Source organism: Adiantum capillus-veneris, chromosome 12 (genome assembly GCF_014529385.1).
Source record: "Adiantum capillus-veneris isolate H3 chromosome 12, ASM1452938v2, whole genome shotgun sequence".
In the NCBI taxonomy this organism is placed as follows: domain Eukaryota; kingdom Viridiplantae; phylum Streptophyta; class Polypodiopsida; order Polypodiales; family Pteridaceae; genus Adiantum; species Adiantum capillus-veneris.
In genome coordinates this window covers 2,659,598-2,731,686 of record NC_140942.1, presented here as the reverse complement: position 1 = coordinate 2,731,686, position 72,089 = coordinate 2,659,598, and the positions used below count along the sequence as shown (strand labels likewise).

The 72,089-nt window shown below is 44.1% G+C and overlaps 1 protein-coding gene across 2 annotated transcripts; it reads right to left on the bottom strand.

Annotated features, from left to right (window-relative positions):
• Positions 1 to 19,104: 19,104 nt before the first annotated feature.
• Positions 19,105 to 60,818, bottom strand: LOC147445217 (lysine-specific histone demethylase 1 homolog 3-like). 2 transcript variants are annotated; one of them, XM_086524772.1, is made up of 9 exons: positions 60,665 to 60,818; positions 59,913 to 60,542; positions 24,205 to 24,346; positions 21,591 to 24,113; positions 21,424 to 21,517; positions 20,865 to 21,337; positions 20,037 to 20,789; positions 19,844 to 19,918; positions 19,105 to 19,775 (listed from the first exon to the last, which is right to left on the bottom strand). In XM_086524772.1, exons 2-9 carry the CDS (start codon positions 60,527 to 60,529, stop codon positions 19,704 to 19,706), a joined length of 4,749 nt encoding a protein of 1,582 aa, XP_086380898.1. In that variant the 5' UTR covers positions 60,530 to 60,542; positions 60,665 to 60,818; the 3' UTR covers positions 19,105 to 19,703. The 2 variants fall into 2 exon arrangements, with proteins under 2 accessions (XP_086380898.1, XP_086380899.1); XM_086524773.1 differs by lacking the exon at positions 60,665 to 60,818 and having other exon boundaries at positions 19,105 to 19,760; positions 59,913 to 60,603.
• Positions 60,819 to 72,089: the final 11,271 nt, after the last annotated feature.

Here is a 72,089-nt window from a genome sequence, read left to right as displayed (position 1 = left end):
GACGTGAATTGACTTTACACGGGCTTTCTCATGCGGAAAGAGTGATTCAAGCCTCACGTGTACTAGTCAATTGCAAACAGCATGATACAGTGGATTATGAAGAGAATATGATTTCCGATGCAGATGCAGATATTATTATTGATGAATTTTTGAATTCATTAACTTCTCGTGAATCAATTGATGAAGACAAAGATAAAGATATAGTTGCAGATTCCAAGTCTGAAGACGAATATGCTTTCTTTAATTCTTTACTGGCTGATGATATGCCAATTGCAAGTCATGAAGTGACAATTCCTAAAGATGATTCTAAAGAATTTTGGGATTCATTATTGGAAGATGATTATACTCTCAAGCCAAAATCCTCTCCAGTGATTCATAAAGTTGAAGTTACCCCATCTGAAGAGTACCTTGAGAAGATTTCCTCTTCCCCAAATATTTTGAGTTACTGGAAGATTTTGAACCAGAAATCATACATCGCATAAAGAATCTTGAAGATCAACCTTTTGTTGCAGTCAACTTGATTATGTCAGATTCCTCTAAAAAGTCTTTGAACAATGCAATGATATAGGACTTAGCAGTCAAAGCAAAAAGGTTTCGCAAGAAGCAAAGGTTCAAGACAAAGGTTTCCGATAACTAAAAAACTGAAGATTTTCAAAGATTCAATGCTTTTCTAGAGTTCTATCAACATCAGAAGTCATTTCTTTGACACAGGCTCTCATTTTAAATGGGAGGGAATGTCACGATTGTGACTATGTTAACAGCAATACATCTACTCCTAGTTGCAGATACGCGAAGTGCCATGCCAAGGAGAACACAATGTCACGATTGTGACTATGTTAACAGCAATATATCTACTCCTAGTTGCAGATACGCGAAGTGCCATGCCAAGGAGGACACCTGCGCTTGGATGGTCACACCCCTTCGCCCAAGACACGTGCCTCTTCGCCAAAAGCCACACTCCTTCGACGAATGGTCACACCCCTTCGCTCTACGGGTGCGACTCTTCGCCCAATGGTTGCAGCTCTTCGCCGAAAGGATGTGTCTTTACGTCTAAAGTCGTCTCTTCACCAAGAGACGTATCTTTTCATTTATGTCTCTTCGTCTCCTATATAAGGAGCCCTTGTATCACACATTCAATCAATCAAACACAGAGTCTTCTAAGTCTTGTTTCGAAGTTCAGTTCAGTTTCTTAAGTCTTAATCATGAGTTTAAGTACTTAATTAAGGATTAGTATCTAGAATCCTCACAGTGCCTCCAGTATAAGGAGAATGTGAGCTCTGTTGTGGTAGTTGTTGCTCCTGCCACCCAGTGTCCGCTCTAAAGAAGGCTATGATCCGTCTTTGAGACTGGCTAGCCTCTCCTCTCATCGCGCTCTCTTTGTGTCTGCGCAGCTCGAGCAAAAACAATCCCAAGAAAGTGGTCCAAAGTCCTCCTTGAACAGGCAGTGAAAACGGCCTCGTATTTCATAGTAAACTGGGCAATGGCATGTGTAGGGCAGCTCTATCTTCGGCTCCATGTGACATAGGGGACATGTCCTGGCCTCTGCTGGTACTCCACTGTATCTACCGGTCTCGATCCAAAGCTGGTGTGAAGATGTGCGTATCTGGCCCAATGGCGCATCGTTTCCCATGAGATAGGTGGGTGTCCATGTATCTAGGCCTCGTCACAAAACCATGCTTGATGAGTTGGAGAAGATTCTCTCTATAGAAAGCCATCTTGGTGCCCAGTTCCTATGTCAGCTGTATCCAAGTCCTCCTTGTATCAAGCTGAGTCAAGTCCTGGCGGATGAGCCTAGTGATCTCGAGCTGTGTAAAATTCATAGAGGGTGCATCCAATGAGTATTGGAAAGGAGGCAATTTGTCCATGTTGAACCCCATGTACCTGAAACCATGATGTCACCTCCCGATACTAGCATGTTCTATCTCCCTGCATAGCTAACTGTCGAGAGGACTCAAGTGCTAGGCACGCATATCTATCTCTAGGGAGGTCCCATAAGCGGTGTATAAAGGAAACTGATCTGGTGAGCCCCTCAACCACTAGTGGGGGGCAGCTAGCTCTGCTCGAGTAATGTCATGTGGTATTGAAGCCTTGACTCTAATAAGCCGCGAGATCGTAGAGACCAGGGTCTTCTCCATGTCTCTCCATCCATCAGAGTGAAAGAGATGGTCATCAATACAAGGGCATGATCTACTGCCACCCCAACAGGGTGTGGGTCCAACTGTGAGGTCTTGGATACTAGAGATGAAGCTCCGTTGTGCCATGACATAATCCATTGCTGCCTACATGTCTGTGTGGAAAGCATGTAAAACCTCGCACAGCGGGAAAACTCTGTAGGCCATTCAAGATGGCCACCATGTCTATCAAGTACCGTCCATACTCAGTATGCTCCACATCCAGTAATAGTCTACATAGGCCCATCTCCGCAGTATCCAGCTCCCTCGGCATCTCCTCTGAAGTATCATAAAATATTGTCTGGTGCTGGACAGTCCTAGCATCCAGGATGATGATGTCACCGTCCCGCAAGAACTTCCATATGTCATCATCCAAAATAGAAAAGAGGGACTGTCCTCTCGGGGGTGCATATACTGATGTATTCGAAGGAAAGTAGCAAATAGCAATGTAGAGATATCTGTCCGTCTCTGCCCTTAGTCTCACCCACATGTACCTAGCCTGCTCATCCCTGCGAGCTATATGTACCTATGACTGCAACTCCTCCCTGAATAAAACTGCAACTCCCCCCGAGCCCCGTCCTCTATGCTCTGATCGAGTCTCCTATCTGCAAGTTGTCTCCCATTTGTATCCGCTAACAAGTGGCATAGACTGCCCATAGGCCTGATGTGTCTCAGAGTAGAAGATGATGTCCCTCCCAATGAAACTATCCTCCAAGGTACCCACATCAAGACGTAGGGATCCATTACAATTCCAAATAGCAACTTTGAGTGTGGTCCCATAGGTCTCGCACCGTCGTGCAGAGGGTCGCTCCAATATCACCACTCTTCCGTCTCGATAAAAAGCAATCTTTCCCTTTTCCCTTGCCGCTCTAATATCCGACATTACCTCCTCCATATAAGCAATTTGCGAGAGGATGAGGTCATCTCCGAGGAAGATGCCCATCTTCTTAAGAGTCGGTCTCTTCTTCAGAAAGTTCTTCGCTTCCATGGAGGGGAAACGAAGGATACGTGCCCTTTCTTTCGAGGTTTCCCCATTGCTGCCATTTTTCATATTGCCCACTCTCCAAGCTCTTGTATGCGTCGACTCATTAACCCCCATCATAGTCATAAGTTCTTTTACTTCCTCCTCCACATTATCTTTGTCTTTAAGGCCATAGATTCTCACATGTAAGGCACGCACACGTCTTCTTTGCTCCTCCTCTAGTGTCAAGTTAATAATAATGGTAGGTGTGGAAGTTGTTTCTTTGCCTTTCCCTTCCTTGGCAACCTCGATCCATTTCTCAACCTCGTCCACTTTCTGTTGGGTCTTTGTGATAACATCCACCCAAGAAGTTGTCATTTCTTTGTGTTGTTCCTCCCCCTCTTTGATGGCCCGCACTTGCTCTTTGATCCTGTGGAGTTTTTCAATTACCGAGGGTTGAAGCTCTCCCTCTTCAAGTGTGTTTCGTGATTGCACCTCTGCCAGCTCCTTGAGTAATGCAATCTCCGCCTCTTGGCCAGTCATGCGACTTTCAAAGTGTGTTTATCCTGCTTTCTTGGGTCGACACGCACTCTTCGAGCGTTTTTATTGTGCCTAGGAGATTGCGATTAATATTGTTGATGACCTCACCCATTTCTTCTTTGCGTTTTTGAATGGCTTGCTCCAAGGGGTCGTCCTTGTCAACAAGTTTTCTTCATGTTTGAGAAACACGGTGGGGGAGGGAGAGGTAGAGAGGAGAAAAGAGTCGTCCCTGTCAACACGCTTCTACATGTTTGAGAAGCACGGTGGGGGAGCGAGAGGTAAAGAGGAGAAAAGAGTGGGAAAGACCTTAATATGCAGATACGTGTTTCCACATTATGTATACATTCGTATTGCGCTCCCACATCACGCATACATGCTTATGCCACACCCAACTACGTTCCCAGCTAATCTGAATTTACTGCAAATCTGAAAATCTCTGCCCTTCTAAATTTCTGAAAATCTGAACGACTGGCTGAAATTCTTAATTTCTACGAAAATTTGCGGAATTTGCAAAATGTGAAAACTATGAAGAAATCCTGAAAAAATTCTGCCAACTGCCGTAGCAAAACAAAACAACGAAACCAGGGTTGGGGGAGGGAGCGTGGCTTTGTGGGGTTGGGGGGGGGGGGGGAGGCTGCCATGAGCGCGAGGGGGGAGGGGCAGGAGGAAGCGCGAGGGGGAGAGGGCGGGGGTGCAGAGAGCGCGGAGAGGGGGGGGGGGGGGGGGGGGGGGGGGTGTATCAGACTTCGACACTCCAAGTCAAGAATCTACCACGACATCACCAAATAACCACTTCAAAACAATTCACAGTTCACAATTTATTCGACACTGGACCGGAGGAGTTCCGTGCCTAGAGATATTGGCCCCAAAGACTAGCGCCCCTTTCGATATTTCTTTTTGTATTAATCTGAGTTCAAAGTACAAGAGTGCGAGCAGGTGCTCACACTCAAACTCTACGTCCAAATGCTCTGAGTTGTGAGTGGCCTGCTCAAATCTTTAAAGTTACAAGGGATGCCAAAAGCAGAGTCCCAAAAGCTGAAAATCAAAAGCTTTCCCATAAAGCAAAGGCTCTTTCTCTCTCTTGCTTATAAAAATAAAGCAAGTGCCAAAAAGCTGTCCATATTTAGCTTTTAAAATAAAGCAGAAAAAGCTCTCTCTCTCTTTCTCCCAACTTGCGTGGAAAAAGCAAGTCAAGCTGCTGCCGCAAATCACGGAGGTCCGTACAGCCTTCCACGTGGCAGCCCTTCCGCGTTTTACGCTACAGCTAGTCAGTCAACATTTCAGGGTTAGGATTTTAGCAAAATTAGGGTTTTTTATTTTAGGGTTAGGGTTTCAGTAAAATTAGGCTTTCTGATTTTAAGGTTAGGGTTTCAACAAAATTAGGGTTTTTGATTTTAGGGTTAGGGTTTCCCGTAGAACGGGCAGCCACGTCATCACTTTGTGACATACCCCCCTCTTGAAAACATTGTAATTGCCCTCGATTACACCTGCAAAACAGACAGAGGCCACAAACCGTCTTAGCAAACACTGACTATTAGTACCTACATACTAGGAACACACATCTAGCACATGTACCAATCGACAGTCACATCACACGACATCACAGGACATCACTTGACATCACAGGACATCACATGACATTCAACATTCTTAAAAACAAGTCAAGAACAAATCAGTTTCATATTCCGGAATTTCCTTTCATAAAGTCATCCAGCAAAATACTGTCAACTCTCAGTATCCCTGAAGCTCAAAGAGACATCAGTGACTCTAATATTCAAAAATCGAGGCATCTGTTGACAAAGGAGCGGAGTAACTCCCCTCTTGTGCAAACCCACTGCACCAGATCTCCGACCAAACTGAATTCTGGGTTCCATTTGCAATAGACTATGCTAAACCAAAAGCTTCAAGGTAAAGATTCGCATTCCGAGAAATATCTGCTAGGTCTTCCTCCTCCATTCGCTTCGCATCCATTGCGAAGTAGGTCTTGAATTTAACCAAGAACCGTCAGTTCGCTTTACCTTCTTTCTATCTTTCTGTGCCAATTTCTGTTCTGAAACAAGTATCTGCTCGTTTTCGTCCAATTCGGGTTGCACCTCTGGCTTCCCATCATCGGGCACATCACCTTCAAAAGGCCTTAAGAGACTCGCATGAAAAACATTGTGAACCTCCAAGTATTCTAGCAGCTTCAATCCAAAGGAGATATCATTTATCTTTTCGGAAAATCTGAAAAGGTCCACACTATCTCATGCTAAGCTTTTAAAGAAGCTGCTCCTTTCCCTTTTTTTTCTTTCTCGGGCGTGCCTTCCCATAATGTAAGAGCACCCAATCATTCTCCTTCAATTTCAAATCGCAACAATGGCAATATGCTGCCTTTTTTTGTCTTTCCTGAAATTTCTACAAAGCCTTCCGGACCAAGTCCCTCGTGAACTGGGCGGCTTCAAAGAAAAATCTTACCTTTTGTAAGGAAGGGTGGAACCTTCGTAGCAAATACAAGAAACTCAAATGGCACCTTCCCCATCAATGAGTTAAGCGTGTTTCCGTAGGCATATTCCACTAAAGGTAAAAACCTTTCCCAAGTAGTCTTTTGATCCAACATAGAAGACTTCAACAAATCCAGTACCATTGAATTAGCAATCTCTGATTGCCCGTCAGTTTGCGGGTGGAACGATGATGAGAACTGCAACTGCGTGCCTATGTTCTCCCAAATAGCCGTCCGAAACCAACTCGTGTACCTGGGGTCCCTGTCAGAGACAATCGTCTCAGGCATGCCATTGTAATCTAAAGACCTGGGCAATAAACAATCGTGCCCAGGCTGTGTTCTCGGGCGATAAAATCCATTGCAATACTTTCCCAGAGCGGGTGGGTATGGGTAAAAGGCTGTAACAATCCTTGTGCTTTATGCCTGTCAAACTTGACCTTCGGGCATACCAAGCAACTACGCACAAACTTGTCCACATCCTTCTTGAGTCTCAGCCAAAAGAAGTATCCCTCTACCCCTTTCAAGATGGTAGCAATTACGCGATGACCCATAAAAGGCGGACAGTGGCATTCGGTTAGAACCTTTACCCTCAACGGCTGTGTAACACACAACATGGTTTTCTTCATCAAGTAGCCATCCTGAACGGAATAATCCACTACTATCTCCCCTTTCTGTATTCAACTGAATACATCTGCAAAATATGTTCTGTGGCGTACTGACCAACCATATCCTCAAAGTTCCTATGATGTATCGCGGAAATAGCCAGAACCAACGGCTTTTGGGACAAAGTATTTGCCACTAATTTCTTATGTCCCTGCACATGGACAATCCGGAAGTAAACCGTGACAAAATGTTTGCCCACCGCATCTGCTTTTTCCGATAGCTGCTTCCGTGACAAGAAGTAGCATAAACTCCCATCATCTGTGAAAACCGTAAAATCGACTTCAAGTAGGTAATGTCACCACTGAATAAAAGCATGCATAGCCGCCAAAAGCTCTTTCTCACAAATCTGTGCTATCAATTCTGGCCTTGAGAACAATCTGCTCTCGTAGGCAATGACATTGGCGTTCTTGCATTAAGACCGCATCCAGAATACGACCACAAGTATCACAATATACTTCAAACGACTTCTGCAAGTCCAGCAAAGTCAAAACTGGTCCCGTAGTTAATTTCTCTTTCAAAGTCTGAAAGGCAGTCACCTTTGTGGGTCCCCACAAGAAAGGGACTCCTTTCTGTGTCAAGACATGCAAAGGGGAAGCAACCTCTGCAAACTTTCGAATGAACCGCCTATAGTACGAACACAATCCCAAGAAGCTTCTAACTTCATGGACATTCTTCAAATCGGGCCAATCACGGATAGACTCTATCTTGGCTGGATCCATCTGCACTCCTGCTGTTGAGACAATGTGTCCCAAAAAGTGTATGTCTGGTAGGAAAATTTCACTTTTCTTTGCATTAATCACTAACTTCTGATCTCGTAATGCCTAAAAGACCTGAAGCAGATAATGTCTGTGTTCTGCTTCATTCTTGAGAGAAAACAATGATATCGTCAAAGAAAGTGCCAACAAATAGCCTGTACTCTCGAAAAATCTTGGCCGTCATCCGGTTAAATGTCGCAGGAGCATTGGTTTAAGTCAAAAGGCATCACCAAAAACTCAAATAACCCAAAAGTCGTCCGAAAGGCTGTCTTGTAGACGTCTCCCGGCACGATTCTGATCTGATGATATCCACTCTTCAAATCAATCCTGTTAAAATACGAGGATCCCTGTAAACTGTCGAGTATATCATCAATCCTAGGATTCGAAGATTTACTAATCCTTTCCTTGTGCAAGAGGATCCTTCAGAGGTCTAAGAGGCAACAACTCCCTCGACCTCCCCCTTCTCAATTGGAAGCCTTAATACCCACTGAGAAAGCTGAAGATTCACAAGGTTTCAATTCTTGTGTGACAACGGACAAGCACATAAACCCTTCTTTGGCCGTGATCCAGGCAGGAAAATTCGCCTCGTCACCACCCTTGCAAAATACAGTCTTTGTCTCTAAAAAGATACCAGATGCTATGGTGAATGATAATTCTTTAAACTTGAAGACTCCATTCCTTGCCTTCAACGGTGCAAAGAATAAATCAAATGTAGACTCTTGCAGCACGACTTCAACCGCTGCAATTGAATCTTTGGACACAACTTGTTCTATTGATAAACCTTTACAGATGGAAATACCTCCAAAAACTACTCTGTCTCAGTCTACGACATCCCTTCAAAAGGAGTTTACTGTTCCAGACAAACCAATGGAATACTTTACAGATTTCCAACTAGTGGTCATCACTCAAAAGAAAACTCAAGTCAGTTTACCAATAATTTCACTCGAAGCAGATCCAGATTCAATCTTTTATTGGACAATGTAACAAACTTGGACACTCCAAGTCAAGAATCAACCGCGACAGCACCAAATAACCACTTCAAAACAATTCACAGATCACAATAGATTTGCACTGGCCCGGCGGAGTTCCGTGCCTAGAGATATTGGCCCCAAAGACTAACGCCCCTTTCGGTATTTCTTTTTGTATTAATCAATCATCAAAGTACAAGAGAGCGGTTAGGGTTTCACTCTCAGACTCTGCGTCCAGATGCTCTGAGAAGTGAGGCCCTCACCACTAATTTAAAGGTTACAAGGGATGCCCAAAAGCAGAGCCCCAAAAGCTTTTAAAATCAAAAGCATCAGTTCTCTCTCTCTCTTAGAGACTCTTTTCTTTTCTTTTTTTTTTTTAAAAGCAAAAGCAAAATTCGCGTCGCTCATCATTTTCCAAAAAAAAAAATAATAATAATAATAATAATAGTAATAATCCGCCTCCGCGATTTCCGGAATTTAGGGTTTTTGGCAGAAATTAGGGTTTCTGTTGTCCGCCACGTCATCACTTTGTGACATACCCCCCTCTTGAAAGCATTGTAATCTACCGCGATTACGCCTGCAAAACCGACAAAAGCCATAAACCGTCTTAGCAGACACTGACTGTTAGTACCTACGTACTAGGAACGCACATCTAGCACATGTACAGAATCGACAGTCACATCACACGACATCACAGGACATCACAGGACATTCAACATTCATTCGGATCTTAGACCATGATTTATCGGCAATGTAGCTAGCAATCACATCTAGGTCCAATCGGGACCTCATCGATGTCCGATTGACTAACCCCTATTGCAACCATGTCTATTCGAGATCAATCAGACCAAAATGCTGCAGTCATTTCGGCTATCAGTTCCTGCACTCACAAGAAGTCAAGAACAAATCAGTATCATAATCAGGAATTCCATTTCATAAAGTCATCCAGCAGAATACTGTCAGCTCTCAGTATCCCTGAAGCTCAAATCAGTGACTTTAGTATCAAAATCGAGGCATCTGTTGACAAAGGAGTGGAGTGACTCCCCTCTTGTGCATCCCACTGCACCAGATCTTCGGCCAAGCTGAGTTCTGGGTTCCGTTTGGAGTAGACTATGCTAAACCAAAACATCGAGGTAAAGTTTCACAATCCGAGGAGTATCTGCTAGGTCCTCCTCCTCCATCCACTTCGCATCAAATGCAAGAAAGTTCTTGAACTTAACCAAGAACCGCCTTCGGACTTTACCCTTATTCTTCGTATCATTATGTGCCAAAATCTGTTCAGGAACAAGGATCTCCTCGTTTTCTTCCACTTTGGGTTGCTCATCAGGCTCCCCATCATCAGGCACTTCACCCTTAACATGGTTCAAGAGACTCACATGCAATGCATTGTGAATCCTCCAAGTATCTGGCAGTTCCAATCGGAAGGAGACATCATTTATCTTGTCAGTGATCTGGAAAGGTCCGTAGTATCACATACTAAGCTTTGGAAAAAGCCTCTCCTTTCCCTTTTTCTTTCTTAGGCGTGCCTTCTCAAAAGTAAGAGCACCCAATCATCCTCCTTCAGTTTCCAGTCGCGACGATGGCGATCCGCTGCCTTTTTCTGTCGTTCTTGAGACTTCTGTAAAGTCTCGCGAACCTTGGCAAAAACCGTATCCAAATCTCGCGAATATTCATCCGCTTCAAATTTCTAATCTTTCGTGCTCAGGAAGGATGGAACCTTCGTAGCAGTTTCAACAATCTCTCATGGCGTCTTCCCCGTCGAAGAGTGTATCGTGTTATTGTAGGCAAATTCCACCAAAGGTAAGTTCTTTTCCCATTGAGTCTTCTGATGCGAGATACAAGACTTCAATAAATCTAAAATCACTGAATTGGCAATCTCAGATTGCCCGTCAGTCTGCAAGTGGAACGATGACGAGAACTGCAACCGCGTGCCAATGTTCTCCCAAATTGCCTTCCAAAACAAACTCATAAATCTAGGGTCTCTGTCGGAGACAATCGTCTCAGGCGTGCCATGTAATCGGAAAATCATCGTGATCATTCTGTATTCTCGGGAGATCAAAAAAAAAAATGAAATCCATTTCAATACTTTCCCAGGGGCGGGTGGGTATGGGTAAAGGCTGTAACAATCCCTGTGCTTTATGCCTGTCAAACTTGACCTTCTGGCATACCAAGCAACTGCGCACAAACTCTTCCACATCCTTCTTCAGTCTCCACCAAAAGAAATCTCTCTCTACCCCTTTCATGGTGGTAGCAATGCCGCGGTGACCCGTAAAAGGTGGACAGTGGCAATCAGTCATAACCTTTTCCCTCAACGGCTGTGTAACGCACAACACAGTCTTGCTTAATAGAAGCGTGGACCACCAAGTACGAGCATTCCCCTCAGAGTAAGAGGCAGCTCTCCGAATCTTGGAGTGCTCTGAATAGCGTCCTCCCGCGAAAGCGATGTCAAACTGCTGTATAAAAGACAAAGCCTTCGAAGCATCTGAGTATCCTGAAAAGTATCAAACTTGATCGAGTGGCCACCTTCCTTAAACTCTCGGACTTTCTTGCTGTTATCTTCGAGAAAGTCATACTGGTTGGCTTTGTAAAAATTCTTCTTGTTCGCATAAAACTTTCCGTCATCGGAATCTGAGCTGTCTGTAGACGAGTCCTCAGTAGAACTGTCAGTCTCTGGGCGAGATGTAGCCTTCTTTGCCTTTTTCTTGCCCGTTCCGAAGCTTTGTGTCTTGCTTCGCTTTTTGCTTTTTTTCTGTCTTCTTCGCTCTAATCCGAGGAGCTAGAAGAACTGTCAGAAGAAGAAGAAGAAGAACTGGGTACTCCTTCAAATCGAACACGCTTCTTCCGTTTCTTTGCTTTGTCGAATGTCGACTGACGACCCAAATATCCCGGGAAGTCAGTACCTTTGTTCTGCTTTTTGCCGTGCTTTTTGCCTTTCTTTTGCACGTCGAAAAGCTGAGCAATCCGTGCATCAACCACGTTCTCCAGTTCCTTCTCCGTATATTTCTTGGAGGCAGAAGGTTTCTTGAGAGCGGGTTTCGGGAGTGGTGTTGTGGTTCTCTGCCACTCCATCTGTACCTCTTTCAAAGAGGTCTGGTTCATATATTTTACCATCTTCGGGTCCTTGGCAAAATTGAGCATCATCTTTGTTGCATCGCCAATCAATTGACGACGCTCCATCTCTGTTTGCTCCGCCTGAGTAGGCCGAGGCGGGCCATACTCTTTGTCTGAATCTTCGTTGTGATCCCAGCGCGCATCTCCAGATGCAGAGGGAGTCGACTGATCATTGCCTGAAGCCATAGGTGCCGCGGAAAAAAAAATTCGGGGATCGGATTTCCCGTAGAAGAGAAATCGGCCGTGCTCTGATACCATTGTAACAAACTTGGACACTCCAAGTCAAGAATCAACCGCGACAGCACCAAATAACCACTTCAAAACAATTCACAGATCACAATAGATTTGCACTGGCCCGGCGGAGTTCCGTGCCTAGAGATATTGGCCCCAAAGACTAACGCCCCTTTCGGTATTTCTTTTTGTATTAATCAATCATCAAAGTACAAGAGAGCGGTTAGGGTTTCACTCTCAGACTCTGCGTCCAGATGCTCTGAGAAGTGAGGCCCTCACCACTAATTTAAAGGTTACAAGGGATGCCCAAAAGCAGAGCCCCAAAAGCTTTTAAAATCAAAAGCATCAGTTCTCTCTCTCTCTTAGAGACTCTTTTCTTTTTTTTTATAAAAAAAAAGCAAAAGCAAAATTCGCGTCGCTCATCATCTTCCAAAATAATAATAATAATAATAATAATAATAATAATCCGCCTCCGCGATTTCCGGAATTTAGGGTTTTTGGCAAAAATTAGGGTTTGCAGGAATTTTAGGGTTTCTGGCAGAAATTAGGGTTTCTGCTGTCCGCCACGTCATCACTTTGTGACAGACAAAGCTCGAAGTTACCAATGACTTTGACAAAGGCAATAATCAAGTTGCAGATGTGATACTCATACCTTTGACAAAGATGAGACAAGTTGCAGATATGATCAGTTTTCAATTTGGCAAAATAGTCATGGTCAATAATAGTGCCATGACGTGGGACTTAACAGAAAGAGCTTTGGATGCAGAAGCACAACAACAATACATTTCCTTCTCCCGGAGTTTTCTTCAACTACCCTAGGTTTTATTTGAAGAGGGAGGGAATGTCACGATTGTGACTATGTTAACAGCATTACATCTACTCCTAGTTGCAAATACGCAAAGTGCCATGCCAAGGAGAACCCCTACGCTTGGATGGTCACGACCCTTCGCTCAAGAGACGTGCCTCTTCGCCAAAATCCACACTCCTACGACGACTGGTCACACCCCTTCGCTCTACGGGTGCGACTCTTCGCCCAATGGTTGCAGCTCTTCGACGAAAGGATGTGTCTTTACGTCTAAAGTCGCGTCTCTTCACCATGAGACGTGTCTTTTCATTTGTGTCTATTCGTCTCCTATATAAGGAGCCTATTGTACTCAGTTTTCAACAAGTCATCAATCAATCAAACACAGAGTCTTCTAAGTCTTGTTCTAAGTTCAATTTCAGTTTCTTAAGCCTTAATCATGAGTTTAAGTACTTAATGAAGGATTAGCGACTAGAATCCTTATAGGTGGTAACTCGCCTGGCAGGCCCTCTGAAAAGCAATCGACATGAGTGTGGAGAAAATCTTGGCGTTCTTTTGTTCAGGTCAAAACATATTCGACCTTCATCCATCATTCAGTTCTCTCTCAAAAAAGTGAGTAAAGAAATTGAAGTTCATCAAGTACAATCTCTGAGCCCTTCATTTGTCAAAGTCGCTTTCTCGGCCCGGTAGTCAACCACGGCGTTGCTGTTGTGGTACCAAGGGATTTCGAGTAGAACGTCACAACCTTCCAAGGCAAATACGTAAAACTCCTCGTGCCCTAAACACCCCTGTCATTGCAAACGAAGTTTGACAATGCTCGATGTAATGGCAACATCCCGTCCGGGTGCCACTCGAACTACCTCCACCTGTGGCCTTAGCCTATCGGGCGTAATTCCAAATCGAGCTGCCAATTCCAAGTGAAAAGAAGTTGGCCTTGGCTCCTTCAAAAGGGCTTCCTGATCTTTCACTTTGCCCCAAAAAGCGGCAAAGTTTGTACTTTCATTCATTTGATTCGGTTCAGGCCACACACAATGTGGTACCAATTCTGCTTTTTATCTCCTTTTTCTGCCACGGCTCTCAGCTGCTTTGGAACTTTCTGGCCTTTCTTCATCATGTTCATTCAGTGCCTTGTTAGGGCACTTCGCGGAGATATGCCCAGTTTCCCCGCATTCAAAGCACTTTCCCTCCTTTATGTAGAGAGCCCGCTCCTGAGGAGTAAGCTTGGGTCGTGCATCTTTCTTTTCTGGGTTGCTCTTCCTCTTTCTACTTTCATTTGTCGAAGTCTGTTCAGCTCTTTGTGTCATGATCTCATCTGTGGGGTAGGTCAGACTGCAAGAGTGAATGGCAAAACCCCGTTTCGCATGACTCATCAACTCCTGAATGGAAGCTGACTTTTGTTCTAAGCAGTGATCTCGGATCTTTGTAGGTAAACCCAATGTAAACCGCTCAATCTGTTCCTTGAACGAGATCTTCTTGAATGAAGAGGCGGGTAGAAAAGAGCTCCAGAATCTCTCGCAATAAGCGTCCACCGTATCTTTCTTGGTCATCCGAAGATGGTTCCAAGCAGTTTGTATATCACGTTCATACTCTCGGGTCAGCCAAGAAGAAATAAAAAGCCTCTTGAATTTCAGCCATTTAATTGGCGCAATCTTGCTTAATAGAAGCGTGGACCACCAAGTTCGAGCATTCCCCTTAAAAGTAAGAGGCAGCTCTCCGAATCTTAGAGTGCTCTGAGTAACGTCCTCCCGCGAAAGCGATGTCAAATTGTTGTACAAAAGACAAGCCTTTGAAGCATCTCTATATCCCGAAAACGTGTCAAATTTAATTGACTGTCCACCTTCTTTAAACTCTCGGACTTTCTTGCTTTTGTCTTCCAGAAAGTCATACTGGTTGGCTTTGTAAAAATTCTTCTTCTTTGCATAAAAGTTGCTCTCATCAGAGTATGAACTGTCTATAGACGAGTCCTTTGTAGAACTGTCACTCATTGGGCAAGATTTAGACTTCTTTGCCTTTTTCTTGCCCTTTCCGAAGCGTTGTTTCTTGCTTCGCTTTTTGCCTTTTCGGTCTTCTTCGCTCGAGTTAGATGAGCTAGAAGAACTGTCAGAAGATGAAGAAGAAGAAGAAGAACTGGGTACTTCTTCAAATCAAACACGCTTCTTCTGTTTCTTTGCCTTTTCAAATGTCAACTGATGACCCAAATAACCCGGGAACTCAGTGCCTTTCTTCTACTTTTTGCCATGCTTTTTAGCTTTGTTTTGCGCGTCAAAAAGTTGAGCAATTCGTGCATCAACCACCTCTTCTAATTCCTTCTCTGTAAATTTCTTGTGAGCAAAAGGTTTCTTGAGAGCGGGTTTTGGGGGTGGTGTTGTGGTTTTCTGTCACTGCGCATGCACGAAGTCTCGCTCATATATTTTGCAAATTTTGGGTCCTTTGCAAAATTGAGCATCATCGTTGTTGCATTGCCGGTCAATTGACGACGCTCCATCTCTCGACGCTCCACCTGAGTAGGCCGAGGCGGGACATACTCCTTGCGGAGTCGACTGATCTTTGCCTGAAGCCATAGGTGCCGCAGAGAAAAAAATGGGGATCGGATTTCCCGTAGAAGAGAAATCCGCCGTGCTCTGATACCACTGTAACAGACTTGGACACTCCAAGTCAAGAATCTACCGCGACAGCAGCAAATAACCACTTCAAAACAGTTCACAGTTCACAATTTATTCGACACTGGCCCATCAGAGTTCCGTGCCTAGAGATATTGGCCCCAAAGACTGGCACCCCTTTCGGTATTTCTTTTTGTATTAATCTGAGTTCAAAGTACAAGAGTGCGAGCAGGCGCTCACACTCAGACTCTGCGTCCAAATGCTCTGAGTTGTGAGAGGCCTGCTCACATATTTAAAGTTACAAGGGATGCCAAAAGCAGAGCGCCAAAAGCTGAAAATCAAAAGCTTTCCCATAAAGCAAAGGCTCTCTCTCTCTAGCTTATAAAAATAAAGCAAGTGCCAAAAAGCTGTTCATATTTAGCTTTTAAAAATAAAGCAGAAAAAGCTCTCTCTCTTTCTCCCAACTTGTGTGGAAAAAGCAAGTTCAGCTGCTGCCGCAAATCAGGGAGGTCTGTACAACCTTCCACGTGGCAGCCCTGCCACGTTTTACGCTGCAACCAGCCAGTCAGCATTTCAAGGTTAGAGTTTCAGTAGAATTAGGGTTTCTGATTTTAGGGTTAGGGTTTCAGTAGAATTAGGGTTTCTGATTTTAGGGTTAGGATTTCAGCAGAATTAGGGTTTCTGATTTTAGGGTTAGGGTTTCCCGCAGAGCGGGCAGCCACGTCATCACTTTGTGATGGGGGGGGGGGGGGGGGGGGGGGGGGGGGAGAGAGAGAGAGAGAGTGAGAGAGAGAGAGAGAGGGTGCTTCCATAGAATACTATAAGGGGGGGGAGCCTGTCCATAGAGAAGCCATGAAGTTCAAACCATGCTCTCATTTGTGCATACCAACATGATGTATCTCCTTGTGCTGTCAAGTGCCTAAGGACTCCAGAGCCAGCCGAGCATAACAATCTCGTGGGAGCTCCCATAAGCTGTGTAAAAATGTCACTAATCTCATAAGAGCCTCCACCACCAGAGGAGGGGCAGCCAGCTCTACTCTGATGTGTGTGTGTGTGTGTGTGTGTGTGTGTGTGTGTGTGTGTGTGTGTGTGTGTGTGTGTGTGTGTGTGTGTGTGTGTGTGTGTGTGTGTGTGTGTGTGTGTGTGTGTGTGTGTGTGTGAGAGAGAGAGAGAGAGAGAGAGAGAGAGAGAGAGATCTTTTTAACGTCTATGCGAGGCCAAACTCAGCCCTATGAGACAAATCAAGTATACATGTGTGTATGTCCTTTGTCTACGGAAAAGACAAAATAGTTCAGACTGATACATAATTAAAAAAGAGGAGAAAAGGATGTTTGGTGGGTGATGAGATCTATGGGGATGGGTGGAGCTCTAGTACTAGGGATATGTGCATGTCTATATGCTGAGAGTAGTACAACCGTGCAAATGCATCAATCTAGCTAGCTCCATCCTGTGCTAATGGGGGGGTGTAAAATGTAGTCCATGGGAGGGTCGGCAGCTTGATGTGCTCGAGTCCGGATCTCCTCGATCTGTCTCCGGTGGAGTCATGGGGCCTGGCCTCTGGTAGCCCGCGGGCGTCGTCTAGCTCGGCTAGCCTCATCCTGATGAAGGGTCACTCCCCTTAGTGGGTCTAGGAGTGGAAGGGGTGTAGCTCTCTAAAAGAAATCCTCTGTATCTCTAGCAAGTAGCACCCCAGCTGTCTCTGATCTCTAGAGATCATGATATCTCGAAAGGTAGGCTGCCCTCTAGATAGGGGCTCATATCAGCCTCTGAAATCCACATAAGCTCTGCATCTGCAAACAAAATGCTCCTCACTCTCCACTTCCTCTCCCCATACTCTACACACTCTCTCCTCCATGGGAATGTCATGAGCTCGCCCCACCTCGATCTCTAATCTGTGTGATGACACTCTGAGCTGACCAATCGCCACCCTTAAGCTGTGTGGCATGTAGGTGTCCATATAGTGTGGTCGTTGTATGAACCCGTCCTCCAGTACGGTAAGAAAATGGTCTCTGTAGTGTGACATCTTCCAACGGAGGGGAGATGTGATCCAAATTCGTCTGACATAGAGCTGCCCGAGATCCTATCGGATCACAATGTTTCTCTCACTACGTGAAAGATAAAGCTGGGGGGAATCGGGGTCGTATTAGAGGTGGCAAACTCTCCAGGTCAAGGCCGTGTGCTCCGAACCATGCTCTAATCTGTGTGTAACATGCTCTGTCGTATCCAGCCTCTGATATCTGTATAGATGACTCAAATGCTCGTCGTGTGAGTCTATCAGTCAAGAGCTCTCTCACTCTCTACATGAAGCAGACGGTCTGGAAGAGTGCCTCCACTACCATGGGGGGATGGCAAGCTCTGCCTTGATGATGTCCAGTGGCACTGTGTGCTTGCCTCGAAATAGGCGAGAAATTATATAGATCTGTGGTCTTTCAATCCATGCCCATTGGCTATCTGTCAATCTGGGTGCCCACACTGCTGCCGCATACATCAGGGCTGGAGTGACTAATGTGTCGAATAGCCACCCCTTCGTGCGGGGCTCTTGAAAGTGTGCCTAATGGCATCTCCGCTCTAGCATGGCTAGAGCTGCATATCCTCTGGTGAGTCTGTCAGTAGCGGCCTGTGCCACGGAGAAGGGCCCCTATCTATTGGTGAATGTGATTCCCAGGTAGATGTAGAAGGTGACCACCTCTACTGATCCTCCTACTGCTGTAAATGTGGTAGCTCGTCGAACTGCTCTAGAGGTGTGGAAGATCATGATCTTAGCTTTCGCAAGATTCACTGTGAGTCCCCTGTCTGTACAAAACTCAACCAAAGCTCTCAGATGGCTCTGTAGGCCCTCTGGTGACTCTGAAATCAGTACAATGTCATCAGCATATAGCATAATGTGGACTGTGGTACCTGCTAGGTCCGCTCTTGCCCCTCCCGCTCGTAGGGTGTAGTCGGAGATCTCGTCGATGTAGAGTCCGAAGAGGGTTGGGGAGAGGGGGCATCCTTGCTTAACACCAATGCTGCTAGCAATAGACACTGACATACCGCCTGGGCAACGGACTCTCCCAGTCACACTCACATAGAGAGCATAGATGGCCCATATCATCTCCGAAGGTATCCCCAAACTCTAGAGCCGTCGAGAGAGCCTCTCCCGTGGGACGGTGTCAAACCCTTTGCGGAAATCCACAAAGCAGCAGTAAAGCCTCTTCTTCTGCACCTTTTCCCCATAAATGAGGCAACGCAAAACGAAGATGTGGTCGATAGTAGAGAAGGTCTGCCTGAGCCCTGCCTCGCCAAGAGCCTGTAGACCCTCAGCCTCCCCGTAAGAACTAAGCTCAGCCTCAAGAACTACCCCATATACTTTGGCCATTGTATGGCCAATCATGATAGTCCTGTAGTTCCTTGGATCCAAGGTATCTCCAGACTTGTGGATCGAGGGGGGGGGGGGGGGGTAATTTAAAAAGGTACCTTTAATATCCTTAAGTTTTAGGCCAAATATGATGTTGACATGAGTTGGAAGCATTCCACCTTGTTTCCTCCAAGATTCAAACGATTTCCACTCAACCTGAAGACCTGCACCGACAGCAAATAACCACACCCATATACAGAAATTGAAGGCCTGGTCCCTCTTCTATTTACCAGAATGAGCCGAGAACTGATTCATGCCATTTAGAATGATAAAACGAAGCTATCTAAGTTTCAAGCTGTGGTCATTCTGCTAATCCTGCAGGAAACGTTCAACCACATTCCTGCAAGACAAATAAATGCATAGATCGTGTTTGAGGGAACAGCACAACGTGCAGCTTTGGCATTTTTTGTACACAAGTCCCCAATGGCAAGAATGTTCAACCATATGTCCTGTGACATTAATAAATACATAAACTGTGTTAAAGGCCAGTGGAACATTAAATGTTACGGAGTACTGAAGCTTTGACATCTTTTGGACTGAAGAACCCAATCGACACAGAGAAATTACTCTGTTTTCAGTGGATTAACCAAAGCTTGAACATCATAATTTTACACCTCTGCATTGGACTGAGATATATCTTGGGCCTCTCATTCCATCTAAATCAAACATTGACTGTACCGCTTTGGCACATGACTTACCTTGAGTAAATGCTGTACAGAACTGCTAGGAGTCTTGTAATATGGCAGGAAGAAATGACAGGACATAGATACAGTGCATCCTGTTTTTAACTGTGCATCGGGCTGCTGAACCCAATTCAGTTTTAATCTGATCCAGCGATGGAGAAAAACACATCATTCCCCTCAACAGCCTGCCCACCACACTGAGGCCAATGTGACCATGGCAGTACATTGTCACCGCTGGGGGCTAATCCTTGATGTGAAGTTATCCGAAGCAATACCCAATCGTTACCAAGCTGAGGCAAAACTTTTTGGAATCGAAGGACTGCATCAAGAGAACATTGCCATCTATTTTACCAAATTCTCAAGATATCGCTCCACAAACTTGTCCACCAATGTGCGGATCTGCCAAGGCATGGTCTGGAAATCAAACTCAGACACATTACCATGCTGAATTGCGCTCTTCATATTAGGCAGGGTCTACCAACCTTTATTTTCCGCTTGGTGTCCAAAAATTGTGAAACCTCCATGGCTGCTTCCAGCTCGGTTTGACGTTCTATAACCTACAACCACGAAAGGGTCAGTTAACATAAGCCAGAAACAAAAACTGACTTTCCAAAATTTTAAAGTAGAAGCAAGACATGTAGAAAAAGGTGTAGCAAACCAGATACACAATCCCACCTTAACAGCAGACTTCTTTACAAGAGATTTAAAACCATCTTTATCAATCTTCCTCGTCTTGTAAAGGGGTATCAACAGGTTGGAAACGTAATCAGTAACTGCCTTCTTATGCTCGGAGCATCTTGAAAGATGTCTGGCTTCATCCCTTGTTGATCTTACCACAGCAAGTTGCTCCCTGCTACATTGCCTTGCATCTGTAATTGCTCTTGCAGTGTCATCTATGTTGCTTTCAGTGAAAAATCGTCCATTTCTTGAAGAACCCATGCTGATGTTGCAAGAAGGTGCCAATTCAGAAACTAAACCAGATGTTTGTTCCTGAGCTTCTTTCACCGGTGAACCTGCACTAGCAGCCTCCTTCATATTTACTGTGGCTTCCTCCTGTTCTGAAAACAGCTGTTTACCTATTCGAAACGATACTTTTGAATTGTCCGTGCATGCACTAGAAAGGCCAGACAGCTCGGTTTCCTTACTGCCATCCTTACCATCTTGCACAGGTAACACAACATTCGGGCTACGTAAGTAACTACAGCTATCAGTAAAATCTATTGACCAGTCCCTAACTTTACAATTCCGAGCATCTACTCCCATCATTACTTGATCTTTCCCATGCAAAATTAACGCATCTCTTTCTAAAGACCTTCTCTTTGTCGCCTCTGGCAAAATCATATACTCTCGCTTGTTTGCAAATTTGTGAAATGAAACAATCTTTGGAAGCTCTAACTGACTGCTTGCAGCTTCAGCAGTCTCATAAGCCTGCAATAAACTCATAGTAAGTTACATAAACTTAAATACCGTATACAGCTGCAGTTAAACACATTTTTCACATACCTTTGCAGCCGCATTTGCTGCAGCTACAGCAGCTTCAGCAGCAGCCAATGCAGCAGCTTCAGAGTCTGAAATTGGATTGTACACTAGCTCCCTCCATGACGAATTCGAGCAAATAGCTGTAGACTTTTCTTTTTCCACCTCCGCATCTCTTAATTCAGTGGAATAACTTTGATAAGTGCTCTCCTTTTCAGACACTTGTTGCCTAGAACCATCACTAACAACTGCTGGATGCAACACCTTGTCCCTTGACACCATTGGTGAGGTGCCTGATTTCATATTTCTATGCATCACTTTCGACATTGTCAACGTATTTCTAAATCCAGTGGGGGATTGTTGCAATGGCCTTGCTATTTTACCAGCAGCTTTTTCTTTTCTGAAAGTGTCCACCCACAGTTTAACAAGCTGACTAGCAACGGCACGAATATCTCGGCTTGTATGGACCACCACCTTCTCTTTGACAGTCCGTCCAATGCCTTTGTTCAAAACCAAAGGTAAGAATCATGTTGTGAAAAAGATAGTCGGACAAGCGTGATGATCAGTTTGAGTTAAGACAACCTACCGGACTGTCGAACTGAGGGCAAGTCCTTTCCGACCACCAGTAGCAGACGAACACAGTGCCGCAGAAGCTGGGTCGCATCCTTTCCCAAAGAATCCTAGATAGAGGTTCCACAATCAATATCAGGACTGACGTTTGCTTATATGTGTAAACCAAGACAAGCATCAAACCTGAATCCAACTGTTGAGAATCGTGAGCCCCTCTCTTGTTCCTGCAAAAGCTTCCAAGGAAGAAGCAGGAAGCTGAAGCATTTCCTTGGCCAACAATAGGCGCCCAGATGTAGTTTTGGCACAACCAAACATGTCCTGCAGCAGGATGGCCTTGTTGAATGGTTCCTTGTCTTCGTCCAGAATTCCTCCATCTTTTCTTATAGCTATTGAAAGCTCTGCAGCAGTAAGCCTCTTTGTCATGTCTCGCACCTCATTTCTTTCAGTATCAGACTGTCTTTGAGCAGCAGCCATGGCTTCAGCTTCTGCAACTGAATCCACTCTATTGTACAAGACATCAACTATTCGGACTGCTTCACGCAATCCTGTCATGATTGCTCCACCTACAGTGTCTGGATGTTCTTTGCACGTTGCCTCCCCCGCGAAAAAAACACAGTTTTCTACAGAGCGTCCTATGATGTCATAATCTTCACCCGAAGCTCCCACAGCCACATATGAGTATGCACCTCTACTGTAAGGGTCACTTCCCCATTTTGTCACTACTGATCCTGTTGGCTGGGGCACTGATGCTTCACCAAAAATACTTCTCAAAACAGTAAGAGCATGCTCAATGGATTCGGTGCTTTCTTTCTTCTCTTCTTCAATTGCAGCCTTTCCAACAACTAGAGCACTCAATACAGGGGCACCTACAGTTCGTTTCAAATTCCAAAACATAAAACATCGACCTCTTGACTCTGTATGCTCGGCTGTTGCACCAAAAAAGTCAATACTTTCGTCCCAAAAAGCAACAGGAAACTCCATAACAACTTTGTTTAGGATCCCAAACCCAAGCCGTTGAATGGAAGCTGTTTTCCAGGCTGGAAGTGATGGTACAAAATCAATTGTATTAAGCTTCAGACAACCAAGAGGAATAGTAACAAGAACTGCATCACCCATAAAGACATTACCACTTGAGGTCTTTACCTTCACTCGTCCCCTGTCCACTATCTGCTCGTCTTTGCTTGAATATTCAATTCTGGTAACTACTTGGTCAAAATGTATGGGCAGCCCCTCCGCTAAGGCTTCCATAACTGTACCATAGCCCCCCTTTATCATGCAGTGAGGCCCAGCAAAACCACCATACACATCGTCTTGATTCCAATACGGTAGGGAAACCCGATTAAGCTCTGCTGCACAGCCATATTCAAGGTTTGCAAAGTGCCAATCCATTACCCTTCTCTCAAGGGGAGAAATACCAAGAGACTTTTTTGTAGATTCACTTGACTCTCTCATACACACAGCATGGCCATCCTGCTCAAATTGGTTAATCTTTTCTGACAAGCTATCTGTGCCCCTGAAAAGAGTAGAAGCTCTCTTTTCCTGTTCTTTATGTCTTTTGAGGGCAAGCTCCAGTCCTTCCTCAAGTGACATTTGCATGGCAACATCTCCATTCTGAGCAACCAGCATTACTGTGTCATCCAGAAGGCTGTTATATTCTGCCTCAAGTGCCTCGTCTATGTCGGCAGGAACTTTTGTACCAACCACCGAATCGAACAAAGGACAATCACCCCCCAATGTTGTCAACTCAAGATCCAATTGTCTGCAAAGTAAGGCAGTGGGATCAGGCCTCCTTTCAGATGAAACATCTGCTTCAACCCCTGTTATTATACTTGCTCCAAGGTCAACTGGACCAGATAACACAGTCCGATCTGTAAAAACTCTGCCTCCAACACGTTTACGTGCTTCCAAAATGGTAACCGACACATTTAAGTTTAGAAGGTGTTTGGCTGCAGCTAAGCCTGCTGGTCCAGCACCCACTATTATAACCCTTGGAAAGGTTTCCACCTTACCAACAGATGGCAACGGAAGCTTTTCTATCAAGTTGTCAGGAAAAATTAACCTACCAAGTTCCTCCTGGTTATGTATGCTTTCAGTGGTTTGCTCTTTGCAATACTTCTGCCTAGCATAGATGCCCTCATTCAAGGCCATTTCTTCTTTGCTTGATAAGTGCGTATCATTGACCTCAGCAGCACATTTAGCAGGCTCCACCTGTAGTGCTTCAACTTTTTCTTTGCAGATTGACACCTCCTCTGTTGCGTCACCACCTCTTAGAGATTGCTCCTCATCAGCCTTTACAGACTTTTCCAACTTCAATAAACCTGCTCTCTTTTTCTTATTTCTTGCTTTTAACCGATTTGCTATGTCAAGGAGGGACTCCTCATCTGCACAATGAGCAGGCAAACTAAGCTTTTGCTCATCGATGTGCTCCTCAAACGCTGCTGGGTTAACTAGAGGTTTTTCATCTATATCCATAGGCTCAGGATCCGTAGCACTCACTGCATTCATTAAGACCATATAGTCACCTGGAAGCTCTATCCTTGTCCCTTTCTCATGCAAAAGGCTACCTTCTCCAGAAGGTTCCTTCTGATTTTTCTCGTTAAAGTCATAATCGCTGTTTATGTTAGCAGTTGCAGGTAAAAAATTGCAATCAGCAGTTTGTGTCTCGGATTTAAGCTTCTTTGATATGATTCCTAGATTGATATACCCCTGAACCACCAGGAAACAATGGGGTTTATAGTAATGTTTGAAGAATCATCAATCACACAACCAATATAAGCGATCAAGTAGCTGGACATACATGGTAATTTAGAAAATCATAAATGTCACGTAAGAGAGACTCTCGAGGGGTCTCTTCCAAAGAAGCTACAGAGCTTAACCCACAATCTGTGACACAAAGATTATGCCGAACATCTCGCTCCCATAAACCCAAGATTAAATTTCTGCAAAAAAGATATTGTCATAATCATGAATTTCAACAACAATCCGTTTACAATCCAGTAACCTGTTGACAAGTAAAAAAAAGAACCGAAAAACCCACCTCAGCAGATGCAGTAGACACATATTGGACATCAAAAATAAGCTACGAGTGATTTGCACTGCTGATTCCAGATTTCATACCTTCCCATTCGCCTCCCTCCACCTCCTTTGCAATCAACATTGCTTGCTTCCACACCTGCCCTTGCTAACCATCCACTCCACCCTTGTTCCTGCCTCTGGTGGGAGCCAGTATGATTTATTTTTTTGTTAGTGGGAGTCAAACCACCTTCATTTTCTTGCACATTTCTGATGAATTCCCAGAAAACCCTAGAGATCGGTCCTTACCCAAACCTAGAACCAAATCCTGGGTCTAGGCCGCATTCTCTTTCTCTCTCTCACCCCACTCATGTGAGATCACTGACTATCAGGTCAAACCTTGATGTCTGCTCTAGTTTTTCATTTATCTTTTAAAAATTGCTACATTTTTTGAAATCTATTTATTTGAGTGAGCCAAAGGCCTTTAAGAGGACCCTTAGGATCACTTTACTATGACGAGGCAGCGGAAGATGGACAGATATAGCTGAAAACAGCGGCAACAGGTGCACAATCCCTAAGATCCACGGCGGACAGCAACAACCTAAGAATGTGGAGCCTCCAAGAGCAATCCCATCACGGTGATCTTCGAGATCTACAATGTACACGCAAAGGGAGAATCGCCTAGGGCCAAGAGAAGGCACACAAGGAGAGAGATTCTGCAAAAACACACGAGGCAGACAGAGAGAGACGGCAATCTGGCAAGAACGCTAGAGAGAGAAATTGTTGAAGAGAGAGAGAAACCCTACACGCTGGCAAGCTTTGATGATCATTACAATGGGGATGAAGCACAAGGATGTGGAATCTGTAACACGCTTGGACATTCAAGCGAGAAATCGAATAGCAACACACGAACAAAAATTATAACAATTGAACTTGAGAGAGAGAGAAGGGGGGGGGGGGGGGGGGGGGGGGGGGGGGGGGGTGTCGGCTATCGGATGCACTGGTCCCAAAGACTGGAGCCCCTCTCAGTATTTCTTTCTTTATTGCCAATCACAAAGGTCCAACTCTCGAGGGTCCAACTCTACAGAGGCCCTCACAACTTCTGTGTGTGTAAGACTGGTCCGAGGGCACAATTACAAAGAATAATGGGGCCATGAAAAGCTAGACGCCCTAAAAAGCATCTGTTCTTAAAAAGCTTCTGACCCAAAAGCTCTTCTAACCAAAAGTTGGGTGCTACAAACTCATTTCGCAAGAGCACTCTGATGTTGCCAGCGGTATTTAGGGCACGAGGACTTTTATATCATGCCTTTGGAAGGGTGTGACGTCCTCCTAGGAATCCTTGGTACCACAAGAACAACGCCGTGGTCGATTATCGGGCCAAAAAAGCCACTTTGACCAATGAGAAGGGCAAGAAAATTGTACTTTATGTAAAATTGAAGGGCGAGTCCGTCCCTATTGTATCAGCGCTTCGGCCATTTTAAAATTAATGAAATCCAGTCTTTTTGTTTACTCGATCTATTTGAAAGAATTGAATGATGAACAACGAACAAACATGTATGAATTGGACAAAGAACAACAAGCATTTCTGCATGCACATGTTGACTATTTCTCAAAAGGCCTACCACGCGAGTTACCTCCATCTCGTCCTGAGGACCACACTACTGATCTGATCCCTGGAACCACACCAGCGAACCGGCCACCTTACCATGTTACAGAATGAAGAAATCATGACCAAGTGAAAGACCGCCTTGAAAAGGGTCTCATCCAACCTAGTACTTCACATTACTGTTCTCCGGTTTTACTAGTACTAAAGAAAGACGGATCTTGGAGAATGTGCATTGACTATAGAGCTCTCAATAAAATCACCGTCAAGAACACATTCTCGATTCCAAAGATCGATGATATTCTTAACAGACTTCACGGATCCTCTTGTTTCAGCATGATTGATTTGAAAAGCGGATATCATCACATCAGAATTGCTCCCGGAGATGTCTACAAGATAGCCTTTCGGACAAGCTTTGGTTTATACAAATTTTGGTTGATGTCCTTTGGATTTATCATTTACAAATGCTCCAACAACTTTCAACCGAATGATGGATAGGATTTTTCGAGAGCATCGATCTTTTATAGGCACGTTCTTTGATGATATTATAATTTTCTCCAAGAAAGAAGCAGAGCATCGACAGAATCTGCTACAAGTCTTTCAGGCATTGCGCGATCATAAATTCTACCAAAAAGAGCGAGTTTTTCTTACCGGAGATACATTTCTTGGGACACATCGTCTCAGCAGCAGGAGTACAAATGGACCCGGCCAAAATTGAGACTATCCACGATTGGCCTGACTTGAAGAATGTTCATTAAGTTCGAAGCTTTTTGAGCTTGTGCTCTTACTCACGTGCACATCTAACCCTATGTGCATGTGGACAAGCTACTTCATGTCTAGGGTTCAGGCACCTTAGAAAGTGTTCTGGCACCTTTGTGAGCCTATGCGCAGGCCGTGCATGTCCAGGCACTTAGAGTAGTTGCATTTCCTCTGGTTGCATACAGCATGATCATCAGATTACAGTCAGTACCCATCAAGGGCATTTTACAGTGCACGGAACCCATTTTCCCTATTTTAGCCAATTTTCACTTATTATTAACAAGTGACTTTGTTGGGAAACTGGGTAGGGCAAATTGGCTAAGAAAATATATAAGAAAAGCTAGCGCTAGCACTTTCTGACAGAAGAGGCAGCACATACACAACATCTAGCAGTGCACCTTCTCAGCAAGACCCGCAGGAACTCCCTAGCATTTTCCAGCCATCAAGACCTTTGGCGTTTTTGCGGCAGATCAGCCCTAGCGTTTTCTGCAGCAGATTGCCTAGTGTTTTTGCAACAGATACCATATCAGCCCTAGCGTTTTTGAAACAGCAGATCAGCCCTAGCGTTTGCAGTTTCTTGGCGACAGAACCATCATTTGCATCAACATTCTAAAATTTTAGTAGTCACACTCCGCACCGTAGCCCCCAAACCTCGCAGATCTCACCTTCCCGCAGCAGATCCTCGCCGCACGGTCAGATCAGCTAGCGTTTGCAAATTCAGCCCGTTATTCGCAGATTTCAGCATTTGCGTTTTCAGCGCGTCGTCGTCATCGCCGTTGTCACCAACATAGTCAGAATTCAGCAGATAGAAGATTTGCAGATTTCAGCCCCTAGCGTTTTCAGTTTTCAGCCCGTCTCGTCGCCGTCCTCATCATCGTCGACAAGTCCATTGCATTTCAACCATTGTATGAGATTTGTGCAATCAATAGCATAGACCTCTCTCGCCATAGAGAGTGGGGCCCTTGGAGGAGGGTTTGACAAAATTCTGGTGTCTGTCACGTGACACATCCAACCTTGTGTGTCCGTGGACAAGCTACAGCATGACCAGGGTTCAGTTCAGTCAAGTCGGTCTAGAATAGGAAGTGTTCTGGAACTTTTGTGAGTCTGTTCACAGACCGTGCATGCCCAAGCACTTAGAGTAGATGCATATCCTCTAGTTGCACACAGCATGATCATCAGCATTACCATCAGAATCCATCGGGGGCATTTTCCAACGCGCAGAACCTATTTTCCCTATTTTTGACATTTTCCACTTATTAATTTTAAGTGACTTTTGTTGGGAACTAGGCAGAGCAATTTTGCTAATGAAATATATAAGCAACCTAGTGGTAGCACAATCTGGCAGAGACGGAGGAAGTACACCAGGCAATGCAATTGCAACAGGCATCTCTCTCCCCATCTCAAACAAGAACCACCCCCCCTTCAGCCTGGCGTTTTCAGCAAAGAAACTCGAGCGTTTTCAGTCCCTTCAGCCTGGCGTTTTCAGCATCCGCTCCCCTCGCCAACAGTCATCGCTTCAACGTTCCAAAGGCCTGCAGACATCAGCGTTTTTCAGCCTAAGAAAACCAGCAAATCGTTTTACAAAGCAGAAAATCAGCGTTTTCTTCAGCAGTAAAACAACAGCAAATCAGTGTTTCCTTCCGCAGTAAAACAACAGCAAGACCAGCGTTTTTCAGCAGAGTCATCGTCTTTGCCGTTCTCGTCGTCGTCGTCGATTCCGTACTAGACATACCTTGCATCAGTATCTTGTACCAGATTTGTGCAATCAATAGCATAGACTTCTCTCGCCATCGAGAGGAGGGCCTTCGGAGGAGGGTTTGACAACTTCTTTGGTGTCGTATTCTTCTCTCTCTATCTCTCAGTCTCAGCACTTCATTCACAGTGTTCATCCACTTTGTTTGTGTCGATTGCACTCTCTCACTAAAGAAACGGAAGGCTCTCCCCTCCGTAAGTAAAAGGAACCCTTGAGCACAGTTTGGAGCACTCATCTTGAGCAAAGTTCAACATTCACTTCCGCTACACCTTACATTGGTATCAGAGCTTTGGCAGTGTTCTGTATCACTCAAGAAAAGAACCACATAAATTTTTTTTGCTTGTTGCAGTCGCACATAACCGAAGATTTCTTGGGCGTATCAATTCCTAATCGTGAGTGACAGGAAACCCAAGAAAGAAGGGCCTGTCCAGCCTCCCCTGGTGCCTCTTTTCACTCATTGAGAGCGGACAATGCACTTAGCGGCCGGCCAATCGACGCAAGGTGGGAAAAAGCAACCTTGGTGTGAGCGCAAGGCCGCCAAGGGGTGCGCCCGCGGAAAAGAGAAAAACTCGGGTGAAGAGAAGATCCTTCTCTAACACAGATTGCAAGCGAAAGAAGAACCTCAAGAACTCAAGAACTCAAGAACCTCAAGACCCCCAAGAACCCCAAGACCCACAAGAAACCAAGTTCCTCGTGACCTAAAGAACCAAGATCACAGTGCATGGTCATCACCTGAAGCGGAATGGATATTTCGCATGGAGGTGATGGGCATGACGGTAGCGAAGAAGAATCTCACTACCAAAGAGGTTTTTCTGACCCTCCTCCTTCCCCATCTACACCACGGATTGTACCAGATTCTATGGAGGCGTTGGTCAAGTCAATGATGGACATTATGGCACAACAAGAAGCGAATCGCGTTGCCTTGGAGCGCGAGCGCGAAGCACGCGAAGAAACACGAGCGGCCTTTGAGGCCGATCATGAGGCACAGAGAGAATTACACATGCAAGAATTCGTGCGACAGGTTCTCACCTCGAAGTTCGAGCCAGCCAAAGATGTTGGTAGTTCATCAAGTGGCGCAAGCCGAGATTCGGACTCCAACAACCCAGTCACAGAGAAGTTGACTTTCAGTAAGTATGATGGTAAGATGGATGCTACGGTTATTCATTCTTGGTTACATCAATTTAATGCTTATTTTGCGACAACTAAGAAGACAAGAAATAGCAAGGTTTTGACGGCAGCTATGTACCTTGCCGGTGATGCCATAAATTGGTACCACGCGCGGGGTCTAGCTTGACGCCTTCTGTAGAAATGATATAACCCAGATAAGTAACTTCAGTAAGAAAAAATTCAGACTTCTTAGCTGCAATGTACAGCTGACACTCATCCAAACGGGTTAGTACCCTTTCGACATCCCTTTCATGCTGCTCCCACGATGCAGAAAAAATGAGAATATCATCAAGAAAAATGAATACACACACGAACCATATCGCCAAAACGGCCTACCATGAGACACTTAAATGTACCCACGGCACCTATCAATCCAAAAGGCATAACAACATACTCCCATTGCCCTCGCTCGGTGCGAAAAGTGGTCTTGAAGATGTCGCCTTTGAATACATGTACCTGATGGTATCCACTCTTGAGATCGACCTTGCTGAAAACTTTTGCCCCATTGAGTCTATCAAGGATATACTCAATGCGAGGCATCGGAAACTTGTTCTTGACGGTCATCTTATTGAATACCCTATAATCAACACACAAACGAGACGAACCATCCTTCTTGCGGACAAACAAAATAGGAGCAGCAAAAGGACTTACACTAGGACATATGAATCCTCTAGCCACCAACTCCGTGAGTTGTCGCTCTAACTCTTCCTCCTGTGTCTTGTTCAAACGGTAGGGAGCCTTACTGACAGGCTGTGCCTCCTCCATAAGCTCGATGCGATGGTCCTCCAGCCGCTCGGGCGGGAGTCGGGGTCGAAGATCATCCTGCAAAAAGAGATGCTTAAACTTGGTAAACAAAGCTGAATACTTGTCTGTAGTCTGAATGCTCTAGGAAACTGGAGCAACATAGATGAATGCTGCTTGTGCTCCTCGTCGTAATCACGCTTTACCTGCACATGAGAAATGAGAGGCGAAGAATGCAGACCTTCCTCAGCACGAATGATGATGGGGGAGTCAGTCTTGGCATTTAATGTGAGAGTGTTGGCCTCCCAATCAATGAGAGGGTTATGCTCCCGAAACCATCTAATGCCCAAAAGCATATCACATCCTGAAAGAGGAGACACTAGAAATTTCCTACAGAAAGCAGCTTGTTGAACTGTAAACAACACATCAAGGCACTCTTTCGTGATAAGAGAGCCATACCAGGAGCGAAGCCACAGACCTCAAAAGGAGATTTCTGACTAACCTCTAGGCGGGCTCTCTCAACAAGAGAGGCACTAATCACATCATGCATACTGCCTGGATCAAACAATATGATAAAACGCTGACTCTTTACATGACCATAACATTTCATGAGAGACTCATCAATGTGTGTGTCAGAGACATGAGAAGATTCAGCATGGTTCATTAAAGTGCTTGTGATTGTTGTGCGTGCCTTAGGTTCTTTAGGTGGGGCTGTCTTACGACAAGCCTTCTTGATGTGACCCTTGACGTGACATTGTTAACATCTAACTTCCTCAGCATAAATCACTTGTTCTTCAGCCATTATGTATCCTCCTACAATTCCTTGTGCGGCTTTTTCATCCGAGGTTAGCTTAGGTTTTGTAGGTGCTTTAGCTTTACCCTTAGATTCATTGTTAGAGTTCTTTTCAGAAGAATTAGAGGAAGATTGGCTAGCAGAGTTACCATTCTTACCATCCTTACCATTCTGAGAGTTCTGAGAAGTCTGGGAGGTACTTTGAGACGACTTGTTCTCCTTAGGCTTTCCCTTATTGTGCTTCATCTCTTGGGAGAGAGCAATAGCTACCGCCTTGTTGAGATCCGCGGGGTCGAAGACTTCTACATCAAACTTGATATATTCGTCCAACCCAAAAAGGAAAGCCTCTTTGCGCTCATCATCTGATTTGCGTAATTGAGTGCCGAGCTGCAAAACACGGTTAGAAAAAGACATGATTGGCATACCATTTTGCTTGAGATTGCGCCAATCTTCTTTCAATCGTGCTAGGTACTAAGAGGACATAAACCGCGCCTTGAGCTTGTCTTAGAAATCGGCCCAATTGAAGGAAAGGGACGTGAATTCGTCGTCTTCCTCTAGGTGCGCGGCCAACTGTGCACCATGTCTTATCCTTGCCTCTTGGGATGACCCCTTTGAGGTATGGACGGATGCGAGCAATGTCGCCATTGGCATTGTGCTTCAGCAACATGGTCGTCCAGTAGCTTTCCTTAGCAGGAAGATTAATAGTGCAGAAAAGAACTATTCAGTTTATGATAAAGAACTTTTGTCCGTCATTCACTCTCTTAAGCATTGGAAGCATTTTCTTTATGGTAGAGAGTTTACAATTCGCACAGATCATCAAGCCCTCAAGTGGCTCTAGTCTATGCCTAGTGCATATTGGAGTGATCGCCAGGCGCGGTGGTCACAATTTTTTGAGCAATTTGGAGGTATGTGCCTGGAAAAGCTAACCCATTTGCAAATGGTTGAGTCGCAAAGGACAGATTTTGGCTCTTGAGTCAGGATCCACAGTTTCTATTCAAGGTGTGTCTTTCGACAGCATAAAGAACCAATATGCGGATTTCGAGTTTGGTAAGCAATGATTGCAGGCTCCTGCTTCACAAGGGCCAAGCAACTATCTCATTCGTGATCGTTTGTTGTATTTTCGTCAACATTTATGTATGTTGTCCTCTCTCAGGCCAACCAAATTGCATAATGCACGTGACTCTCTCACAGGTGGGCACAAGGGAATAAACACCACTTTGGAAAAAATAGAAAGATTCTTTTTTTGGCCTAAGAAGTGTTTCGTTATGTCACACAGTGCATTATATGTCAAAAGGTAAAAAGCTCCTCGGGGTAAGCAACAAGGTGAAACCGGCCTGTTCAATCCAAAAAGGGCGGTAGACTTTACTTTAAACCTTGATTTAGCTTTCACCCATTATTAGTCGTCTATTTTACCTGTACTTTCAAGACACAACAAAGGGGAGAGGGATACAGGCTGCTAGATTGCACCTGTATGAGTAGACGGACACCAGATTGGCCCCTAACTTAGGCGCCCCTTTCGGTATTTCTTTATTGTTCAAAAGAGGGAATAAACGCTGAGGTTCCCTACAAGCTGCCCCGCACAAACTCGGCTGAATTTCCACTGTTCCAGCCCGATTTCGGCAGCATAACTGTACCAGAACCCTTCACAGTCAGTATTCCCACGCATTGACTGACTTTCCCGACGCATACAGGCACTTTGCAAAACCTGGCGAGAATCTGCAGCACGCTGAATTCTCTGTTTTCAGCCCTGAAAATGCGCCAGATCACCTGTAAAGCGGTCCCCTTGCGTCCCCGAACCTCCTGGGGGTATTAGGGTCCGTTTAGGGCCAAAACCCTAAACCTGCAAAAATACACAGCAGGCTGTAATTTACTGTTTCGGGCTCCGTTTCGCGTGCCGGTCGCATCCTTAGCAAGTCCTCAAGCTCCCGCACCTGTAGGGCTACTTGCCCTTTGAATCGGACGAGATTTCTGGCGTGAAACCTCTCCGAGTTCACCTGTACCTGCGGGGGGATTAGCCGCTAGCTAATCCAGTACCTGTGCAAGAGGCTCTTGCCTCGGCAATCGTGCATGAACCCACACAACTGTACATTGGTCAAATGAAAAGCCCACTAGAGGGGCATAACATACTGCCAAAGGGGAGAGAGAGGGCAGTGCGTAGCGTGCAGGGCATCACTCCTGGCACCGCACTGTACATAAGAGGGAAAGCAAGCACTCCATAGCTCTTAACCTGTGACAAAACTGAAAATGAGGCTCTCCCCCTCCTAGATTCAGCGCCACTTCTTGTTGCATGAGGCAAGTGCACCAGAAGGTGCCACTTGGCACATTTATAAGCATTTTCCCGTTTCGGGGTTGCCGTCTAAAAATATCCCAACCGGTTGCCCAGTTGACTTCACGGCAGAGTAAGAAAATGTTCCCTTTGTCATTCCGGCGGTCATGACGTCAACACATTTTCAGGTCCCAAAATAGCAGTTCCCTAAATTTTAGGAGATACTGCCATTGTATCTTTCTAGGTCATCCGACCCTCTTTGTACACTGCGGCCACATCCAGAACTGAAATGTAGCCTCTGTAGCAAAGGATTCCACTTTGGCTAGTCAATGACCCCACTTGGCTAACCATAGTCCTTGTCCAACCTTAGTGCTCTCTTGCCCTCAGGCCTGGACTCCCTCTGGACAGTTCCACACTAGCTATGCAGGGCAGTTAGATTTCCCGAGGGGTGTTTCCAAAAAGTGAAAGTAAATAGATAATAAGAAAGAAATCAACAAAAAGGATAGATAGTAGTCACACGTTGGTGACACAAGGCCTCTTGCTTCCGCTGCCTATTCCCGATGGACCTTTTCAGGATATCTCCATGGATTTTGTGACTAACCTTCCACCAAGTTTGCATTCAAGGAACACTCAATGTTTGACAGTTGTTGATCGTTTCAGCAAGTTTTACATGTTGATTCCTTGTAAAGCCACAGTCATCGCACAAGATGTCACAAAACGGGAGCGTACACGAGCATTTAGAAATCTGAAAAATAAGATACTTAGCAAAGGTGAGAGAAGGGAGAAGATCGACACAGTATTGGGGACCAGAAGATGGGCTGGTCCCCCCCCCCCGTCAAGAGTATTCTTTATTTAGGGAGAATTCTTATACAAGCACGAGAACCCGAGGAAACCCCTCCGTTCTGTAATCTTAGACTCGAAGGTCGTGCTTTCCCGTAAAGGGCTTGGGCACAAGGCCGTTCCTTCCCGTAAGGGACTTAGGCACGAAGCCGTACTTTCCCGTAAGGGACTTAGACGTGAAGCCGTACTTCCCGTGAGGGGCTTTCCCGTAAGACGGGAGATACCTGCAAAAAAAACCACACAAAGCAATAATTCTCAATGCGTATCAACACCTTATACCTGTCGCTCCTTGCTCGAAAAAGCGACCTCCGTACTCAGTCGTCACTTGCAATTTCCGTCGCCAATACTTGCTCCAGAATCCCAGCGCTAGCTTCTTCTGCTGCTTTCGGCGTGCATAAAACTGGAACACTTGCTGCCCTTTTATAGGCCCTTGCACCCGGCGGGAATAGGAGCCGAAAAAGCAGAACCTTGGCGCCCCTAGAGAGAGGAGAGAGAGGGATCGCTGAATCTGGCGCTTTCTAGAGAGAGGAGAGAGAGGGCTCGCTGTTTTCAGCCCCTCCCTACAGTTTGCGTAGGTTTTTTACGTAAGCTTTTTGGGGATGCTTTATTTTATTAATAAAAGGGCTAGTCACTTAGAAGTGACTGACCACTTTATAAAATAAAGTGTAAACCTGTTCAAACTTTAAAAACTCACTCAGTTAGTGAAAACAATGCTACACAAACACATTCCAGGCGTCCCCGGGTGCAGAACACGGCACAGATGCAATGCAGACACAGACTCCTCGCGGGAAAGCATCTGCCCTCTCGCGAATGTTCTCGCTTTTCGTAAAAAGCTTCATTGAACCCATCTTTATTCTTGTGCTTGCGTTACGCGTATTTTCTTACTCAATTCGGATTTCCTCCTTAGCCTACGGAATGCCCCCTTACTGATGCACCCGTCACCCATCATGTGACGCATCAGGGACACTCATAACCCGGCCCTTTCCACCGAACTTACGGAAACTCCTTCGCGATGTTTACCGTCACCCATCAAGTGACACATCAGAGTTGTCCGTTCTAGATGGTACTTCTTATAGCTATAATCTTTTAACAGTTCTTAGTGTACACAATAAAATATCCTAGAGAAAGAAATTAATCATTAAAAGAAAAAGAATAGTCCGATTAGCAACATCCCTAAAATATCCTAGAGAAAGAAATTAATCATTAAAAGAAAAAGAATAGTCCGATTAGCAACATCCCTCTGGCTTCTAAACAATTGACCTCAACTGTAGTGCGTGGACATATACCTCCAATATCTCGGGATAAGCTGCTAATTCCTCCTGCGTCATCCACTGAGCATCGAGATTCGAATAGTTCTTAAACTTAACCAAATACTTCCGTGTTATTTTTCCGGACTTGAGAGTCCGCTCCTGATGACTTACTATCTGCTACGGATGGAGTATTTCTTCTGCTTCCTCAACCTCAGGAGGTTCCTCAGCACTAGGCTGGCTCGGAGGCGGTCCCACATACGGCCGGAGTAAACTGACATGGAAAGTATTATGGATCCTCCAATTAGGCGGTAGCTCTAATCGGAAGGTGACATCATTCACTCGCTCAGTGATCTTAAACGGCCCATAATAACGGGTAGAAAGTTTTACCACCTTCCCCTTATGAGATGCTTGTTTCTTAAGTCTTGCCTTCTCAAACTTGAGTAAGACTAATTGTCCGTCTGTTAAGTCTAGATTCCTCTTGTGCTTGTCTGCAGCTTTCTTATGCTTTTCCTGAGAGCGTAGAATAGCTCTCCTAACTTGTCCGTAGGCTGTGTCCAAATCACGGACAAATTCATCTGCTGCAAAGATCTTATCCTTAGTTAAAAGGATCGGTGGAAGCAAAGGCTTACCATAGAGAATCTCAAAAGGTGCTTTTCCCGTCGATAAGTGTATGGTATTGTTATACGCATACTCGACAAGAGGCAAATATTTCTCCCAGTCAGATTGCCGGTCTGACACATAAGCTTTTAATATATCCAATACTGTGGAATTGGCTATCTCACTTTGCCCGTCCGTTTGAGTATGGTAGGCAGATGAAAAATTCAGCTTCGAAACAAGATTATCCATCAAGGCACGCCAAAAATTTCCTGTCATGCAAGGATCTCGATCACTCACAATAGACTTAGGCATTCCATGATGCTTAAAGATTTGTGCCAGGAAGACCCTAGCCATATGATCTGCTTTGATCGTTTTCTTGACTCATATAAAGTGTGCTTGCTTGCTAAACCTGTCCACAATGATCCAGATCGCGTCATTTCCAGTCTGAGTTCTAGGGAGGTCCATGATGAAGTCCATGGCAATACTTTCCCAAGGTTCATTAGGCACAGGCAAAGATTGTAGCAACCCAGGCGTCTTATGCCGATCAGACTTCACTTTTTGGCAAACCAAGCATTCCCTGACATACTTATCAATGTCTGCTTTAAGGCTAGGCCAAAAGAAATATCTTTCCATTGCTAAGGTCGTAGGGAGAATACCCCGATGACCCGCGTAAGGCGAAGCGTGTGCTTCATCCATGATCTTCTTTCTTAATGGTTCCGCCACACATATGGCCTGATGGTGGTAGAGATAACCGTCCCGAATAGAATAGGGAAACTCATTCTCTCCACGATGTAGATTTCCCCAAATGGTGGAGAAATCTGGATCATTCGGATACAAATCTGGTAGTGCATCTAATTCTTGGTGATACACCGAGCTGATAGCATTCACCCTTAGCCGCCTAGACAATGCGTCTGCGACCACATTCTAACTCCCAGCCGTGTGAAGGATCTGGAAGTGAAACATAGACAAAAAGTTTGCCCATCTCATCTGCTTCTCAGATAGTTTCCTTTGTGTAAGAAAATACCGCAAACTCTAGTGATCAGTCTTGATCACAAAATCCGCTCCTAGAAGATAGTGCTTCCAGTTGGATAAGGCGTGAATCACAACCGAGAGTTCCTTTTCGTAGATTGATGCATGCAACTCTGCATCTTTAAGCTGTCTGCTTTCGTAGGCCACTGCATGGCCTTCTTGGTTTAACACTGCTCCGATGCAATCGCCTGAAGCATCGCAATGAACCTCAAATGGTTTCCTTAAGTCAGGCACTATCAAAATAGGTCCATGGCTTAGCAAGTACTTGAGCCGATCAAAAGCTCCTTGTTGTCTCGATCCCCATCTGAAAGGAATCTTCTTCTTTGTCAAATCATGAAGTGGTCCTGCTACATGAGTAAATCCTCGGACAAACCTTCGATAATACGAACATAATCCCAGGAAGCTACGTACATCATGTACCGTAGTGGGAATAGGCCAATCTTCTACCACTCGGATCTTGGCAGGATCCATACTCACTTGATTGTGAGAGACTATGTGGCCGAGATAGTGTGTCTCTGAGAGAAAGAACTCGCTCTTCTTTGCATTCACATGCAACTCATGCTTTCGCAATTCTTTAAACACTAGATCCAAGTGCTTCCGATGTTCCTCTTCTGACTTAGAGAAGATGAGTATGTCGTCAAAGAATACTCCCGTACAAGCTCGATACGGGCTGAAAATGCGGTCCATCATGCGATTGAACGTCGCAGGAGCATTGGTCAAACCGAAAGGCATCACCAAAAATTCGTATAGTCCAAAGGTTGTGCGGAAAGCAGTCTTATGGACATCCTCAAGGGCGATCCGTATCTGATGATACCCACACTTTTAAGTCTATGCGACTAAAGACACTTGCACCCTGCAACTTATCAAGTATATCATCAATCCGAGGGATCGGAAAGCGATTCTTGACCGTGATCTTGTTTAAAGACCTATAGTCTATGCACATTCCAAACGTGCCATCTTTCTTCTGCACCAGTAGAACTGGAGAGCAGTAGGGTGAAGCACTTGGCCGTACTAACCCTTTCTCTAGAAGCTCGTTGACTTGCTTCAGAATTTTCTCTTGCTGAGCAAGACTCACCGGATAAGGGGATTGATTGGGAGGTGAGCTACCCGCTATGAGATCTATGCGGTGATCTTCCGGGCGTACCGGAGGGAGTTCATCAGGAAGTGTTTCCGTGAAACAATCTTTGTACTTTTCAATAAATTGAAGACGCTTAATTTCCAGACTAGAGAGAGAGTCCCCACTAGTTTTATCCTTCTCACGTGCAAAAATCAAGTAAGCAGAAACACACTTCTTCATTTCTTTCTTAATGGAGATATGGCTTACAATTGGGAACTGCCAATCTCCTACATCAAGATGAATCTTTATTTTCTTACCCCCATGATCAAAAGTGAGGGTCTTTTCCACATAATCGGGAATAGGTGTCATGTGGAAGTGCCATGGCATACCCAAGATGATATCACATCCCTCGATGGGTGCCATCAAAAATGATTCGCGGTCCTTGTACTCGCCAATCCGAAGATTGAGCAGTCCTTGCACGGGAGTTGCATTGGTTGTCAACCCCTCGAATGCCGATCCGGATGTAACCGGTGTGCCAAGCTGAGCCGGTGTGAGGCACAAACGTTCCGCAGTATCCAGGGAGATGAAGTTATCCGTGGATCCTGGATCACAAAGAATCAGTACTCGCTGGTTGTTCAAAGACCCCCAGCACTTCAGAAGTTGACGCTTCCCTTTCTCCGTTTCTGTGTTTCCTTGAACATCTGGAATTGAGTTTGAGCTTGGTGGTGCGGGTTCCTTCCTTGCTTTCTCTTGCCTCGTAGAAGCTTGTTCTTGCCGTTGCTGCTTTAGCAGGCAATCCGGTTTCATATGTCCTTTCTCGCCACAGTAGAAGCATCTCCTTTCCTCTCTGAAAGTTTGAAGTTGAGTAGGAGAAAGATACTTAGTTCGCTTGCCATTGCCCTCTGGCTTCTTAGAATGATCATAGTCCCTAGATGGAGGACGTTTTCTTCCTCGGCCCCCTTGGTCATCGTAGACCCCTCTTTGTCTTGCACGGTAAGTGCTATGCTCCATTTTTCTGGACGTCCCAGTTGAGTGCAAATCCTCAGCAATGATTGCTGACTCCATCATCCTCTGAAGAGTATCATGCGGATACACTTTCATACTCTTTCGAAGCTGCGGTTGAAGACCCGCTTCGAACTTTCGTTTCTTTTCCTCGTCGGCAATCTTCATGAAGGGACTGACCTTCAGAAAAACCGAGCAATACTTGTCCACATAGGTCGTTACTCTTTCATGTTTCTTCTGGGCAAGCCAGTCCCATTCCTTCCGTATGTCATGCTCGAAGTTAGGTGGAAGAAATTGTTCATAAAATTCAGATTTGAAGCTCTCCCAAGTTCTGGCTTGAGAACCTTCCAGAATCTTGGCTAACCACCAATTACTTGCCGTTTCCTTGAGGTGCATCCCCACATGACGTAATTTGGATCTTTCGGTGAAGTGCCCATTGGTAAAGGCAACTTCAAACTGTTTGATGAAGGACAGTGCTTTGGAGATGTCTCTCCGTCCGTTGTAGGTTTCGAACTTGATGTCCTTGTCGCCCGATTTAAAGACTCTCATGCGATGTTGAGACTTGCGACCATGCTTCTTGAATCGAGGCTTGTCTTTAGGTTGATGTAGGGTAGTCGTAGTAGCGGGTTCCTTCTTCTGATGAGATGATCGAGAAGTAGAAGTATAATCAGGAGAGTAGGATGGAGATGAGATAGAGATGTCCTTGCTCTCGTCTAGCAAAGAGAGCGCTTTTTCCTGGCCTTTCCTTGGAGTAGGCCGTTCATTCCAATCGGAAGATCCTTTGTGCTCCTCGGCACGTTCTTCTTCTCTTTCCTCCTGTGGTCTCACGCCAACAGTGTGGTCTGGATGCCTGGCTGCATCGGTTCCATTCGTTTTCTTCATTCCGCCCAAGAGCTTTTGGAGATCTGGCAATAGTAAGATTTGTTGCAAATCCGCAAGCTGAGCTTGCACTTGTTGAAGCTCCTCTTCAACGCTTCTCCCTTGGCCTGACATGGTTCTTCCCGGAATCGTCCTTCTTTGCAAAGAAAGAGAGGAGTCTGAGCTCTGATACCACTGTCACAAAACGGGAGCGTACACGAGCATTTAGAAATCTGAAAAATAAGATACTTAGCAAAGGTGAGAGAAGGGAAAAGATCGACACGGTATTGGGGACCAGAAGATGGGTTGGTCCCCCCCCATCAAGAGTATTCTTTATTCAGGGAGAATTCTTATACAAGCACGAGAACCCGAGGAAACCCCTCCGTTCTGTAATCTTAGACCCAAAGGTCGTGCTTTCCCGTAAAGGTCTTGGGCACAAGGCCGTTCCTTCCCGTAAGGGACTTAGGCGCGAAGCCGTACTTTCCCGTAAGGAACTTAGACGTGAAGCCGTACTTCCCGTGAGGGGCTTTCCCGTAAGACGGGAGATACCTGCAAAACAAACCACACAAAGCAATAATTCTCAATGCGTATCAACACCTTATACCTGTCGCTCCTTGCTCAGAAAAGCGACCTCCGTACTCGGTCGTCACTTGCAATTTCCGTCGCCAATACTTGCTCCAGAATCCTAGCGCTAGCTCCTTCTGCTGCTTCCGGCGTGCATAAAACTGAAACACTTGCTGCCCTTTTATAGGCCCTTGCACCCGGTGGGAATAGGAGCCGAAAAAGCAGAACCTTGGCGCCCCTAGAAAGAGGAGAGAGAGGGATCGTTGAATCTGGCCCTTTCTAGAGAGAGGAGAGAGAGGGCTCGCTGTTTTCAGCCCCTCCCTACAGTTTGCGTAGGTTTTTTACATAAGCTTTTTGGGGATGCTTTATTTTATTAATAAAAGGGCTGGTCACTTAGAAGTGACCGGCCACTTTATAAAATAAAGTGTGAACCTGTTCAAACTTTAAAAACTCACTCAGTTAGTGAAAACAATGCTACACAAACACATTCCAGGCGTCCCCGGGTGCAGAACACGGCACAGATGCAATGCAGCCACAGACTCCTCGCGGGAAAGCATCTGCCCTCTTGCGAATGTTCCTGCTTTTCGTAAAAAGCTTCATTGAACCCATCTTTATTCTTGTGCTTGCGTTCTTACACGTATTTTCTTACTCAGTTCGGATTTCCTTCTTAGCCTACGGAATGCCCCCTTACTGATGCACCCGTCACCCATCATGTGACGCATCAGGGGCACTCGTAACCCGGCCCTTTCCACCGAACTTGCGGAAACTCCTTCGCGATGTTTACCGTCACCCATCAAGTGACACATCAGAGTTGTCCGTTCTTGATGGTACTTCTTATAGCTATAATCTTTTAATAGTTCTTAGTGTACACAATAAAATATCCTAGAGAAAGAAATTAATCATTAAAAGAAAAAGAATAGTCCAATTAGCAACACAAGATGTAGCACGGTTGTTCATTAAGCATTGGTACCCCCTCTGTGGTTTGCCAAAATCGATTGTTTCAGATAAGGATGTTAAGTTCACGTCCAATTTTTAGCGCGCACTCTTTGAAAATTTTGGCACTAAGTTAAATTTTTTATCGGTTTTTCATCCACAGTCAGATAGAGATTTATACGCAGTTAGCTTTTGATGTTTTAAAGTTATATGTGCATGATCAGCAGTCTCAGTGGGAGCTCTATCTTCTATTGGTCGAGGCTATTTTGAATGACTCTTTTTCCTCTGCCATTGGTCGAACTCCGTAAGAGGCAGCTTTTGGCCGTCCGTTCAAGTCACTTTTGACTCGCTCGGTCAGTCAAATGCCTGATGCCAATGCTGAAGTCAATCATTGGATGAGATATCTGAGAGTGAAGCTTCGGCTAAGCAAGGCTCAGGAATCTTATTCACGGCAGACTAATAAGCATCGTCAGGAGGTTTCGATCGAGGAAGGGGACTAGGTGTGTTTAAGAATCATGAAGCAACGTCTTAAGCAAGTTATAAAGAAGTGTCCCAAGTTGTCTTTTTGAATGTATGGTCCATTTCCTGTCATTAAAAAGATAAATGAGGTTTCAATGAAATTGCAATTGCCTAACTCATGTTACTTGGTTGAAAATGTTTCAGAGAACACCTCCAAAGGACATTTCGGAAGAAGAAGGACCAGAGATCATCGATGAAGCTGAAGTCATGGAGCCGGAGCAAGTGTTGTCGCATCGGTTTCGGCATGGTTCAGAGAAGCAAGTACGACTATACTTTTTGAAGTTCAAGGATCGAGGAACCCACGAAGCAATGCGGGTAGAGTTTTTCAAAGATTATCTCGAGATGTTGGCCGCCTACAAGGAAGCAATGCAGATCGGTACCAATACCTCACTTAAAAAAGGAGGGGATGTCACGTGACACATCCAACCCTATGTGTCCGTGGACAAGCTACAACATGACCAAGGTTCAGTTCAGTCAAGTCAGTCTAGAATAAAAAGAGTTCTGGCACTCTTGTAAGTCTGTTCGCAGACCGTGCATGCCCAGGCACTTAGAGTAGATGCATATCTTCTGGTTGCACACAGCATGATCATCAACATTACCATCAGAATTCATCAGAATCCATCGGGGGCATTTTCCAGCGCGCAGAACCTAGTTTCCCTATTTTTGACATTTTTCACTTATTAATTTTAAGTGACTTTTGTTGGGAACTAGGTAGGGCAATTTTGCTAATGAGATATATAAGCAACCTAGAGCTAGCACAATCAGGCAGAGAAGGAGGAAGTGCACGAGGCAATGCAATTGCAACAGGCATCTCTCTCCCCATCTCAAGCAAGAACCACCACCCCTTCAGCCTGGTGTTTTCAGCAAAGAAACTCCAGCGTTTTCAGTCCCTTCAGCCTGGCGTATTCAGCATCCACTCCCCTCGCCAACAGTCATCGCATTAGCACCTGCAAGACTCAGCGTTTCAGCGTTTCACAGGCCTGCAGACATCAGCGTTTTTCAGCCTAAGAAGATGAGAAAATCAGCGTTTTACAAAGCAGCAAATCAGCGTTTTCTTCGGCAGTAAAACAGCAGCAAATTAGCATTTCCTTCCGCAGTAAAACAACAGCAAGAACAGCGTTTTTCAGTAGAATCATCGTCTTCGCCGTTCTCGTCGTCGTCGTCGATTCCGTCCTAGAGATACCTTGCATCAGCATCTTGTACCAGATTTGTGCAATCAATAGCATAGACTTCTCTTGCCATCGAGAGAAGGGCCTTCGGAGAGGGTTTGACAATTTGTTTGGTGTCGTATTCTTCTCTCTCTATCTCTCAATCTCAACACCTTCATTCACAATGTCCATTGCACTCTCTCACTAAAGTCTTATTCTTCTCTCTTTCTCTCAGTTTCAACACCTTCATTCACAGTGTTTACCCACTTTGTTTGTGATCATTTGCACTCTCTCACTAAGGAACGGAAGGCTCTCCCTTCCATAAGAAAAAGGAACCCTTGAGCACAGTTCTAAGCACTCATCTTGAGCAAAGTTCAACATTCACTTCTGCTGCACCTTACAGCAGTTCTCGTCATCTTTCCACTCGCAGACAGATGAGCAATGTGAGATCGCAAATTCAATTGTTTTGGGTTTGTTGAAGTCTTACATCTCTGCTCAGAAGACTCAACAGGAGAAAAATTTACTTTTAGTGGAATTTGCCTACAATAACACGGTTCACTCTTCGATGGGGAAAGCGCCATTTGAGATAATTGAAGGTGCTCAGAAGGTTCCTCCCTTTCTCAACACTAAAGACAAGATTTTTTAAGACGCAGATTTCGATACTGCTTTTGCCAAGGTCCGTGAGGCTCTAGAGAAGTCTCAAGTACGACAAAAGAAAGCAGCAGATCGACATCGACGCGACTTAAAATTAAAGGAAGACGATTGGGTGCTCTTACGTTTTGAAAAAGCACGCCTAAGGAAATGAAAGGGAAAGGAGCGGCTTTTTCCAAAGCTTAGCATGAGGTATTATGGCCCTTTCCAAATTAAAGAAAAGATAAATGACATCTCCTTTCGACTCAAGCTGCTAGATACTTGGAAGATTCACAATGTAAAAAACTTGGACACCCCAAGTCAAGATTCTATCGCTACACAACAGAGATTCACTTCAAAACAGTTCACAAAATTGACACGGCCCGGCGTAGTTCCGCGCCCAGAGGTATTGGCCCCAAAGACTGGGGCCCCTTTCGGTATTTTTTGTATTAATCTGTGTTCAAAGTACAAGATAGCTGAGAAGTGAGGCCCTGCCCGCTTATTTATAACTACAAGGGATGCCCCAAAAATCTCTAAACTCAAAAGCTTTAATCTCAAAAGCAATTTGCCCAAACGCTGCCATAAAAATCAACTTGCGTAATTTATGGAATTCTATACAGCATATTGCCACGTCATTAGCGCCGGAAAAAGGGGGTCCGTACAGCTGCTACGCGTCAGCGCAAATCGCGGCACAATTTCTAGTAGTGTTTGTGTGTGTGTCAAGGTTTAGCCACGTGACCAGTTTGTGACATATCCCCCTCTTGAAAGCATTGTAATCGCCCTCGATTACGCCTGCAAAACAGACAGAGGCCATAAATTGTCTTAACAGACACTGACTGTTAGTACCGACGCACTAGGCACAACACATCTAGCACATGTACCAATCGACAGTCACATCACCGGACATCACAGGACATCACATGACAAATCACATTCAAAATCGTTCCAAATCTCAAACTATGATTAATCGGCAACGTATTTAGTAATCGCATCTAGATCCAGTCGGGACCTCACAGATGCTCGATTAACTAATCCATATTGCAATCGTGTCTATAGAGATTTATGAGACTGAAATGCTGCAGTCATTTCGTCTTTCAGTTCTTGCACTCAAACAAGTCAAGTACAAATCCATCAGTATCATTTTCATTTTCGGGAATTCCAGTACATAAACTCATACAACAAAATACTGTCAGCCTAGCAGTATCCCTGAAACCCAAAGGGACATCAGTGACTCTATATCAAAAATCGGGGTAATCTGTTGACAAAGGAGCAGAGCAACTCCCCTCTTGTGCAAGCCCGCTGCACTAGATTCACCCATGCTGAAATCTGGTTCTATCAAAGTAGACTATGCTAAACCGAATGCTTCAAGGTAAAGTTCCACAATGATATCTGCTAGGTCCTCCTCCTCCATTCACTCCGCAGCCATTGCAGGATAGTTCTTGAATTTAACCAAGAAGCACCTAATCACTTTACCTTTAATCTTTCTATTTTTACGTGCCAAAATCTGTTCAAGAACGAGTATCTCCTCGCTTTCCTCCACTTCGGGTTGCTCATCTGGCTCCCCATCATCGGGCACATCGCCTTTAAAAGGCTTCAAGAGATTCACATGAAAAGCATTGTGAATTCTCCAAGTATCGGGCAGCTTCACTCTAAAGGAGACATCATTTACCTTTTCTTTTATCTGGAAAGGTCCATAGTATCTCATGCTAAGCTTTGGAAAGAGGACAAAGCATCTGCCACCAAGTTCTTTTGTCCTTGTACATGGACAATCTCGAAGTGAAACTGACAAGATGTTAGCCCATCGCATCTGCTTTTCCGATAGCTGCTTCTGTGACAAGAAGTAGCATAAACTCTGATGATCAGTGAAGACCGTAAAATCGGCTCCGAGTAGATGATGTCGCCACTGAGTAAGAGCATGGATAACCGCCAAAAGCTCTTTCTCATAAATCTGTGCTATCAATTCCGGCCTTGAAAACAATCGGCTCTCATAGGCAATGACATAGCCTTCTTGCATTAAGACCGCACCCAGACTACGACCACAAGCATCACAATATACTTCGAATGACTTTTGTAAATCTTGCAAAGTCAAAACTGGTCCCATAGTCAATTTCTCTTTCAAAGTCTGAAAGGCAGTCACTCTGTGGGTCCCCACGAGAAAGGGACTCCTTTCTGTGTCAAGATATGCTAAGGGTAAGCAACCTCTGCAAATTTTCTAATGAACCGCCAGTAGTAAGTATATAAGCCCAAAAAGCTTCTTATTTCATGAACACTTCAAATCGGGCCAATCACGTTTAGTCTTGATCTTGGCCGGGTCCATCTGTACTCCTACTGCTGAGACAATGTGTCCCAAAAAGTGTATCTCCGGTAAGAAAAATTCACTCTTCTTGGCATTGATTATTAACTTGTGATCTTGCAATGCCTGAAAGACTTGTAGCAGATGTTGTCTATGTTCTGCATCATCCTTGGAGAAGACTATAATGTCATCAAAAAGAGTGCCAACAAAAGATCTGTACTCTTTGAAAATCGTATTCATCACTCGGTTAAAAGTCGTTGGAGCATTGGTAAGGCCAAAAGGCATCACCAAAAATTCATATAAACCGAAACTCGTCGGAAAAGCTATCTTGTAGACATCTCCCGGCACAATTCGAATCTGATGATATCCGCTTTTCAAATCGATCCTGCTGTAACAAGAGGATCCGTGTAATCTCTCAAGAATATCATCGATCCTCGGAACCGGAAATCTGTTCTTGATGGTGATTTTATTGAGAGCTCTATAATCAATGCACATTCTCCAAGATCCATCTTTCTTTAAAACCAACAACACCGGAAAGCAGTAGGGTTGAAGTACTCGGCTCGATAAGACCCTTTTCCAAGAGGTCTTTCATTTGGTTCATAATCTCTTCATTCTGGGTTCGGCTCACACGGTAAGGTGGCCCGTTCGATGGTGTGCTTCCAGGTATCATATCAATAGTATGATCCTCAAGACGAGATGGTGGCAACTAGCCTGGCAAGCCCTCAGAAAAGCAATCAGCATGAGTGTGGAGAAAATCTTGGCGTTCTTTATCAAGTTCAGACATATTCAATCTGTGTTTATCATTTAACTCTTTCACATAGATCGAGTAAACAAACAGACTAGATTTTATTAATTTAGAAACGGCCAAAGCCAATACAATAGGGACAGACTCGCCCTTCAATTTCACATCAAGTACAATTTTTCGGCCCTTTTCCTTTGTCAATGTCGCATTCTTCGCACGATAATCGACCACGGCGTTGTTCTTATGGTACCAAGGGACTCCAAGGAGGACATCACAACCTTCCAAGGGCATTATGTAAAAGTCCTCGTGCCCCAAATACCTCTGACAATGCAACCAAAGTTTGCCACGTGTAATGGCTATGTCCTGTCCGAGTGCCGCTAGAACTACCTCTACTTGTGGTCCCATCCGATCGGGTGTAATCTCAAGCCGTGCCGCCAATTCAAGTGAAATGAAGTTGGCCTTGGCTCCTCCATCAAAGAAAATCACGGCTTCTTGATCTTTCACTTTGCCCCAAGCTCGGGAAAGTTCTAAACTTTCATCAATCGTGCTTGGGTCAATACCCATGCAATCTGGAACCAGTCCTGCTTTGATCTTGCCTTTTCTGCCACGTTCCTCTGCTACTCTCGAACTCTCTGGCCTGTGTCACCAGCGTGTGACTACTATCTATCCTTTTTGTTGATTTCTTTCTTTTACTTTCACTTTTTGGAAACACCCCTCGCGAAATCTAATTGCCCTGCATAGCATAGCTAGTGTGAAACTGTCCAGAGGGAGTCCAGGCCTGAGGGAAAGAGAGCACTAAGGTTGGACAAAGACTATGGTTAGCCAAAGTGGGGTCATTGACTAGCCAAAGTGGAATCCTTTGCTACAGAGGTACATTTCAGTTTTGGGTGTGGCTGCAATGTACAAAGGGGGTCAGATGACCTAAAAAGATACAATGGCAGCATCTCCTAAAATTTAGGGAACTGCTATTTTGGGACCTGAAAATGTGTTTACGTCATTACCTCCGGAATGACAAGGAGAACATTTTCTTACTCTTCCGTGAAGTCAACTGGTTGGCAACCGGTTGGGAGATTTTTAGACGGCAACCCCGAAACGGGAAAATGCTTGTAAATGCGCCAAGTGGCACATTCTGGTGCACTTTCCTCATGCAAGAGAAGGTGGCGCTGAATTTGAAGGGGAAAGAGGCTCATTTGCAGATTTTGTCACAGGTTAAGAGCTATGGAGTGCTTCCTTTCCCTCCTATGTACAGTGCGGTGCCAGGAGTTATGCCCTGCACGCTACGCACTGCCCTCTCTCTCCCCTATGGCAGTATGTTATGCTCCTCTAGTGGGCTTTTCAATTGACCAATGTACAGTTGTGTGGGTTCATGCGCGATTGCCGAGGCAAGAGCCTCTTGCACAGGTACTGGATTAGCTAGCGGCTAATCCCCCGCAGGTACAGGTGAATTTGGAGAGGTTTCACGCCAGAAATCTCGTCCGATTCAAAGGGCAAGTAGTCCTACAGGTGCGGGAGCTCGAGGACTTGCTACGGATGCGACCGGCACGCGAAACGGAGCCCGAAACAGTAATTTACAGCCTGCTGTGTATTTTTGCAGGTTTAGGGTTTTGGCCCTAAACGGTCCCTAATACCCCCAGGAGGTTTCGGGACGCGAGGGGACCGCTGTACAGGTGATCTGGCGCATTTTCGGGGCTGAAAACAGAGAATTCAGCGTGCTGCAGATTCTCGCCAGGTTTTGCAAAGTGCCCGTATGCGTCGGGAAAGTCATTCAATGCGTGGGAATACTGACTGTGAGAGTCCTAGTACAGTTATGCTGCCGAAATCGGGCCGGAACAGTTGAAATTCAGCCAAGTTTGTGCGGGGCAGCTTGTAGGGAACCACAGCGTTTATTCCCTCTTTTAAACAATAAAGAAATACCGAAAGGGGCGCCTAAGTTAGGGGCCAATCTGGTGTTGGTCTTCTCATACAGGTGCAATCTAGCAGCCTGTATCCCTCTCCCCTTTGTTGTGTCTTGAAAGTACAGGTAAAGTGGACGACAAATTAAATGGGTGAAAAGCAAATAAGGTTTAAGTTTAAAGTCTACCGCCCTTTTTGAAAGTACAGGCCGGTTTCATGGTTCCATCGACGGGATTAAATCACTTTTTCCCATAGAAGTGAGCCTTGGTCAGTTTGGGCTTGAAGACACAGGGGATCATAGACCAGACACAGGGAATTGCAATTATGGCTGACAGACCAGATGATGTGACTAGGGTCAACAGACACATGAAGTGGGTGAGTCTTCAAGACCACCACAAACGGATGATGATATATTCAGGACCCAGTTGGCTACTGCTGTGGCTATGTTCACACAAGTAATGCAGAATCCGAGGTTTTTAGCCTTTCTGCAACCTCCTCTTCCGTCTCAGCAAGTTGGGTCACTGGATCATATTCAAAAGCCTCTTAAGGCTCGAGCACAGGTGATTCATACTGCAGAGTCAATGGAAACACCTGTACACTTGACGGAGAACATGCAGTCTCCACAACCTGTGCCTAAGGTGCAAGAACAGGTGGCTGAGATGCCAATCTTTCAAGCTGTACCAGTTCAGCCAACCACTTTTCAGCAGCCTATGGCTGGTTCTAATGGGCGGGGAAGCAACTTACAGGCTATGCAACAAGTCTTCCCACCACCTTCAGTACACCCTGGTTATTTTGGAGGTGGATCGGTATTCCAGAGCATGGCTGGTCATGCACCTGGAAATCAGTTTTACACGCCAGGAACAGTGTTTAGGGGTGCTCAAACAATGATGCCTAACCCCATGTATGGTGTCACGGGCATGCTACAAGGGTTTCAAAGCACTCAGGGCCAATTTGGGATGCCCCAGGCAAATTTTGGTATGGCTGGAATTACAAATCAGCAGCCAAATATGGCATTTCCATGTCAACTTAATTGCGGTCAGGGAACACAGATGAACCCTAACAGTGTTCCCATGTTTCAGTCACTTCCATATGACAATTTAACGCCGCTGGAGAGGCCAACTCCGTACAAAGAAGGTGGCAAAGGTGTGACATTCACGACCTTTACAGGGTTTGATGATAGGAAGAAGGCTCTCTCATTCCTCCAGCAGTTTGACAAGGCCTATGCAGGGGGAAACTTTACAGAGGCTTCAAAGGTCCGCAAGGCAGCCACTTTCTTGAAAGGGAATGCGGGACAATGGTGGACAACTTTATTGCTTCAAGGGCAAGCTCCGTCCACATGGATTTACTTCAAGCAGATTTTTGCAACAGCATGGTTATCTGATGACTTTGAAGCAGATGTCATGACAGAATGGCACCAGCTTAATGCTGCCACTTGCAGAAATCTGGATGACTATATTCGGAAGTTTTGGAAAGCTCTACTTCCAGTAACTTCCTATAGGTTTGTGCCATTGACAGAACAGATTGAAAAATACTCCTGTGGCCTACCCAAAGGATTGAGAAAGTATTGCACGAAGACCAAAGTCACTACTTTGACGCAGCTCATCGAGGTAGCAAACACTGGCAATGGTTTGCTCAAGGAAGAAGATTGTGAATTTAATACTGGCGTCAAGCAAGGATCAGCCAAGAAAAATTCAGCGAAGAAGCACGTTCCCAATGAGGTTCCTAAAGGGACTCAGGAGCCAGCCAACGCAGGGAAAGACAAAGCTACGGCTGAATCAGAAAAGGGACCAGCAAAGAAATGGAAAAGACGTTTTCCTTGCAAATCGGAAGAGCAAAAGAAGGTCCTAAGGTCAAAGAACAAATGCTTTATCTATGAGCAGCCTGGCCACATTGCTTACAATTGTCCTCAAAAGAAAAGGCCAGGTGATTCTGAAGATAAGGAAGACAAGAAAGGAAAGAAGCCCATGGCTGGTCTAGTGCTAGATATGGTGGGCGATAAGCCAAATTCAGATGCAAGTGAACTTTGCAGAGCATGGGGAAAGGTCAGGGATCAAACAGTGCTTATCTTCTTTGATCCAGGTGCCAAAGCCAACTTCATTTCCCCAGAATTGGCTTCAAAGTTTGGAATCAGACCTGAAGAGATGGGGTATACAGCAGAGGCAGGTTTGGCATGTCCTGGCCATACAGAGGCTGTGACACCCATCATTGGAAAGTTGCACCTACATATCCAGTCCTATGTAGATGCTGAAGAATTTTACATCATGCCACTGGACCGATGTGATGTGTTGTTAGGTATTCCTTGGTTATTTCGTGTACAGGGAATCATGGATGCCTACAACAAAAAGATCACTGTACAGAGCATGGGAAAGACTCACATTCTGGATGTAAAGCTTAAAGGGGAGTCTATTCCCACTGTATCAGCTTTTGCTATTACTTCTGTAATGAAAAAGCATCTTTCTGTGTACTTGGTTTTTGCACGTGAAGTGTCAGATTGTGATGAATCAAATTTATATGTGCTAGATAAAGAAAGGTCAATGTTTTTACAACAGTACAGTGACTTTTTTTCCGATTCATTACCGTCTCAATTACCGCCAGAGAGACCCGAGGACCATCCGATAGATTTGGTGCCAGGCAGTAGCCCACCAAATAAGCCTCCGTACAGGGTTAGTGCGGCTCAGCAAAAAGAGATAATGGGCCAAGTACAGGAGCTGTTAGAAAAGGGGCTGATTCAGCCCAGTTCATCTCCATTCTGTTCTCCAGTGTTGTTGGTGCAGAAAAAGGATAGCTCTTGGCGTATGTGCATCGACTACCGTGCACTGAACAAGAATACCATCAAGAATAGGTTCCCTATACCTAGAATTGATGATATTATGGACAAATTAGCGGGAGCAGCTATGTTTAGCAAGATAGATCTAAAGAGTGGGTACCATCAGATCCGCATTAGATCAGAGGATGTGCACAAGACTGCTTTTAGAACGACGTTTGGCCTTTACGAATTTTTAGTGATGCCCTTTGGTCTCACAAATGCTCCTGCTACGTTCAATAGGATGATGGACAGAATTTTCCGTCCACACCAGCAGTTTGTTGGTACATTCTTTGACGACATGATAGTCTACTCAAAGAATGAAGAGGAGCATAGGCATCACTTGGCCATTGTGTTCAAAGAGCTACGCAGTCATAGGTTGCTCATCAATGCAAAGAAAAGTGAGTTTTTTTCTGGAAGAGATTCACTTTCTGGGACACATTGTCTCAAAGGATTGTGTCAGAATGGATCCTGCAAAAGTTGAAGCGATCAAGTCATGGCTAGATTTGAAGACGGTGCACGATGTACAAAGTTTCTTGGGACTATGCTCCTATTACAGAAGGTTTATCCGAAATTTCGTTGAGATTGCTTCACCTTTACATGCTCTTCAAAAGAAGGCAGTCACCTTTAGATAGACACAGAAAGAGATTTCAGCTTGTTATCTCTTAAAGGAAAAGATGACTCCAGATCCAGTCATTGTGTTGCCAGATCTTAGGAAGTCATTTGTGGTCCAGTGTGACGCCTGTGGTAGTAGCATTGGTGCAGTGCTAATGCAAGATGGCAGGGTAGTAGCCTATGAGAGCAGAATTTTGCAAGGGCCAGAGATGACCATGCAGGTCTATGAGAAAGAGTTACTGGCTATGATTCATGCGCTCTTAAGTTGGAAACACTACCTGCTAGGTGCAGATTTCGTTGTCCAAACGGACCATCAGACCTTGCGATACTTCTTGACACAGACAAAGTTATCTGAGAAGCATATGCGATGGGCAAATATCTTGTCCATGTTCCATTTTCAGATTGTGCATGTGGAAGGCAAGAAGAACGTTGTGGCTGATGCCTTGTCAAGGAAGCCACAAATTTCAGCTGTGTCAATTCCTTATCATCATGAACTTGATGATATGAGACAACAGTATGCAAATGATGAAGATTTTGCAAGGGTCTTCGAACAGCTAACGGATGGACAACGTCGTGAACACTATCTTCTCAAAGATGGGTTCATGATGATGCATGGCAGATTGTGTGTCACAAAGCCATTGCGACGCAAAGTTAGGGAAGAGAGTCATGTCCCACCGTATGCAGGGCATCGTGGTATCGATGCTACAGTTCAAGCGGTTGAGACATTCTTCTACTGGCCTACATTGAGAAGAGATGTGGATGCCTTTGTGCGAGAATGCCTAATTTGCTAGAAGGTCAAGTTTGACAGGCAAAAGGCACCAGGGTTATTGCAACCACTACCTATTCCGAATAAACCATGGAAAAGTATTGCTATGGATTTTATATTTGATCTTCCGAGAACGCAGACAGGAAACGATGGTATTTGGACCATTATTTGCAGATTCAGCAAACATGCTCATTTTATTCCTGTCAGGAAGAAGATAAAACCAGATCAGATGGCACGCTTGTTTATGAGCAATATTTTCAAGTATCATGGCATGCCACAGTCGATTGTTAGCGACCGTGATCCACGCATGACAAGTTTATTCTGGAGAGGCTTGTTTGAGAATATGGGCACCACGCTCAAATTCTCTTCGTCATTTCATCCTCAAACAGATGGGCAGTCACAAAGAGGCAAATTCTACTGTCCTAGATCTGCTGAAGTGTTATGTGTCAAAGCATAAAGGAAAGTGGGAGCAGTATTTGCCATTGGTGGAGTATGCATACAATAATACAGTGCATTCATCAACTGGCAAGGCACCTTTTGAGATAGTTGAAGGTGGCAAGAAAGTTCCTCCCATACTACATACAAAGGACAAGATATTTGAAGCAGATAAGTATGTTCAGGACATGGATGAAATGTACAAGAAGGTCAAAGTGGCGTTAGAAAAGACTCAGGCAAAGCAAAAGAAAGCAGTTGATCGTCACCGTCGTGAAGTAGTATATTCACTTGGTGATTGGGTGCTTTTACGCTTTGAAAAGGCAAGGTTAAAGAAGATGAAGAGGAAAAACTGTTTCCAAAGCTCAGCATGCGTTACTATGGGCCTTTTCAAGTGTGCGACATAATCAGTGATGTTGCATATAGGCTGAAATTGCCTGACAGTTGGAAGATTCACAATGCGTTTCATGTGAGTCTTCTCAGACCCTATGTGGGTGATGTGCCAGAAGATATGCCAGCTGAAGATCAGCCGGAAGTCGGGGAACTTGACGAGATCTTGGTCCCGGAACAGATTTTGGCACATAAGGAAAGAAAAGTGAAAGGCAAGGTTGCTAGGCATTACTTGGTAAAGTTCAGAAACTATCCACCAATGGATGCTAAGTGGATGGAAGAAGGTGAACTTGCAGAGTCACCAACTGTGTTATCACTTTACCTTGAAGCCTTCGATTTGCAATCTACCTTGACCCCTTGAGTTTCAAAGCTACATGGATTGTCAGTGTGACAATGGCTTTTGAAACAAATGATGTACATGGTATTTAAAGTGAGCTCAAATGAAATACCTGTTACATGAATGTTAGAGCTGTATAGATTGTCAGTTTGGCAATTGCTCTTATGGAATGTCCAAAAGTATGGTTAGTGCTATAGAAGTGAGTATTTCTTGTCAGTTTGTCAAGGATACAGTAATTGCTTCTATTAAAGGGTACATGTGTAACTGCATTCTTGAACTGTCGGTTTGGGTATGCTCGAAAGTGTTACTGGGCCCAACGTGTACTATAAGACAGTGGCAAAATGTGTGGCTATCATTTTGTCATTGGAAAGTTAGTGACTCAAAGCAATGGCAGAGTGCGAAGCTACCACTATGTCATTGAGAAAGGGTTCACACGCATGCAATACATGTGTCGACGAGGTGTTGAATACACCAAGGTTGACAATGAGCATGTATGTGTCGTACATGTGTCGACAGGTGTTGAATACATCAGTGTTGACTGTGAGCCATAGTAACAGGGAATGGCCGTTTTCAGGTCTCCGTTCCCCGTTCCCATTCCAAGTTCCCGTTCCGAATCCCTGTTCCGTGTTTCAAACGTGAGTACCCGTAACAGGGAATGGCATTTTGTTCCGCGTTCCCGTTCCCTGTTCCCGTTCCAGTTTCCCGTTCCTGGTAACCATGCTGTGAGCATGTACGACATAGATGCAAACGAGGACGTTTGAGATTTCAAGAGGGGGGTATGTCACCAGCGTGTGACTACTATCTATCCTTTTTGTTGATTTCTTTCTTATTATCTATTTACTTTCACTTTCTGGAAACACCCCTCGGAAAATCTAACTGCCTTGCATTGCATAGCTAGTGTGGAACTGTCCAGAGGGAGTCCAGGCCTGAGGGCAAGAGAGCACTAAGGTTGGACAAAGACTATGGTTAGCCAAAGTGTAGTCATTGACTAGCCAAAGTGGAATCCTTTGCTACAGAGTCTACATTTCAGTTTTGGGTGTGGCTGCAGTGTACAAAGGGGGTCAGACGACCTAGAAAGATACAATGGCAGCATCTCCTAAAATTTAGGGAACTGCTATTTTGGGACCTGAAAATGTGTTTACGTCATTACCAACGGAATGACAAGGAGAACATTTTCTTACTCTGCCGTGAAGTCAACTGGGCAACCGGTTGGGAGATTTTTAGGCGGCAACCTCGAAACGGGAAAATGCTTGTAAATGCGCCAAGTGGCACATTCAAATGCACTTTCCTCATGCAAGAGAAGGTGGCGCTGAATTTGAAGGGGAAAGAGGCTCATTTGCAGATTTTGTCACAGGTTAAGAGCTATGGAGTGCTTCCTTTCCCTCCTATGTACAGTGCGGTGCCAGGAGTTATGCCCTGCACGCTACGCACTGCCCTCTCTCTCCCCTATGGCAGTATGTTATGCCCCTCTACTGGGCTTTTCAATTGACCAATGTACAGTTGTGTAGGTTCATGCGCGATTGCCGAGGCAAGAGCCTCTTGCACAGGTACTGGATTAGCTAGCGGCTAATCCCCCGCAGGTACAGGTGAATTCGAAGAGGTTTCACGCCAGAGATCTCGTCCGATTCAAAGGGCAAGTAGCCCTACAGGTGCGGGAGCTCGAGGACTTGCTACGGATGCGACCGGCACGCGAAACGGAGCCCGAAACAGTAAATTACAGCCTGCTGTGTATTTTTGCAGGTTTAGGGTTTTGGCCCTAAACGGTCCCTAATACCCCCACGAGGTTCGGGGACGCGAGGAGATCGCTACAAGTGATCTAGCGCATTTTCGGGGATGAAAACAGAAAATTCAGCGTGCTGCAGATTCTCGCCAGGTTTTGCAAAGTGCCCATATGCGTCGGGAAAGTCATTCAATGCGTGGGAATACTGATTGTGAAGGGTCCTAGTACAGTTATGCTGCCGAAATCAGGCCGGACCAGTTGAAATTCACCAAGTTTGTGCGGGGCAGCTTGTAGGGAACCACAGCGTTTATTCCCTCTCTTGAACAATAAAGAAATACCGAAAGGGACGCCTAAGTTAGGGGCCAATCTAGTGTCGGTCTTCTCATACAGGTGCAATCTAGCAGCCTGTATCCCTCTCCCCTTTGTTGTGTCTTGAAAGTACAGGTAAAGTGGACGACAAATTAAATGGGTGAAAGCAAATAAGGTTTAAGTTTAAAGTCTACCGCCCTTTTTGAAAGTACAAGCCGGTTTCAGCCTGTCTTCATTATGCTCTTGTTGTGCCTTTTTAGGGCACTTCGAGGAGACGTGCCCATGTTCCCCGCATCCAAAACACTTCCCCTCTTTGATGTAGTTGGCCCTCTCTCAAAGAGTGAGCCGGGGTCATGAATCCTTGTCTTTCTTTTCTCGAAAACTCTCTCTCTTTCTACTTTCATTGTTAGAAGTCTGTTGGGTTAGAACTCTGTTGGGTTCTCTGAGTCAAGATCTCATCAGTGGGGTAAGTCAAATTGCCCGAATGAATCGCAAAACCCTGTTTCGCATGACCCATCAATTCTTGAATAGAATTTGAATTTTGTTCCAAGCAGTAGTCTCAGATCTCTGTAGGAAGTCCGCAGCAAAACCGCTCAATCTGTTCTATAAACGAGACCTTCTTAAATGAAGAGGCTGGTAGAAAAGAGCTCCAAAATCTCTCGCAATAAGCGTCCAAAGAATCTCCCTTGGTCATCCGAAGATGATTCCAAGCAGTTCGTATATCTCGTTCGTACTTTCGAGTCAGCCAAGAAGAAATAAAAAGCCTTTTGAATTTCAACCATTTAACTGGAGCTTCCTTTCTCAATAGAAGGGTGGACCACCATGTTCGAGCATTTTCCTTGAAGAAAGATGTAGCCCTCCTAATCTTGGAGTGCTCTGAGTAATGCCCTCCAGAGAAAGCTATGTCAAACTACTGTATGAAGGCCAAAGCCCTCGAAGCATTCGGAATCCAAGAAAAGAGTCAAACTTAATTGATTGTCCACCTTCTTTGAATTCTCTTACTTTCTTGCTTTTATCTTCGAAGAAGTCATATTGGTTGGCGTTATAAAAATGCTTCTTCTTTGCATAAAACATGTGATCGTCGCAGTCTGAACTGTCTGGGGATGAGTCCTCTGTAGAACTGTCAGAACCTAGCGAAATTTAGGCTTCTTTGCCTTTTTCTTGCCCTTTCCAAAGCTTTGCTTTTTGCTTCGCTTTTTGTCTTTTTTGTCTTCTTCGCTCGAGTCAGAAGAGCTAGAAGTACTGTAAGAAGAAGAAGAAGAAGAAGAAGAACTGGGTAGTCCTTCAAATCGTACACGCGTCTTCTGCTTTTTAGCCGATGCAAAAGAAGATTGACTACCCAAATAACCCGAGAAGTCAATCCCTTTCTTGTGCTTTTTCTCGTGCTTTTTGGATTTGTTGTTTGCGTCCAAAAGCTGACTAATCTGTGTTTGAACCACCTCTTAAAATTCTTGTTCTGTAAACATCCTCGAAGAAGGTGGTTTCTTGATTGCTGGTTTGATGGGTAGTTGTGTGGCTTTTTGCCACTGGGTGTGCACTTCTGAGAGAGGTTGCTGAGAGCAAAAAAATTGCAAATTTTGGATTCTTCGCAATTTTAATCATCTGCTTTGTTGTCTCGTCGACCAATTGTCAACGTTCCATCTCTTCAATCTCGGATTGAGTAGGCCGAGGTGGGCCGTACTCTTCCTCTGTAGCTCATGAGAATCTTCTTCGTGATCTCCTCCAGCATTCGCAGATGCAGAAGAAGTCAACAGTTTCTTGTTGGAATCCATAAGTGCCGCGAGAAAAGGATCGGATTTCCCGATAGAAGAGAAATCGGCCGCGCTCTGATACCACTGTAACAAACTTGGACACCCCAAGTCAAGATTCTACCGCTACACAACAAAGATTCGCTTCAAAACAGTTCACAAAATTGACACAGCCCGACGTAGTTCCGTGCCCAGAGGTATTGGCCCCAAATACTGGCACCCCTTTCAGTATTTCTTTTTGTATTAATCTGTGTTCAAAGTACAAGAGAGCGGGTAGGTGCTCACTCTCAGACTCTGCGTCCAAATGTCCTGAGAAGTGAGGCCCTGCCTGCTTATCTATAACTACAAGGGATGCCCAAAAGCAGAGCCCCAAAAATCTCTAAACTCAAAAGCTTTAATCTCAAAAGCAATTTGCCCAAAAGCTGCCATAAAAATCAGCTTGCATAATTTCTGGAATTCCGTACAGCATACTGCCACATCATCAGTGTCGTAAAAAGCGGGTTCGTACAGCTGCCACGTGTCAGCGCAAATCGCGACGCGATTTCCGGGCAATGTCTGTGTGTGTCCGGGTTAGCCACATCACCAGTTTGACACATAATGCATTCCATGTGAGTCTCTCGAAACCTTTTAAAGGTGAGGTGTTAGTTGATGGGGAGCCTGATGAGCAACCCGGAGTGGAAGAGAGCGAGGAGATACTCGTTCCAGAACAGATTTTGGCACACAAGAAAGAAAAGTGAAAGGTAAACTGATTCCACGGTTCTTAGTTAAATTCAAGAACTATCCAGCATTGGATGTGAAGTGTATGAGGGAGGAGGACCTAGGTATTGCAGCTACTTTCCGTTCAACCTTCGGAGGAATTGTCAACCCTCTGTTACGACCCACCTACCCCGTATGATCAACTTACACCATGAACTTTCAAAAAGACTACAAGACAGAGGCCAAAGTATCGAGTTTTGACACCTTTCACAGTCCTCATGATGAGGAGAAAGCTTTAGCCTTTATATAGCAGCCTTCTCTAGAAGGAATTTTACGGAAGCATCCATTGTCGGAAAACCTTCCCTTTCTTGAAGGGAAATGCTATGCAATGGTGGTCTACTCTTTTGCCAAGCTCCTAGAACGTAGCTGGAATTTATATACCTTTTCGCATCTTTATGGTTAACTCCATCCTTTGAAGCATCTAGATGTTCTCACATTGGAACCAATTGCTTTTTGAAGGAGAGACTCTTCAGGACTATAGACAAGTTGTCCTAGATGCGTGTCTAATTGAAAAAGAGCGATTTTGCTGACACACTGAGTGGCCGCCTCTCATGGAAGTGAGCATCGGTTTAATGAAGTAATAAGAAGCAAAATTCTACCTGATTCACGTGTTCATTGCAAGGCTGCCTTTTTGCTTTAGGAGATTGTGGGATTCTAGTTGGACTGAGCACCTAGCTCTTTTTGAAGAACATGCCCTGTTTTTGGTTTGATATACAGTCATAATGAAGCCTTTAAAAGACAGCTTGATGTTATTCACGAGTTCAATTTGGGGCTCATTGCAAGGCTGATTTTTTTCTGAAGCAAATCGCAGACTAATATTTGGATTGAGTTTTTCTCTTTACCCAGCTTCTCCTTGAAATCATGGGTCATTTTTGGAGCAATACTGAGCTTTTTCCTGGCATAGAAGCCCAGAGCCTCTCATGTAGCAGCAGTACCCTGCCCTTTGTTGCACCACCACCCTGCCATTCATCGCAGCACCATGTGTGTGTGGGCATTATAGGGTAACTTGTTTGTAAGTGTCTCATTGCATGCACATTAAAGGTCTGTCATCTATCAATGCTGATTGAAAGATAGCAAGATGCAATCCGTGAAACCTCTGGCTGCTAAGGTCCAATACGATATATGTGGCACACATGAATAGCTAGAAAGACACAAGACACAAACCAAAAAAGCACGGTACCTGCATTCAAGATATTCTTGAAGCCCCCCTCTCCGCTTCAAGACATCCTTAAATCGGATGCGTTCAGACGGACTGGGCATGTCGGCCTGTAATCCGACTGTTACAGCTGCAATTTCCCCATTCAATTCTTCTACACTTAGGCTCAAGCCACCCCATGTCTTGCACCGTAATGGTTTTTTTCTGTTGGCATCTCCACTTTCTCCTGTCACAGCTTCCCATTCCATATCTCCATCTGAAGCCACCTCTCTTCGTGTCCGTTTTCTGGATTGTCTGGTTGTGCGATCAGCAACTGAGTTTTTGGAGGCCTTGGAATCAAAGCTTTTCCACACATCAATCCATCCCCAAGTCCGCTTTTTGACACCGTTACCTCTGAGAGAGCGAGGCTTCTGAGTTAGCTTGAAGGCCACACCGGATATAGTCATCTCATCGTCCTTTCTCATGCTCTTGCTTCTGAGGTCGCTTCCTTGTGCCTCTCCGTTGTCACTACGATCCGTGCATGGATCCCCCGGCCTGCACTCAATTTCGTCTGACATGCCACGTAGACACGCCCTCTTGCCGCGCAAATCACCTGCTTCCACCTTGCTTTGGGTATCCTTCCCCTCCGATGTTGAATGCATCTTGTTACTCTTTCTGCTACACACCCAAAGGAGCCATCTCTCTCTCTCTCTCTCTCTCTCTCTCTCTCTCTCGATATATTTTTACTATTAAATAAAAGTAACAGTGCCTGTTTATAGGATGGTAGTTGTATTAACCTTGCTTTTTGCTTAGCCAACTATTTGAAAGTATGTTCTTCCATAATTGGATTGATCCAATCACCTTGGATCTTGAAGCATCATCAAGCGTGTCCATATGAGTAAGGAGCGGAGATTATTTATCTAAAGTTTGGGTGAAGTGAGGACTTTGTGTGTGTGTGTGTGTGTGTGTGTGTGTGTGTGTGTGTGTGTGTGTGTGTGCGCGCGCATATAAATAACACAAAGCGCATTAATAGTTCTAAGAAATCATAGACCGAAGTGATTGTACAATATCATTTAATTAATAACAAATGTCTTGTACAGGGTTAAATCAATAATGAAGCTTCATTCATAGCATAGGAGGTGGATTTGTGTTCATCCAACAAAAGCACTTTGTACAGCAACCACTTCTAGAAGAAAAAGAAGGAGGCTCCTCACCTATACCCATGCAACCAAACAAAACAATAAGTTAGGCGTGATAACATACGACGGGTGTAAACAGACCTTATCTGTTGTTATCAATGTCACTTTCTAAACCAAAAGATAATCACTTCTATAAATTATTTGTATGAAAAGCTCAACACGAAAGCTTTCTTTGTATATAAGTTATATTCTCGTGATAAAAGACTTTAATGGTAAGGTTCAATGTACATAACTTCCAAGACTATCTCTCTTTTTCTCAAAAACATGTGCAAACCTATATTAAAGCAAAAGTTTTTACCATAGAGCAATTAACCTTTATATAGGCTGGCTAAAAGGTTAGAGCTAGCTAGAGTCGGGGAAATCCCTTTATGAGCACCATCGGCCTATTTGAGTTATCCTTCCAAAATATTAGAGTATAATATAGGGCCGTTAGATAATTACTTTCAACTGCATAAGCAGGAAGGTGCTTATGCGACCAACTACACCTATTTTTTCCAAGTAACTAGTATCCATAAGGTGGCAATCAATATTCTCACCAATCAAGAAAATACCTAGCAAACCATCATTGAAAGTCTTCATAAAATAAAAACATTTTATATGAGCATGTAAAACTAGTTCTCCGAATGTTCAAGAAGTGGCTAGCAAATGGCTCCACTCAATAGGAGTGCTACCTCAAGTGGCTATAAAGCAACCCATCACTATCAATAGTGGGTATAAGGCAAAGCTAGGGTACTATATAGTCGTATTCATGAACCAATAGAAGAAGTGAGGTAAATACCAACCTCATCCAAAGCGAGATACCAATCTAAGGGCACCAACCATCAAAGTATAATTTGGAAGAAGAAGTATCAACAACTAGGAGCCCATCTCTTTCTTCTTTCAGGGTTAGCAACAACACCAAAGCAAACCAAAATTGGCATATAGAAAAACCAAGTTCCCAGTATTAGTTAGAAATAAGCATAAGTAAGCTCTTACTTACAAACTATTATCTTGTTGCAAACTCTATCTACGTTAAAAAATAGCTAAGCAAAAGTTCCAAAGTCAAGGCTCACAAGCATTTGTCCCTAAGGCCACAACCAATTAACCATAAACAATAAGTTGTCAAATATCCTACATACAGATTAGCCAAAGGCAAAGCCAGAGTCTATACATGCCAAAAGAAACCATCTGTCCTCAAGGCCACGACCAATTAACCATAAACACTATATCAAAGGCAGTTGTCAAATATCTTACATACAGATTAGTTAGAGGCAAAGCCAGAGTCTATACATGCAAAAAGAAATCATTCATATGCCAAACCCTCATAAGGAAAATACTCAACAATGGATTTTTTACTCTTGGTCAATAGAATCTCCATATAGTTTTTTATTTAAGGTTGCCTAAGCTCATTAATTCTATGGCACATTAATAGAAATACACAAGTAAATACCTATCCTTCAATGAACATGATATTCCACTTATTGAGGATGATGATTGAATTTTAATCCTTGACCATTACCTCACCACTAACAGTACAAGAAATCAATGCAGAGAGTATTTACTGAAATACAAAATCACTTTCTAAAGAATGACAGTAAATATCAAAGGCATCAAATACCCACTTAGCCAAGCATCAAAAATCACATCCCAAAGAAAAATCTTTGGTTTGGTCTCTTGTCAAATTACGAGGCTTATAGTTACTCGGGGAGTAGAAGACTCAAGAAAAATTGGCCTTGCCCTCCATCCTCTTCTAGTCTTCTTCTTTTTAGAAGAATGAGAAGATGCCGTTTTTAATGAGGAACCTCTAGAATATCTTGAGTGGGATGAGATCTAGCCTAAGCTTGAATGAATGTCCTCGAAGGTTCTACCTCCTCCTCTTTGGAAGTGGAAGGTGAAGACAAAACTTGCACTAGGTTTAAGCTTTGTTTTAAGAAGTTTTTCCTCCTTTGAGTTATGCAAAAAAAGTGTGAATTCCATGGAAAATATAGCATTCACCACATTATCAACAAGAAATTGGCCATGTACCCTATCTCACCCGATGGCTACCACTACATTTGAAATAGGCACCTTTAGACTAGGGTGCAAGCTGATCTCATCATTGGAGGTCTCTGACTTAAGGGGCTCAATATCATTATAGGTAGAGAACCATCGTTAGAGTACTCATAGTGTAGTTAGTAGACGCGGTATAATCCGCTAAAAAATAGTTAGGGTCATATTCCTCTTCATGGTAACTATTGACATGCATAGAGTCCCTAGGTTCACTACCCTTTTAGTCTGACACCACATTGACATACCTTATAGTAGCATCTCCACAAAGTGGCAATTAAGCTCAGTGTAGGTTAAGAGGGACTCCCCCTTGTTGATGATTGACCCCCTCCTTGGGCAAGAGGTGGATCAAGCCTAATTCTAAGGATATCAAGTGCTTGTGCTCTAAAAGTCAAATTTCAAAGTTGTGATTTCCAATTTTTTGACATACTTCACACAAAGTATACCAGCAGCACCTTAGAAACAGTTGTACCTATTTCATAGGCTCCTAAGGGATGGTTACCTTAACACATTCCATAAACATGCTAGAGGGTAGGGTATAGGCTAAGGTCGAAATGACCTTTGGAGCCAGTTATGAAGAAAGTGCCTAACTATTGGAGTAGAGAGAGAGAGAGAGAAAAGAGAGAGAGATATATTTCTCAAGAGACGCTTAGATATTTGTAAAAATAATCATGGCCTTCGAGGCTTTGAACATGAATCGTTTTTGTTGCCTTGGCATGGACTTTGCATCTCACAAACTAGTAACCTCAGTTGAGTCATAAGGGGTGATATTAGCACGACGAGTACCTATAAAGCTAATCATCCTTTTGAGTTGAGAAATTAGTTCACATCAAAACTCACCCATCAACACAAAAGTCAAAAAGAAATCCTATTATGCTTCTTTCTAGGGAAAAGCATCCGTTTTAGATCAAACTAATCATGATTTTGAGTTGAGAAAAAACTCATATAAAAAACGCATCCTTATTTTGGACTTAGTGAAAAAGTTTTACCTCCACCACATAGTCCTTCCAAATGGTCATGCTTCGCTATTCACATCTTAGCCTTGAAGCCTCTCGGGATGTCCCCCTCCTCCTCTCCCATGCAAAAGCAATTCCTAGGACCTCCTTTGGTGTAGGAAATAAATACAAGAGATGGTAATGTCATCTCGCCACACCACAAGAGATTTGAGTCTATCAAAAGAAGCAGATGTAACAAAGATGGAAGCAATAAACCATGAGTGCTCTCATAATGTCTTCATTGAATGAAGAGAAATAAAGGTGAGAGAAATTCCCCACTTTTATTAGGCAATCTACACGGCACCTTTGTGATGGCATGACTTCCCTTCATAGGTATATTCCTAGAATTCATACGACCTACCAAGTGCTCATTGAAATCCCTTCCTCCTCTTCTGCCGCCTGTCCCATGAGAAAGCTCGATCCTCTCCTTCGAACATTAAAGATACCATAGAACATGCTCACTCCACTCATAAGTATGTATATCAAGCATCCCAAGAGCAAACTAGACTTTGGGGATTATCCTTGAACAAGGATTTGCATATATATATATATATATATAGACACACACATGCGCGCGCACACACACACACACACACACAAACCTCCTTCTCTTTGTCTTTTGTATTTTTCAGATTTTTGACTTTGGTTTTTATTTTTTCTACTCTACCCCACATACTCCTTTCTCTCATCTGTTTGGTGTCCTTTAAATCATTATTGTTTTTTTCATTAGTTTTTCCTTCTTTTTAAATTTTTATTAACTAATTTAACTTGTATTTTTAACTTAATATACTCTCCCTCTTTCTCTCTCTCACTCATTTTTAGCACCCTCTCTCCCACACTTTTCGATCTTCTAGATGTGTTTATTAATAGGATTCAAATCGAGCTCAAGATGAATGAGTTACACTTAGTCTAATTATTGCATGCACAGGGTTTGCGATTTTCAAGCTTCATCATATGGCAAAAAGCGATGCGATGGCTTTGGGCCAGAGTTAAAGTTTGAGGTATGAGAGATTCTCTCAAGAGCTTGCAAGATTTTATAGGGTTCGAATTTAGCCCTATTTGGCCAAGATGTGCCCAAATTACTCTTTGTTGAAAAGGTTTTTTTGTTTTGTTTTCAGGCATCATTGGATGAGAATTATCAATACGAGGATGGGTTGACTTGATGTTTTGCAGACGAGGTTGGTGCTCAGGTTGTGAGGAAATTGTCTGAGAGCTTGTCGGCTTTAGCCATACCCTTTTTGGGTTGCAAGAGAAATATCTACAACAAAAATAATGTGTTTACTTTGTTATTTTTGGAGAAGTTTGGTGACAATTGAAGTTAAAAAGGGTAGATAAGTTGTGGACTGCCCTGAGACGTGTAGAAGAACCCACATGCATTTAAAGCCATCACTTTGTCCTCCCCCCCCCCCCCCCACTCATGAGCTCTAGCGGCCTTGGCTATGACATTGTGCTCGTGAGCTTTATCGATGTTGGGAATTTTTCATGATGCTATTGGCATTGCTACTAACGGCGACGGCCATGCGGGGCATTTTTGTCAAGGGGGGTTTTCCACCCAGGGGCCTTCTCGCCAAACAAGTCCCTTTATGTAGACTTCCATTTATTCCCCAAGAGGGGAATAGTCACGACAACGTGGCTGTTCCTCCTTTATGTATTGGGGGAGGGGAGCCACAAGCAAGGGATATAAGGCATGCAAAGTGAAACTCTTGTGTACAAGATCGTGGAAGGGGGAGATTCATGAAGTGGTGGTGTAAGATAGAGGGGAGAAAACCTGCAAAATAACCACCCAACCGTCTTATATATAGGCCCCTGGCCCTCTGACTCTTAGCTATGTATAGACCCCTATAGTGCAAGTGTGTCCGACACTTTTCCAAGGTCGTGCCCTCCTAGTCGTACCCTTGGCATGACATTACTCCCCCTTGTGGAAAAGCATTCTTGTCCTAAAAAACAAAATTGGTAAGACCTTCTCAAGAACATTAATGTTTTCTACAATGGCACCTCTCAGAGGTCGAGTTGTTCATGTAACCAGTACACAGTTCAATAGGAGGTTCAATGAAACCAAGAGAAACATCTTGATTTTCCACATTGTTGTCCCTATATAATTGTTAGTGTAACCGGGTTAAATTCAACATAGTGTGTAGACTCTATTTATGACTCACTTGAGTATTGTAAACAAGTTACCACAACTAAGAGGTGTGTAAGTGAATGACCAAGAGTCAGACTTTTTGAAGATAGTGGAACATGCGGGAATACCTCTTGTCAACTTTCCATACAAGTGACCTGCTGACATAACTCATTCGCTTGTATTAAGTCCTTGACTTCCTATCATTTCTATTAGTAGACAACCCCACTACAATTGATGATCAAGGTTGAAAACTTGACATAAACATGCACGGACTAAACCTAGTCGCAACATGCTTTGCAACATGATAAACAAACTCCAAACTAGAAAGACAATCTTTCCATTTGGGTTGCTTCTTGCGAACGTATGCTCGTAGTGTATAAAATAAGGGGTAAATAACCCATTGTAATCACTTGAAAGCCTTGCTAAACCGTTGGACCATAATAGATTGTGGAAAATAATCACATCTAGGTACCAACCATGAATCATTTTCATTAACAGATCATAGCCTTGCTATAAGTTTGAACAACCATCCATAAATGTTGTTTACAATACTTGTAACCTCAACAAGTATGTATTCGACAGTTTTTGGCCACTAAAATTGTTCTTGATATTGTTTCAAGCTAGTTTCAACAGTCTATCCATGTTGAAACATGGATAGACTGACGGGGTTTGGATTGCAAAGGCAACACCCATGGTTATCGGTGCAATACTCTTGCTTTTCACTTTATCTTTCAATTAGTGTTACTAGTGGGAGATTTAGTCATGTGTATTTGGCTACGGATAAGTGAACACTATGTCCAACCACCAGGTATGCATCTAATTTTGGTTCATTTTTATTTTCGAATATGCTTTGATTTTTTCATTTTCATTTTCAACTAGCATGAAACGGTGACCAACATAGTCTATCGTGTCTAATGATGATTGAATCAACTTTGGAAGTTGAGCTTTTCCACTATCCCTTGGCAAATTTGCAGACTTTTTTCCTTGAAAGTACAATTGTGATGAGATCAAACTGTGACCCTCAACACCCATGGAGTGATTTTGTATAGGATGAGTCGTACCCCTTGAAATACCACTCCTATAGCCACAAGTAGTGCTATAAATTCAACAACAGATCTTGTAATTGGAATGGTATTCACAATTAGAGCTTGAAAGAATCATATCTCTTCAGGAAGAGGAAAGAAAGATTCTCAACACCCCATTTGATTATTTGACCATTTGTATTGTAACCATACTAGATGTTCAAACTTCCTTTTCAATTATTTGAGTCTTAACTCTGCCCAATTCATTCCATTTTGATGATCATGGTCGTGAGCTAACGCTCTTGATAGGAACCAATCTCCCAATTTAGGACTCAAAGTTAGTCAACTATTCACAAATGTCTGCACGACATCCAACACGAGAAAGGAGATATGTCAGACCATTCATTGAAGAGGAGATCACATTAGTAAGGTTGCGAAAGAATCAGAACAGGACTTTGATGTCCTTTAGCCAAGTTCTTAGGGTGAGGAGATAGAAGCAAACCTAGGCATCGAAGATGCTAACGCACATAGAGCTTCTGAACATTCATAGCATTCAAGGAGAAGACTATGTTGACCTCAAGGACACTGAAAGATGTAGTTAAGAAGTGGTACTATCATTATTGGCCATGTAATCTAAGGACATATAGTAATCTGAAGAAAGCATTTATTCTGGAGTACAACAAGAACAGAGGGGATGAAGACATCCTCTAGAACCTGGACAAGATACAACATGACAAACTGTTAGTAAGGGCTATGTAGAGAAGATCAAGGATCTGAGTAGACAATTACATGAGCCACCGTTTGGGGAAAGGACACAAGCTTGCTTTCTTAGTGGGTTTAAGAGCAAGAAGTGCCAACTCCAACCAAGAAATCCAATGACTTGCTTTAGAGAGCCCTTAAATTGGAACAATAGGCTAAGAAGGAGAAATGCCAAAAAGCTAGAACCAACTCAAGTTCCAGTGAAAGACACATCATCAACCTCCAATTCATATGGCGATAAACACTAAACCAAGGAGAAAGGATATTGGACATTGAAAATCAAAGAGCTTTCAAAATAGATATATGAGATCTCAAAGACCAAACCTTTGTGGAAAGGTAAAAACTTGGTGCATTAATACAAATCAAAAGAACACCAAACATATGAATGCGTTCAATGTATATATTATAACGCCTATGGCCATGTGTGGATTTATTGTAAAATTAGGATACACCTTTTTTTAGGAAGGAAAGGATGTATCACTGATTGCATTGACCAACCCCAAACTGGCTAAGCAAGAAAAAATTATTGAGAAACCAAACAATAGAGCAAATACCAGTGGAATGGCTCGAGAAGAAGATACCAATTTTTTTCTGGTAGAGGTAGGGGAAGAACTAATTTCATGAGAAGGAATTTCAGCTCTAATATGTTTGGGAAGTATGCACACTTTTTAGCACAATGTTTGGACAATCTGAAGACCGAAGTGATCGAGGGAAAGATGGCAAAGCCCATACCATTGTGTGTGATCTCTATTGTGTGCCTTGAGCGTCCTTCGTCTTCTCCGAGCTGTGTGCATTTCCTTGCAACCCTATTTCCAACAATTGGTAGCAAAGTAGGTTGCGTCCTTTGTGGTTAGTCACTAGCATCGCCAACACACGTTTGCTCACTTTCTCAGATTTCAGTGAGCTTGACAAGCATCAATAGGTCGACAAATATAGTTCGTTTCGGCCTTCGTTTCCACTACGGGCAGCACTGCATAGGCAATTTTGTCTTTTTGTGCAAATTTTTTGTCAATGCCCTTTTTTGCATGACAAATCACTTACATTCTTCTACGGTTGTGCTATATAGTACACATCAGTCTCACTTTGTTTCTCCTCTTTTTGGGTAGTTTTCACATCAAGTGTAGGCATTCACCATGGCTGACAACAACACATATGAAGGGCGTTTGGAATGTTGTGCAGGGCATTGATGTACGCCCTTGTTTTGAGGATGCAGATGATGTTGAGGATGTTGCAGGTTTTGGTGGCAGGATTGCTGCTGCTAGAGTTGTTTTGCTTATGACTGAGCAGGCTCATTGGGATGTAAGGGATGCGCAGGCTCATGCATTGATTGCATTATCTGTGAAGCACACTATTAGTCCCCACATTTGTTCAACTAAATTTGCAAAACAGGCTTGGGATATTCTCGTTGGTCTTTATGCAAGTTGCAATGAGGCAAAAATTGCATTGCTATGTAAAGAGTTGGAGTCGAAGATTATTTATGAGGAAGATGAAATGGACACTTTTCTTGCTGGTATCAAGGATAATAATGGCAACTTATTTATGCGGGTGAAGCCATTTTGAGAGTTCCCTTGTGCAGATTGTTCTTGATGCTTTGCAAGATTCTTACCAGACTTTTGCTAGTACTTAGAGACTTATGACCCAAGGAAATCCTGAAGTTGTCAAGTTTGATGCACTATGCACATTGCTATTGCACGAGTCACTTTCCAGAAAAAACAGGGCTAACAAGCAGTCGAACATGCCTTTATTGCTGCTCAAAGAAAAGTGATAATAGCAATGCAACCACTTCTCATGGTTCTTTTGCGAGTGGAGAGGCACTCGTTCCTGATGCTTCTGCTAGTAGCACTTCATCTAAAATTCTAGCGAAAAGAGCAAAAAGAAGATGCGTTGCTATTATTGTAAAGCTAATGATCACTTGATCAAGTAGTGCCCAAAATTGAAGGCAAAAAAGGCTAAGAAGAAAGAGATTGGTTCCACTACAAATGTAGCTATTATAGAGTCTTCTCTGAAAGGAGATTGTGATGTTGATGTAGATGCATAATGGACTTTTAGTGTGAGTGCACTTATAATCCTTCTGTCAATGATGCATGTATATCATTGATGTAGATGCTCATGTGTGGTACTTTGACAATGGTGCTACAAAGCACATTACCTCTCATCGTGACTTGATTACCTCTCTCGAGGATGTTCCTCACGGGAATAAAGTCACTTGTGCTAGCAATTCCTCTTATCGAGTCAAGGGAGTTGGAAAGATTGTGCTAGCTATTGTGAACGGAAGTTCTTTCACACTTATTGATGCACTATACCTGGGATCAAGAAGAATCTTTTGTCTTTATCTGCATTTGCTAGACTTGGTCTTGTTGTGAAATTTGTGGATGACAAATGTACAGTACATATCTCAATTTTGGTGATAAAATTGTTGCATCGGGAATTTTATGTCATGGGCTGTATAAGCTCACTTTGTATGACAAGTGTGGGTAGAATTTTGCAAATGCAGTCAAGTGGATTCAAAGGCTATCTCAGATGCAAACCATTAGCATGCACGTTTTGGGCATCTGAATTTTGCGAGTTTGTTGCAATTGCGAAAATTTGATACGGTTGCTTCTTTGCTACCTCTTGAAGCACATGTTGAGCATGTTTGTGAAGGCTTTATTTTGGGTAAGAAGCAATTTTTGAATTTTCCAAAGGATGGTTCACTTAGGGGTACATGCAGGTTGCAGCTTGTTCATAGCGATGTTTGTGGGCCCATGCAAACTCCATCCTTGGGAAATTACCTGTACTTCATGACTTTCATTGATGATTACTCCAGGCATGCATGGGTATGTCTGCTTAAAGCAAAGTCCAAAGTGTTTGTGTGTTTCAAGCAATTTTTGGCTATGGCTGAAAATGTATCGAAATGTACTATGGGCACCCTCCGTTCTGATGGGGCGGGGGGGGGGGGGGGGGGAGGGGGGAGTATATATTCACTTGGGACCACCGGGGCATTTCTCCCCTCACTAGGAGGTTTTTCTCCCGTGCATTGTATACATGCCCATCACTCTAGGGCTATATTATCTTTCCATTGAACACTAAGAATATACTCTCCGTTGTGTGCCTTGAGCTTCCTTCTTCTTATCCAAATAGTGTGTGTTTCCTTACATCCCTAATTCCAAAAATTGGTATCAAAGCAGGTTGCGTCCTCCCAGGATTAGTTGCAAGTAGCTCCAACACATACCTGCTCACTTTCTCCAAATTATGTGAGCTTTACGAGCATCGGCAGGTCAACAAATATTTTGGGGATGCTCGTAGAGCTTGGATTGCTCAGATTTCTTATTTGGGTTCATTTCGCCCTCCATTTCCACTATTGGGGTAAAGCCCCATATGGCCAGTTAGGCCAGGTGCCTGCCCACTATACTTATTCATTATGTACATAATAGAATAAAGGGGGCTCACATGTAGAGTGTGAGTTTTAGCCCCTGCAAACACAAGGTCTCCTCTTCTCCTCTCTTCTCCATTACTGCACACACTCACACACGCTCTCACTCGTGCACTTCAACTGGTATCAGAGCTCAGGGATTGGGAGCACCATTGGAGCTTAGCGGGGAAGCAGACATAGAAGCATTAAAAACTGCAGCACGTTTTTGCAGATCTGTTTTGGCCTATCAAAACGTATTCATTCAAGCCGATTCTCTTACGACCTATTGGTTTTTTGTCCTCTTCAACTTTGCAAAAGAAAGTTTTCTCAAAATCTTTATCAATTTTGAGATACGTCACTCAGACTGCCTGCACATCTAGGGTACACAACTGCATATTTTTACAGATCTATTTCGACCTATAAAAATAACACATTTCAAGTGCATTACCCAACCGTTTTGCGTGGTCTACAACTTTGCAAAAGGAAGTTTCTACAAATTCTAAACGGTTTGGGAGATATGGACTGACCGGCTGCTGGGTAAAGTTGAAGATTATGTATGCCTATTGTGGTGATTTGCTACATTCAGAGAGCTCGGATTGAGCATTGTCATTCTCTTGTTTTGCGCATTGATGTTTTTCTCTCTGTGAAGAGAGTGTGGGTTGATATTTTCAACAAACTTATGCGCATACGTTGAGAACACTTTGTGGAT

Excerpts from the sequence above, each read along its gene's own strand:
- LOC147445217 (XM_086524772.1), bottom strand. The coding sequence starts at position 60,529 with ATGCATTCAACATCGGAGGGGAAGGATACCCAAAGCAAGGTGGAAGCA. Across the intron at positions 24,347-59,912 it reads CAAGAATATCTTGAATGCAG|AAATTTAATCTTGGGTTTAT; the intron begins GTACCGTGCTTT and ends TCTTTTTTGCAG. Across the intron at positions 19,776-19,843 it reads ACACCAAGCGGAAAATAAAG|ACCATGCCTTGGCAGATCCG; the intron begins GTTGGTAGACCC and ends TTTGATTTCCAG.